General features: G+C 45.1%; 2 protein-coding genes across 3 annotated transcripts in view; both read left to right on the top strand.

Annotated features, from left to right (window-relative positions):
• Positions 1 to 1,907, top strand: part of SLCO4A1 (solute carrier organic anion transporter family member 4A1) — a 23,727-nt gene extending 21,820 nt beyond the window's left edge. For both annotated transcript variants that reach the window (XM_042884746.1, XM_042884747.1), the window contains 3 exons: positions 116 to 180; positions 702 to 850; positions 1,682 to 1,907. In XM_042884746.1, coding sequence (XP_042740680.1) covers positions 116 to 180; positions 702 to 850; positions 1,682 to 1,831 — 364 coding nt within the window. In that variant the 3' untranslated portion in view covers positions 1,832 to 1,907. The remainder of the gene's footprint in view (positions 1 to 115; positions 181 to 701; positions 851 to 1,681) is intronic.
• A 24,128-nt stretch (positions 1,908 to 26,035) lies between these two features.
• On the top strand, positions 26,036 to 70,791 carry NTSR1 (neurotensin receptor 1). The gene is made up of 4 exons (XM_042884782.1): positions 26,036 to 26,692; positions 57,434 to 57,635; positions 66,805 to 66,895; positions 69,226 to 70,791. The coding sequence occupies exons 1-4, from the start codon at positions 26,036 to 26,038 to the stop codon at positions 69,473 to 69,475; spliced, it is 1,200 nt and encodes a 399-aa protein (XP_042740716.1). The 3' UTR covers positions 69,476 to 70,791.
• The last annotated feature ends 744 nt before the right edge of the window (positions 70,792 to 71,535 follow it).

Here is a 71,535-nt window from a genome sequence, read left to right as displayed (position 1 = left end):
CTCAGTTATCCCACCACCATTTTACCCCATTGGCACAAGCCCCAGTGAAGGCACGATGGGAAAGTTGGTGCCATGCAGCCTGGTGGAGCTACTGAACTGCCCTCTTCTTCCCCAGGTGCGTCTCCGACAGGCAAAAGTCATTTGCACTTGGGATCCAGTGGATCGTGGTCCGAACACTAGGTATGGTGCAAAGTGGCACAGCACATCTGTGTGGTCTGTTGTCTTTGAAGAGCGTGCCCCACACTGTTACATGTCCAAAAGAGGTTGGATTGGAAGTGGAAGGGGTAGGACATGAGGTATTGAGTGGAAGATGTTTTCCCTTGCTTGCCATCCTTCAGAAAAGAAACTTAATTTTATTTTCATAGTGTTTTCAAAATGAATGAGGGATTCCACAACGCAGCACAGATGGAGCAAAGGAGAATGTCCTGGCAGTGTGTCATTATTTTAAGAAAAAGGACCAGAGGCATTGAAGGCCCTCCTTGGTACTTGTGCAAGTAGTAGGTCAGGGTCAAAAGTCAACTGACTGGACTCTCACTTCTTGAAATTCAGTATGCTTTGGGCACAGCTCTGAATGTCTGCGGGATGAGTTTGCTGCATCATAGTAGACACAGTGCCTGGTGCATTTCTGCTAGCACCTTGCGTCTTGCAAGGCTGGTGCACAGGTTCTACCCAGTCTGAGGATTGGTTCTGTCTTCCCACAGGAGGTATCCCTGGTCCCATTGCCTTTGGGTCAATGATCGACAAATCCTGCCTGCTCTGGCAGGACCAGTGTGGTGAGCAAGGCTCCTGCTATGTGTACCAGAACTCAGCCATGAGCCGCTACACCCTGGTCACCGGGCTGGTCTACAAGGTGAGGTTGGTGTTTCACACTCTGATCAAGCAGTGTTCAGGAGGCAGCAGCTCATGCTGGGGGACAGTCTTACGGAACTGTGCTATGCCCATCTGCCCCCTTCCAAAGCCAAATTAGACCTTAAGACAAGAAGTATCCTCAGGGAAGGCAAAAGCTTCCCTTGCTTCTCAGCAGGTAATGGTGCTCCAGGCACTGTTCTTTTAAATTCCCATTCCATTCCATTCCATTACAGCTTCTGTTGAGCCATAAGAAAAATCCAAACACCGAACAGTTACTGAATGATTTTTGCTAAAAAATGGAGTAAAGTATATAACTGCAGTGTTAGTGAGTGAATGATGCTGTTGTGGGCACACTGTAAATAACCATTTCCTGATCACTGCTAGAAAATATGAGAGCATAGCTGTGTGATTCCTATTTATTAGCTGAAAGCCGTCGTTTCAACTGCTCCCAAGTAGGCACTTGATATAGAGATCAGTGTTTAGCAGTTATTGTGACAAAGTGGCTTTCAAAATCCTTTGCACACTGAAGCTCTGCTTTTCTGGTTTGTACCCACTGAGGGCCAGGCATCTGTTTATGGGGAGAACAGGAAGTAATGGGATATAAGGAAAGATTTCATCTCAGAAAGAGCAATCAAACACTGGCACTGGGAGGTGGAGGTGTCACCATCCCTGGAGGTGTTCCAGACACGGCAGATGTGGCACTGATGACATGGCTTAGTGGGCACGGTGGGGATGGGCTGATGGTTGCACTTGATGATCTCAGTGGTCTTTTCTAACCTTAATGATTCCATGATTCTGTGATTCTATGATTCTGTGATCTTGGTGGCTGCAGGTGCTTGGGACAACCTTCTTCACCATTGCCTGTGTGCTGTACAAACCACCACCGACAGAATCAGCCCCCGGCAGCTCAGACACATCAGAAAATGGCAATGGGAACCTCCAGGAAAACAAACCTTCGCTCCCAGCTGAGGAGGATATATGAGGTTGTGCACATGCCAGTGACTTTCTCAGTCTCAAAAATACGACAAAAAGACATTATGCAGCCCCAAAGTTTTTAATTATTAGTAACATTATCACTTTTTTTTACTTCAAGAGAAATAATTTGATTAATCACTGGTGTGCTTGCTATTTTCTTAACAGCAGAAGCACATTCCAAGTTGCGTGCTGATGCAATATGCAGTTATTTAATTTTATTTAAAGAAAGGGCTACCGTAGCTTTATTCTCTGTCTGTGACAAGCAAGGACCATGATCTCCATGAGTGGAAACAGACACCAGTAACTCCAATGGAGTGAGTGGGGTTGAAGCCACTAGAGGATCCGGTCCCTAATATCTCAGTTGTCAAGCCAACTGTAGCAAAACTTCCCATGAGACTTCCTTGCCTGAAAAGACACCTGCTGTCCTGCAATCTGCATTGCAAAGATGACCGGCCCTTAAACTCCTGGATGCAAAGCAGACAGCCCAGCCAGCACTGTCTTCCTGCAACACACAGCTTCACATCAGTTCGTGCTGGCGTCCTCCAACCTTTGTGTTTAGAAGCAGAGCATCTGGTTATGCAAGCTGGTATTCCTGTGCAATGGGAGATAGGTTTGGGATGAGGTTTGTCCAACAAATCCATCACTACACTACAGGCAGAGATCCCTGGGAGCTGCTGAGCACTGTACTTCGCTGCCTTGTTTCCTGCAGGGTTTGCATCATGGTGACACTTCATTTTTTTGTTGTGTTGTTGAGAGGTGATGCCTTTTTACAATGTACCGTGCAAAACTTTATTGTGTTTCTTGCTGTTTGTTGGATGCAGGAGGATGTGAGATACGGAGCTATGTGATGGTTCTCTTCAGTTGCCTTGTACGATGTTGGTTTTGGGTACATGCAAAAAGTCAGAATTGATTTATTTTTCTCTCAACTGCTAGCTTAAGGGAGAGCTCAGCATAATGACAGACTGCTTTGTGGAAAGGAGATGCTGACCTATACCCAGTGTGTGCTTCAGGCAGAGAGGGCAGCGTCTCCAAAATGGCTTTGAGTGTGCACCTGCAATACTGATCAGGGGTAAAGAGGGGGGAATCTCAGCATCCAGCAGGAGTTCCCCTGGCTTCCCCAAAGCCCCCATTGGGTCAGAGGCTCCGTCTGCCTGCATTTGCACAGCCTCAAGGTTCAGGTACAGCTGTGGAGGGTGGGGAGGGTTGTGGGCAGCCCTGGAGGTGCTGCACTGAATCTTCTGTTGAACAGGACATATGTTACTGAGCTGCATTGCTGGCACTGCTCTGTGCCAGGTGCTGCTTGGAATTGGTTTGTGGTTGTTTTGTATATTTTGTATATTTATGCCTTCGTAAGCAGACATGTAATGAGCAATTTTTTTTTCCTGTGGCTGCTTAAACATTGTCAGCTGGTGCAGTATGATGATGAAGGGCACAATGAGTACAGAATGCAGGAGAGCCCTGCTGTCCCAGTGGGTCAGGATTGGACACGTAGATGCAGGAATTGACCTCAGCATCACCCAGACACCAAAGGCTTCTTCACAACCTGGCCTGGTTTTTGAGGCACCTGCAGACCATGAGTTTCTCTTCCCTCTTTGCCTTTCCCAACTTACAGATATTTTGGGTACAAGCAGGGATCTCAAAAGGGGAAAACGCATGAATGTATTTTGGGAACATGTTTTATGTATGATGTATTTATGAAGGTAGAAATTTTTTTAATATATAAATATATATACAGATATCACAATGCAATCCTTGTGCTTATTAAATGAGCCTCATCCGCTGAACCTCTTGTTTCCAGGGCAAAATAAAACATTGGGGTGGGGTGAGAGAGGGGGGTTATCCTGATGCTGTGGCACTGATGAGGGATGGATTTCAGGAAGTAGTAACTGGACACTCCTAGTAGGCATTATGTAGGTATACAGGTAACTTCGAACAAAATATTTGAGAGTATGTTTCCTGGACCCATATGAAGTATTATATTGCTATAAAAGGCCTAGAAATGTGATGGGTATTTCAATGCTGCTTGTGTGTGTTTCCATCAGCCTAACAGGGTCCATCCAACTGTTGGGACAGCAGGTGACACTGAGACCCTGAGGGTGTGAGTCTTGTGGTGATGTACACCTCCTTCTAGGGAGGATAATAGCTTTTGAAGGCAAAATAAGCTAATTGGTTGCTGAGGAAGGACCAAGAGGGAAAATTCTCTGCTGCCACATCCGTACCCGCAGTGACCCTTTGCAGCCACACGACGTCTCCCAGACCCATGCTACGTAAATGAGGGCAAAGTCCTGTGTCGTTTGCTGAAGGGATGATTCATACTGTACAAGAATACAAACAGCAGTTGGTATTCAGGAAATGTCACAGGGAGGTAAAACAAATGGGAGCACGCAAGGGGCTCTGAGCAGGAAGAGCCGCACGCTATTTGTTGTAGGCAACAACCTGGGCAGTCAATGAGCCTTTCTTCTCCAGCAAAGAGTTTGCAAACTTCCTGGAGGTTTTAAAACAGCAGCAAATAAAGCTGTACCTGCAGTTCAGAGATGGATTTGAAGTGCTTCCTGCCCTGGTTTGTCCCATCCTGGAGTGTGCAGAGGCGTCAGGCAAATCCTATCCTTCGTGGTGCCTTGCAGGGCTCTGTCAGTGGGAGCAGCAAATAATTAAAATGCACTTTTTAATGGGGTGGTGGTGGAGAACCCACCGGATTGACAGGGTTTTTTTGTGTCTGTTTGTTTGTTTGTTTTCAGCATAAGAAAGCAAGCTCTGGGTGCCGCTAGATGGCAATGGAGACAGCAGCACTGTAGAGTTGGCTTCAGCATCGCCGGTGCTGCCCGCATCCCTGTGCTGTAACAGCAAACATTGGCTGCTTCAGGGAACAGATCAGAGCACTGGATTCCAGGTTGGCACTACCAAAATTTTAAATATATTTTAAAAGATCCAAATAATGTCCAAATTGAACTTTTTGGCATCTAGAAGAGGAAATCAGAGGTATATCCAGGGAAAGCAAATATCGTTCGTAATCAGAAAGTGATGCAGCACATGGGGGTCCAAACAGAGCAGCTGTATTATCTTTATGGAAGCTGATTAATTTGTATTCGAAGCCTTTCCTTCCCAGGCAGGGATGGAGAGTGCTGAAGCATCAATCAAAAGGCAGTTTCTTCCTTGATATTTTCCCCATGTGATTTTCTTGTGATCGTTATTGGTCTGAGCCTTTCAGCTCACTTTATGATGAAGACAGGTAGAAATTGCCTGTAAAAATCCTAAGCCTCAATGTGGGGTCCTGCATTACATCCCAAATCCGTGGGGATTCAAAGGAGCAAAATGTGCCGACATTTCCTTCAGCCAAAATAATTTCATTTGGAGCAGAATAAAAGCCAAAAAAAATAAGTTAAAAAAAAAAAAGCAGTCTCTTACTCAACTGTACACCTGGCTCAGGAGTACAAAATCTGTCCTGAGCAGAGTGAAGTTTTGAAAACCTGTGAAAGCACAGATAAAGCCTTCCACCTCAGAAGTAGAATGAAATACCGTGAGCTGCCTCAGACCTTGAGGCATTATGGATAAAATCTAACAGCCATATAAGCAACAGCTATGAAAAACACATTCAGCAGGAAAACTAACCTACCTGCATCATTGCATGCCTCCATTCCTAAGGATGGAAGCAAATCTGTGACGTTTTGCTGCTGGTGGGTACTGAGTGGATCCTCAGCTGATGTAGATCACTGCAATTGTTCCTCATTGTCCAGAGCAGACATGATGCAGCAATGGGAGTTTGGAGTGTTCCTGTGATCTGACAATGTAAGAGAAGTTGGAGTTGGCCAGCTCTGCGTGCAAGTAAGAACTCTGCAACATGGCTCAGTGTGCTCTGGGGATGTGGTGGATCTGCCCAGGAGCATGGGAAGGAAATTCAGGGTGATATTTGTGTTTGCTTGGGGAAAAAAAAAAAAGAAAAAAGAAAAAAAGTCAATAACGCAGATCTTAATGCATGCACTGAAAAGAGTGTATTTGTGCTGTCATCTTTGCTATAGAGTCCCTGACCTCCTGTGGTCTCACAGCTAATGGCAATTAACTTAGTTCACTGCGCAACGAGTCTGTGGCAACTGAAGTATGGGCTGTGGGTGCCCTGTGGTTGCACAAGGTGCCGAAAGCAGCAGGCAGGCAGGCCAGCCTCTGTGCATAGCCAGCTGATGGCTGTCATTGCCTGGAACAGCAGAGCATGACACCAAAGCACTCAGACACTTTGCAAAAGATCACTGGCGCAGTTAAGCTTGCCCCTTTTTACATCGGTTGGGGTCAATTAGGGGTTCCTGGATACCTCCAGCTCCCCCTGCAGCCATTCAGTAAAGAAAGCCAACCTGGGGCTTGATGATGGATGATTAATCTTTTTTTAACCGCGTATTAAAACATTTATTTATTTATTTAATGATAATGCACAATTCCCTACCAGCAGCTGTTGAGGTCATTTGGTTTTGTGCAATCCTTTTAACACTGTGCTTGGATCTGCTCTGTGACTTCTCCCTCACAAAAACAGTGCAGCAGATTTCCTTCGTTTCTTCTCTCCTCTGGGGAGCCAGGCACTGAGCATGTGCTACCTGCCTTTGTGTGAATCTGATAACAGGGAGGAAAGCTGATGAGGTCTCAGGGCAGTTTATCAGTGTTTTTCAGGAATCCCATGCTTTGTAGGTCACTGTTATTCTGGACTTGTGAGTGTTTCTGGCTTCTTATCTGCTTCTTGTCTCACTCTGAATCAAATGATTCTCCTCTGTTAGAGATAAGCCTCCTCTCTTTTTCATAGCCCTTTTGTTATCACTGTCTTGGAGTTCCAGTAGCTCCGCCTGGGGATCCTACTAATGCTCAATGAGCAAGACGTCCTCCCTCAGATTTACCCAACTAATGGAACGAGCCCCTGGGTGCTGGGGGTGTCCTCACTGCAGGAAGAACCTCCTCCAGCCCTAGGGGTGCCCGGGGAAACATCTCCCCATGGAGCATCCCGGGGCCAGATGGGTGGTGCTCCTTGGGAGGGCTGCAAGGGGAAAAAAGCATCTGTGCTCATGTTTTGTTAATCTAATTAGGCAAGAAAACATCATTAATGCTCTGCGTGTCTAATTGATTAACATTCCCACTAAGCACGGGGTTGTTCTCATTAGCAGGGCCTCGTATCTGTGAATGCTTCTTTGCCTGAAGATACAAATATGCTGTGTTATCTAGAAGGCACATCTCATCTCCATCTTTATGAAATGCTCGGCATTTTTACGTGGTTTTTAGTGGCAAAGAGATATGAGAAGAGCCATGAGCATGGAACAAGTAAAGATTCTTGGAAAGTGAGGGTTTGCTGCTTTTTGTATATCATTAGTATTAAAATGAAGCAAGATTTTCCCCCCTACCCCATAGCAATTGTAAAGATTTTCCCTTCCCTGTGGCAAAATAATATGAATCTTTGAAGCGTGTTCGATGGAAATAAATAGGAGGTGTTACTTTTGGAGCAACCTGATTGAATTTTGTTTCTGTTTCACTGAAGTGGGGAAAAAATCTTCCAAAAACTATTTTCAAGTAATTAACTTTAGCAATTCTTTCGGCATCCATTGCCTCTAGGGGGAAGTGGTGAGAAAGGCACTGGGCCTCAGTGCTCCACTTGACCACCCCTACCGAACAAACCATGAGCTTCACTCAAATGCAGTATGTCTCCTTATATCCATTTTGAGGGACGTGGTTTAGTGGACACGGTAGTGATGGTTGGTTTCAGCCTTGATGATTCCATGCCTCTGCGACAGCACACCGACGCCAGACCTAAAAGCCCAATTCTTTTCAAGTGCATCTTTTTCTTTTTTTTCATGTATTTTCAGCCTAAAACAGAGCTTCTGTGGATTTGGGTTTTCCTGCCTGCACTGCATCTGTGTCAGCTTTGGTTTCTAAAGCAACACTACTGTAGCTTCTCCAACCCAGGTTCACAGCAGCTCCTCTACTTTTTCAGAGACTGGGTTACCAGGCTTTATGGAATTCATATAAAAACCCCATAGCTCGATTAAAAATGGATTTGAGCAGCTTCCAGCCCCAAGCACCAAGGGCAAGGAGCATTGCCACACACACCAGGCCAATGAGAGCTCGCTTCCACCTCCCCAAAGCCCCATCAGGAAAACAAACAGGAGGCCTGCATCACTCCTGGGTTTGCTCAGAAATAACCATAGAATCATAGAATCATAGAATAAATAAAATAAATAAATAAAATAACTGCCATGACAACAATGTGCAGTGTCCGCCATGAAACCAGCCCTGGGGCTGTGGTCCCATAGGTGTTCTGTCACGTCTTCCAGCCCTTTGGGGGATGTTTCAGATACCATGTGGCAGATGGGGTCCAAAGCAATGCATGGTGCAGTTCAGGCACATGAATCCTTCCCCCAGCGTCAGCCTCTTCTGGGAATTTCACACTGCAGAAATGCACTTTTCCTACCTCTGGCATTGGAGTTTTGCTTTTTGTTGCACGTTGCAAGAAACATGAGCGGGAATGTGGATGCACACACATGGAAGAAGAATGAAAGTAGCAAATGGAAGATCAAGTCATGAATTAAAGCTAATGGAAATGTAATTACTGTGGAAACCAACTGAGAGCATGCAAATGCTAAAATGGATTAAGCAGGAAGCGCTCACGGAGCGTTACCACATTTGCTTCTGTAACATCCTGTTTATGTAGACAAATCTGGGCACAATAAGTGGTGTGAAACGAGCAAAACTTTGCACACATTCCCCACACTGAGTGATCTGGGACAGGGTCTCTTAATGTGCCAGTTGTAATTAAAACTCCTAAACAGCTGTTGAAGAAGTGAAAATACATCTTCTCCTACCTGCAGCCAATCGAAGGTTATAATTGAAAGCAAGGATTAATAAGACACTAGAGAGCAATCACTCACGTTAACCTTTTCTCTGCGCTCTGGTCTGACAGCAATATCATTATGAGCTCTCCTCGCCTTCCTCTGCACTCCAGAACTCCCCATCTCTGAAGGGTGGCTTTTCTCTAGAGAGATAAAGGCCTGAAATTTGGGCGGTGCATTTGCTGGCATCTCTGTGGGTAAATGCATCTCACGACGCTGCCCTTAGCCCTGTTTTAACACAGCCATTGGCAATTGGAAGCCTAAAACCACCCAGTAGCTCTCCCCCTGGGTAAATGCGTGCTTAAAAGCCAGGTGATGACAGTGAATGGGCTCAGAGTGGTATCACCCAAACTCTGGAAAAGATTGAAGTGAGATCAAAGCTAAATTTTGTCTTAATATAACATAAGAGCCAAGCATATTAAGTAAAACTCTCAGTACTCACACCCATTTCTTATGCCATCTATATTGCAGCACCTGCAGAAATATCCCTGGGACTGGCAAGTAGTACTTGTCTTCTTAGAAAGGCAGTGTGAAAGAGATGCACCTAATGCAGGGCATTCCTCAAGGTCTGTAACACGTGTTTGGAAAATGGGCTTCATTTTAGTGGCTTGGGTTTTCTAAGCACTATCCCAACAAAAGAAGCTGCCAGATAACATGGTGAATCCAGCTGCTGGGATAGAAAAGATGCTGTCACATTTTTGCTCCTTCACACCCTTAAATTCCTACTGATATCATCATTGGTCATCATTGGCTCTTCTCCTATATCGGTCCTCTTGGGTGGGTAAAGCTTTCTCCCACTGTGTCCTCCCTATTCACAGAATCACAGAATTGTGGGATGGGTTGGGTTGGAAGACACCTTAAATATCATCCAGTTCCAACCCCTGCCAATTATTCATTGGTTCTTCTAAGCCATGATCAGACTATGGTGTAGAAAGAATTAAGAAAGGAAGAAAAATACATATACTCAGGGGATCTCTTAACTGCAGAGAACTGAACTGATTCCCTACATCCCATTCCCTTTGTCCTGCAGGTCCCTCCTGCCCCCCTGCTGCCATCACACCCTGCTTTGCCAAGGTTTCCCTGAAGGACTGTGTGCAGTGTTAGGAGCTGTGTTCTCACCTGATGATTTGAGTAACATTATCACTGTAATTAGAAGAGGAAAAAAAACACAAGAAAGAAAAGAAATCCCAGAGTGTGCAGGGATCGTGATGAGGCTTGTTTGTGATTCCTCATTGCTTTCTTTTACCTGATCAGTGGTAAATAGAAACACGCGTACACAAATTCTCATGGTCTGGTATTTTTCATATTGTACTCTCCACAGAAAGAATACTAAAAGCATCATCATTTGATGCTATAAGTGGCAGAAAACTATTTGACATTTTTCATCGTGAATATCAAGATTGTTTTCTTGCCATTGCAAATCCCCCAGGATATATTATGCTTGGTTATCTCTGTTCAACACATTTCACAGGGGAATGTATTGTAAGAGAGGCAAGATTGACAAAAATAAAAATTCACTTGAATGCAGAAAGCAAATCCATTTCTTGTTTGGCAGGCGCTGGCAAGTGATACTTAAACAGCTCCTCGTGCTTATCACACACACAGCACTTTGATTGAGGAAAGGGCTGCCTTGCAGGCTGGAGGAGGAGCTGCACATCACCCGACTGATCTCATGGGCTCTGAAGTTATGCTGGGTGAGAGAAGGAAAACCTGAGCCAAGAGGTCCTGCACCCTGCTCACCTTGCATCGCACCGAGTGAACCATGGGAACACAGTGTGTGTCGTTAGGAGGCCTCCTCGTAAGTTATTAATTATTATTTAGACTCAATGCCAGACAGCAACATTTAATCAGATGCTGTTGTGAGATGGCAGTGAGGGAACATTCTAGCAAGCAGCAGCAAATCACCGGAGGCACTGTGAAGCTGTCCCCGTGGTTTTAACTCCTCATTTTGCCACATTTGTTGACACTCTGGTTTTGTTTCTGCTATATTTCCCCCTCTCCTTGCAGATCACTGTGCCTCAGGCTGGGGATCTGCACTTGGGATCTCGTGAGTGGTGGCACGTGGGGAGGAGAAATGGAGGCATTTTGCTGAAGGACACACGGGCTGTGCTGTGTTCACACACAGAGCCAGCTCTTGGGAGCATGTAAAATGTAAGGACTGTTCCTACTCCGTACTCTTTTGGGTTGTGCCAGTTAACGCTGGCAGCAGAATTTGGCTGCCTGCTAACCTGTTTTCAAGGCTTCTTTTTCTTGTCAGTAACTCTGCTGTGTTTGAGATCATCTGTCACAGCTCCTCAGTCGTTTTCCGTTGCCTTGCTCCTGCTGTCATGGGTGAATGAGAGAGTCCTTTAAACTGAAACGCTGATTAATTACCCTCGTTGCTGAGAGATGCTGAATTTCATGCATTCTGAAGGTGACCTTTTGATTAAAGTCTGAGGCACCCAAAGAGGATTACCCCATCCAAGATGTCAGCTCTGATGGGGGAGCACAGCAGATGTATGGGCATGAGATAAGCAGAAGATCACCACTAAGCTGGAAGCAGGGAGAATGGAGGGTGTGCAGGGAGGGAGGCATGGGACCTGCCCTACAGCAGGAGAAATCACAAGCTAAATGCAGTTTCTGGATCCCCTATGGAGCTCATGGGGGTTGCTATTTCTTTGGAAAAGTTTGTACTTTCTCTTGTGACCAGCTAAGGTGATGCTCAGATTAACACGTTCGAATTCTGTTGCTATTAATGCAAATGGAAGCAATCACTTGTGCTGCAGGGACTCATCTGAATCACCAGCAAGAAGAAAAGGGAAAATGTTCTAGTAATTGCTTTTACTGGCTTGTGGCTATTGGCAGTACTCTGAGAGGCAATATGCAGTGTCTGAGAGCTCTGTGATCCTCTACCTGAGCCCTCTCTTTTGTTTGGTTAAAATTGGACATATTCCCTTCTTGTTACCCTGATCACCTGGTCAGGCAGTAGGGCCAGACTTTTTAATACCTGTTGGTGACTATCGTAACAGAAGTCCCAAGCCCTTCTGAAGTCTGTTGTTTTCATTCATCTTTTAAAAATGATTGGACATGTTAATTCCTCCCAGGACTCTGGTGAAGCTCCTTGCACAAAAGGCTGGTTCTCAGAATCCATGCCAAACTGCATCACATCTCTGTGTTATATAAGGAGAAGGAGAGGGGAAAATCCCCCCAACTCTGAAGGGAAAGGCATTAGCTTATAGCCTCCCTACTCTCACTAACTCCATAATCTGATGGAATTAGGAGATATGGCCCAAAAACCAGGAAAGCAGATTGTTTCCCCCAAAAGCTATAGGTCCCCCAAGCTCATGCTGCCAGCTCCAGCTTCGCTGAGGATTGTGTGTGAGAACTGATGCTCCCACAGCTGAGCAGATGCGAAGGAGTGGTGCCATATGTTTTAATGGGTTACAGTTCCCGAGGGTTTACTGCAGTCATTCTCCTGTGGACAACAGCCCTCATTAGGAAAGACAACACAGAGGCTGAGGCAAAGCGTGTGTCCTGCCAAGGGATGAGTTTGCATTTATAACCAGAGGTGTGTAAGGTCCCTGTGACTGCCTGGGAGAGGTGCCAGGGTTTCCTCAGCACTTTGCCCCCTCTTTCTTTCTCTGATTTGCACTTGGAGGGGCTCCATCCCACAGCTTCATCTGCTTGGCTTCCTTCACTGAGCGCTGTGCTGTGCTCACTCCTTCATACGCAGCCTTCTGCTCTGCTTGCTGCTAATTGGGCACTACGGCTGCACTCCCAGCCACCTGGTGCCTTTGTGAAAAAAATCAGTAAACCTCAAACTACTCTCATTTCATTGCCAGGGATACAAATTGACAAGATCTTCACGTGTAAGATCTTGAATATGCAGGAAATTTAAAGGCTCTGTACCAAACACTGACCCTGGAAGAGAGGGAGAGGCATCATGTGCCTGATCCTAAATTAAATCTGATTCCCAAGGAAATAAATTCCTGCTTAATAATCCCATGTCTTGTGCTGTTACTTTCGTGCACTCTGTGTCCTCTCCCATGATCTGCATCATGCCCTTAAGCTCCCACTTGAGTTTGCACCAAATGGATGAAGTCATACCTACCAGTGCGAGATGGGTTCAGAACCAAACAGGAAAGATATTTTGTGAATATTTCATCACTTTCTAACAGAGGTCAAATGGTAGAATCATGAAAAGTCACAACACATGTACTCCACCAAGCAGGAGGTGATAGAAAGCATGAGTGCAAACCTATGCTGGTGGATGAGCTTATGTTGCAGCTCTGGTACCAAGATGTGCTTAAAAGCCTGCAGGAGCTGCCAACCCCTCTGTATCATAAGAACTGCCATTAACACAAGCAGCATTCCAGCATTGTCACGGTCTTCCTCTTCTCCATTTCATGGGCATCTTCATAGTGTAAGATGATAGCTCACTGAAATCTGAAAACTAATGAATAGACTATAATAAACCTAAATGATATTAGTTATTAACCACATTACATATGCTCATGATCCCTGCCTAGCCTTGTGCAAGCAATGTGGAGAAAGCTGATGTGTACAGTTTAATTAGACTTGGTCTTCTGGTTGTCAAAGAAATAGAAATTTGCCAAGCCATAAATCATCCAATTCTTTCTTTTTTATCTTGCTTTGTATTTTCATTTGCTATCAACTGAGTTTAAAATTCCAATTCCAATGTAATGTGCTTCCTAAGTAGCATTAGAGCTGAATCTAAACCAAACATTATCTGATTAAATCTTGACCCAAATGAGTTTGCCTACTTTCTGTGCTTCTAAATACATATTTACCATATGTTGCCTCATATGCTGCTTTTCTTTTTCACTGATGCTTTTGTCCAAATGTTATAGTAATCATATGTTGCTTTTAGTCACGAGTAAAACAAAGTTTCACGTTTGTAACCACTTTTTCAGAGCTGAAAATTAAATAGCAATAAGCCTCTGAGCATACTGACCAAGAATGATTGCTGTCACAGCTCCCTATCTCCAGAAACAGAGGATGAAGCCATGGTGGATGTGCATGTTCCCCTAAGCCATGTTGAATCCATCTGAGCACGCAGAACAGTGTGACCCCCTTTTATGGAGCAATGTCAGAGATGGGTTAAATTCATCTAAATCTTATTTTGGATGAAAAACTATCTGTGGCTCCAAATCCTGCTTTCCTGCTCCATCTCCAGCTGATGCTCTCCTCCTGCACAGGGTGAGTGTTCAGATGAGCCAAGTCCCTGTGCTGGATGCTGGTGCTGCTACTGTGGCACAGAGACTGTTAGCAGTAGGGACTGCTGGAGACGCAGCAATGCTGAAAACCAAATGAAAACGTACCTCTGCTTTTGTGGAGTTACTGTGCAAGCATTCCCCAGGCTGCCAGCTCCTGCTCCCGGACCTTCATCTCCTTTCAGGACACCCTGGTGGGCAGCTCTCAACACCACAAGCCTTTTAGCAGCTGCTGTGCCTCCAGCCCTGCCTGGATCACACTTGGTTTCCTCAAATAAAACAACACAGAAATGTGTCAGGTTGAAGCCGAGGCTTTGGCTGAATGGAGACTGGCTGGTCCTGGGCTCCTCATCTCCCATCATGAACAAGGAAGATACAGCTCACCTGCTGGGAAAGGTGGAGCACTGCCAGCACTGCTTCATCGCAGCTTCTACTCCCTGTCTTCTCCACGTAGCTTCTCATCATCGCACAGCAAACGCAGCCCCTGCTTCAGAAGCTGGCTGTCATCTTTTCTCTATGCACAGGAGCTGATTCCCAGTCCTGAGGGGCAGTTGAGATGGCAGCAGAGCCAGGAACACCAGGACAGATCCCAGAGTAGAGCTGGACAGGACCCACATGCCAGGCTGTGTTTCCAGCACTGCCTTACCCCATCACTTCCAGTCTGTGGGCTAACACATCCCAGAGGCTCCCTCAGCCACCTGTAGAAGCAAAAAGATGACCCCATATGTTCCGAGCTTTGTATCTGGCTCTACCTGTCTGTCAGGTCCCAGAAAGGGGAGAGATGAGGTGTTCTGCAGGTATTTGGCATGCCATCCCCTCTGCCCGCTCAATCATTCTCTCTGTTCTCCCGTTCAAGGCTGGTTACAAAATCCTCATGTTAGCTTCAAATAAGTGTCAGTCGGCAGCAAAGCAAGAGATTTTGTGAGCCTGGGGGTATTTCTACAGATACACAAATAGAAGAAGAGAGGCACCATCTGCCGTGTAGATTCCTTTTCCCTTCCTACCAATTGTTTCTGTCCTTGTAGCATGGACAGTCCAATGAATCTGCCATGCTACTGTTTATTGACTTTACAAAAAAGACCTAATAATATCAGCTGCATCTAAGCAGGGGGGCATTGCACTATCTACATTTCCCTAAGGTGTTTGCAGTACGTTTCAGTGCCCTGATGATATGGAAGTGCTATTTTTCTTCCCAACCTTGTGGTTACACATCTGAGATGCATGAAGGGAGAGTTTATTTCAGTGAATCGATGGTTCAGTCATTCAATAATGAGAATAATGGGAAGGCAATGAGAAGAAACCAACAGGCACAAACTACATTGAATTGGTGATGTTATAGGGCATGTCAAGTTAAAGAGAAGCATTTTGGATTCCCATCTCTGTTTTACTTTACACCAGATCTGTGCATCCATAACTGAAGGTCGTACTTCCTCATTTCAAGGCTGTAACTCTTATCTGAAGACTTTCAGGCTGTTTTCTTTATTCAAAAGCAGAGCAATTCTTTACAAATCCATGGATTTGCTCCAGCCACCATTTCCTTCCTTGGACCTGAAGTTCCTCTATTTTGTTCCAACTTCCAGAGCAAATGTGAGAAGATTGTATGGATTCCATTTCCAGTCTTCTGTTTAAGATTGCTTTGCTTTTTTAGATTGGATGCAAAACTTACTAAGCTGTGCCTATATGCATAATAGCCAATATGTTCACCAATTTCAATCAAATTTGACAGTACATGCTAGAATTCTGAGTGGGAGGGAGGCAGTGGATAAGTCAGACCCCAGCTAACACCAGCAAAGTGCCAAGTTGTGATCTAGGATGGATTCTGCTCCATAAACACAGAATTGACCAAAGACTTCAGCAAAATGTTACACCTGTCAATGGTTCTGACATCACAGCCTTTTCCAGCAACTCCTTTTACATCTTTATTTTAATTTGTTACTCTACCACAGGCACAAAATTTGCTATGGAAACTAAACAGGGCTTAGGAACTAAATGTTCCTAAGACACATATACCACCACTTTGATGCATTTGTGTACCATAGGGGCATCACTAAATCTTCCTTAATGTGTTTAAGTATGAACATAAATTCAAGCTGAATATTTACCCAATAGGGTCATAGATTTTATTTTCAGAATTCTCCCATCTGTGAGAGTAACATCAATAAAGGTAAATTATTGATGATAAATATTCACACTAAGCCCCTCTCTACCAGCACTCTCTATGTTCAAACTAGTTGCTCTTCCTTGAGCTCCTTTTTTTTTCCCCCCTCCACTTTCTAGCAAATTATTGTTTTAGGTGAAGTAATTCCTAGTTCAGACCAATTTCTGGAATTATTCAAGCATTTCATTTGTAATTACAGCAATGTACTTCAGAAAAATTTAATTCCTAAACGATGAAACTGCTTTGGAGATTCTGGGAACACACAGAGATCAGCACAGGCAGAGCTGGCTCCCCAAAACAAAACCTGTGTGTTACCATGTGTGGGGCTCCATGGTCATGCCTGGTGGACCCACCATTTCTGTTGGCTGATCTGACCGTGGTTCCACTGAACAGGCCTGCGAAAAGGCATCTCAAGGGAGAGAGTTCCTGCCTGAAGAGCAGACATTGCTGTACTTAATTTAGATGTTTAGCATCTAACATCCTGCTCAGAATAGATTATTAATGTAAGGAGTTATAGCTTCTTTCCGTAGAAAAAAAGTCCTCAGTGGGCAGAACTGGGAAGAGAAAGTTTAGGCTATGACTTCTCTCATGGACCAAAATTCATTTATGCTGCCCATATTGTATGATGTATTGTATTTACAGATACTGTGCACATCATATTTTCAGCCTGTTGAAATAAGGCTAACTTCGTGTACGAGAGGACTTAATTACACCTTCAAAATAACAAGGCAGTGCAGTCCAGGCTGGATGTGCTGCCTGGATCAGCTGCACTTAGGGAGGCTGTGACCAGAGAATGGGCACAGAGACAGGTAATTATGCACTTTATTGCACTGCTGGGGCTGAGCCCAATTCTAACAGCAGCTCTGAGAAGCAATAGCAAGTTACCTGCAGCTTTATTGCAAACTGAGCTGCTACATCTGCTTTATTCCAATGCAAGAGCATTTCTTTGCACTTGATCACATAACATTTCCTTCACTCATCTGTGCCAATGTAGTGATAGTATTCCAGAATGTTGCTTGCTGTTTCAGCTCGTGTAAGTAATCATGAAGTCACTTCACTCCATTCAAGCCATATTTGACCAAATGTTGCAATGTTTCCAGCAGACCCAGCTGAAACCAGAAGACTGTGTAAGGGATGTCATTGATTTTGGCCCTGCTGTTTCTCCATTCTGAACTCAATTTGATTTAGGTGGTGACGTGGGAAGGCTGAAATATGTTGGTGATGGGATATGAATCCGGCCTGTTGGTTAGCTCCCAGAGTTAGCTGAGAGGTGGCAAAAATCAGAAATTCCTGGTTTCTGGAATAAGTCTGGGTGGTCAGAGAGGAAGGATGGGGTTCGCCCAGCCACCAGTCCGGGATACATAAAAGAAAAGTAACCCAATAAAGCACAGTTTCTATCTATCTTCCACAGAAATGTCAATAAGGAAACCTAACTTGCTTTGTACCGGGTTTTATGTAACACCTTTCAAGAACAACAACAAAACTTGTGATTTCCCGTAGAGAAAATCAAAGATGCTCAAAGGGGAGTTCTGATATTATTGGCTCATCTGGGCTTTGTCTGTGCCATCCAGTGAGAATGATGGTGATTATTGTTGTCATTTGTAGGTCCTCTTCAGTACAATCTAATGATGATCAATACTGTCTTGTTTGGACAATTCTAGCTGTGTTGGTGAGGCCAGATTGATTCTTCTACCAGGATGGGGGCTCAAGGGGTTGCAGTAGGTCTGGATCTGCTCCTGCTTTCTTTCTGTGAAGTCTCTCCCAGACAGGGCAGCCATGGATGCAATGAGGAACCACCCAACCCTGCAGGGATGTCCTCACTCTATGGGAATGTCCTCCCGATCCATCTGGAGCTGCTTAAAGCAAGGGGGATTCAAGGGGGATTCAAGGGGGAAACTTTTCTTGCATGATCCATTGCATTCAGATCTTCTCTGTGGGACTGAGAAAGTGGTGCTCCAGGAATCCAGGAGCACATTTCTTTGTCTCCAACTTGCCCTTGTAGCCCGCAGGCACATCCAACATGGCTCTCTGATGTGAGTACAGGTGAAGCCACGTCTGTGAGTATGTGGAGGGTTGGAAGAGACACATCCACCAACAGCTGCTGTTTGCCAAGGAGCAGAGCAGAGCAGCTCCCTGTCAGGTAGGAGAGGAAGAACAGGGTTGGCTCTGCTAAATAAGCAGTCCTTGGAGGAGCTGTAATAGTAGGCTATCACACAGTGAGGCTGGTGGGAGGGTGGGCAGGGCTCAACAGTGAAGAGTGATTCACTGCTAAGTGTTTTACAGGAGAATTTGCAGCACTAACCACAACCTCTCAGTTGCTAATGCCTTTGAAGAGTTAAATGAAGACTGAAAAAAATTCTGGATTTTTGAGTCTTCTGCCAGCATAGTGTTTGCAAGGAAGTCAGCAATTAGCAAATGCAGAATCTATAGAGAAGTTTTCCTTCAATTTCTCTAATAGACTGTTAGCACCAGAAAAATTCAGCTCTTCAGTAAGTGAGCAAAAGATCATTAGCAGCATCACTTTCTCCCATATCCTCTGTTATTAAATTCAGAAGCCACAGAGCAGGAGAAGGATTTATCCCTGAAGCAAAAAGTGACTGCTTGGATTCCTCGTCCTTAGCTCTTTCCTTTAAGCAATCCTTGCAGTTGGGAAAGACAAGATAAAGCTGCAAGCTGCCATTACAGAGGCTAAAGCAGAGTTATGTGCTAAATATTCTCTATTCATTCTCATCATGGGCAGCAGGAGAAGTTCTGTGACAGAACTGCTGCAATTGGGTTAGTGAGGGTGGGATTCACACATTTGCTGCCTTTATCTACCATAAAAATATCTGGTTCAAACCAGTTTGGGTTAAATATGCAGACATAATCCCTTTTAAACCTTCAAGTGAGAATGCTTTGGAAATCTTTCTTTCTACACTACTTGGAGATCAGAGACATGTCATGCAGTTAACTCAATATCTACAAATGCCCTTTTATCCCAGTACCTCCAATATATTGCAATAGGATGCGTATCTTATTTCTCATGTCTGCCCTTTATCAAGCATGTTCTCCAATAGACCCATTTCTTATTCTATCCGCTGTATCAGGCTCATCATAAAAAGTGTTTGCATTTGTATCAAAGAAAGCAGATAACCTGAGGGCACTGATGTATTTCTGAGCTCCTTGGAGGTGATCCTGGAAAGTGAAGATCTCCGTCATGCTATGGATAGAAGCAAATGGGCCTGTGTTCTTCTGGATTCTAAAACTCGTGCAAGCAAAACTGGGGACAGATCCTGCCTCACTGAGTTCAGAGTGGCTTTTGGTTTTTAAGTCTTGATTTGTGCAGATTCTATTTCTCTTTGTTTCTGGCTGGCAGAGGAGCACTTATCCATGCTCTGAGGTTAAACCATTCCTCTTGTCCATGTAGCCCCAGGAAAAGCAGAGGCTGTGACTGCTTCTCCACATCACTGCCTTATACAACATCTGTGCTGAGCTGACTGGTGGCTGCAGAATTTGTTGAAGGATTAGCTGAAGAATCAGAGCAAATTCTGAAGAATCAAACCATTTCAAGAAATCTTTCTGTTAATTGAACTCTGTTCCACCGTCTGCCAGTTCATCTCACAGCTACTTTAGTGGCAGTTATCTTCATTGTTACTTCTATGTTTACCATGTAGTAAAATATGACTTTCTTTCATGAAATGGTCATTACTGAATGAGAAGGGCTCCATCTAATTTTTCTAACCTATTTCTCATCCCCTGTCATTAGTTTGGCTCTGCTGATGTTCAGCAATTTCTTGTATGAATGCACCCTTCCACCCAAATCATTTTCTGACTTTTTCCTCCAGCACTCAGCCCTGGATTCAAAGCTTGGTGCGCAGCTTTTGCTATTTTGAGCGCTGCCAGAGAGTCGTGTACTGCACTGAAAGAGAAGTGATTTTGGTTTCAGCATCTTTAGATGCTGTGAAATCTGAGCTAGAAACAAGCTGTTATTTTAAATGTTCTTTGCACCAGAGAAGGGGTCCTTATTTCAACATGAGAGGCAGATTTTCTTCTTTAAAAGTTATTCAAGAACCTGAGAAAAACCTTGCGCTGCATTTTCATTGCAGTGTTTCTCAGGTCTGCCAGGTGAGAAACCTTCCTTCCCCTTTCAGCCCCAACAGCAATAAGACATTTATAGGAAAGATACCAGAGAATCATCTGTTTGTCTTCGTGTTAGGATTTGACAAGATATTGGTAGCGTAGGCAGAGCAAACAACAGAAGAGGGAACCCTCAAGATACAAAAAGGAGAACGTGCTGCAAGAGCAGACATTGTTTTTTGTACGGTGCAAAAAACAGTTTGAAAATGTTTGCCCTTGGAGTCGGAACAGTTTGTGATTTATGAGAAGGTTTAAAAAAATGTAGCCATAGTCCAGAGAGCTCCTGCGCTCTGTAAGCATCTCGCCAAATCAACCAAAGGTTTGTTTCATGTAATTTGTTGCCTTTTTTCCAGACTTCTCCTGTACCTGCAGTTCCCTGGACAGCTGCAATCAGATTTTCAAAAACTCTCAGGCAGTGAATGCAGCCCCAGTTGAGCCCCAGTATCACATTGAAAGGCACTGAATGAGCTCCCTGTCTAACTCAGGCTGAGCTGATTAGCCTTCCTGGCTATTTGTTTGCTGTTTTTCTCTTTTCGGCTTCCTGCCTGCCTTCTCTGGCTGTTCTCCTTCAATTTAGTTTAGAGCAGTCACAGGGCTGCTCTGTGTTATGGTTTGGGGTGAAATCCCCCCAGGAAGTCTGCAGAGATTTGTTCCCAACAGTCTGCTGGCCTGCAGGTATAGGAATAAACCCTTCCCTTCAGGCTCACACTCACCAGCAAGCAGCAGGTCCTGCACCTGCAGCAGTGTTACAGGTGGAGCAGCAGGTCAGAAATGGGACATGTAGGTACTGCACGATGGCATTGCCTGTAATGGCAGGGATGGAGCTCATGAAGCAATGCCCTCTCCAGCCTCTCATTCCTGGTAACAGCCAGGAGGGACTGTTTCATCATTTGTGGAGGGTGCAGACCTCCTCTGCACGTCACATCCTCTCTGCATCCTCTTCTTGTACAGTTAGAGGGGTGCCAGCGCTGGCTCCATCACTCTGCCAAAAAAAATGGGAGGATGTGGGCTCTTAGAGGAAAAAATAGCAGGAACAAGGCAGATTGCACAGTACAAACAAAACAGATTAACAGCAGGTCACAGTGTGCTTTGGAAGGCAAAAACTGCCAAATTTTCACGTCTGCTGAAGTGGCACAGAGTGACTCAAAGCCATTGTAGGGTGTCCCAGGAAAATGGGAATGGCTCTGGGGACAGCCCCTCACAACACACCACTGAGGGAGGGCTGGGAAGGCAGATGGCATCCCTGCAAGGCAATGGGCTGCTTGTCTGCACTGCTCTAACCTAATCCTAGACCTAACCCTAACTCTAACCATAACCCTAGCCCAACCCAGAGCCGGGCTGAAGCCCTGAGGCTTCAGCAATTGCAAACTGTTTCCTTGGATTCCTCTGTCTCATTTCATTGTATTTCTGCCTGGGTAAAATAGGATTTTCAAAGGGAAACTGCATGGCAATACACGAGCGCAATTCATCATGTGTTGGACGTTTATATTGTAAATGGAAAAAAAAAAGTGTTTGTTGCCACAAGGAATCTGATTTGGGCTTGTTGCAGTCACAACTCAGGGGATCCAAAATCTGCTTTCATCTCTGAACTGAAGCAGCTGGCATCTTCTGTGTGTGTCCAGTTAACACATCTGGCTCCGTCTGAGATAAATATTGCAATGCCTATCAGCCAAAAAATATGCTAACTTTAAAGGAATTTTGCTAAAGTGATGGGATGAATCTGAACACCCAGCACACAGAAGACAAGACTTGTATGAAGAATCTGGACACCTCATTTCCCAGCTGTCCATTCCCAGAGATTGATCCTTCTTCAGGGAAATTCTCTTACCAGCATCATCGTACATACCCCAGTCTGCTCTGTTTTCCACTTTCCTATTTTCTTTTAAATCTGTCCAGGGACACAATGCTGGGGTATGTGATCATTGCTCTGTGCTGGGTATGGTCCCTCTGCTTTGCCAATGCACACACCAATGCACTCACACTAAGGAGCCTCAGCAGTTTCCTCTGCTATGAAAATCAGAGGCAATAAATAACTCATGTATCAACAGTTTTGATTTAAAATACTGAAATCACTTCAGCCAAATACAGTAAGTAACGTGCACCAACTAGCAATACTTCATTTTGCAATACATTGAGTAATGCAGTGCTTGTAAATAATGATGCAGTCAATATTATAGTCAAAAGAGCTGATAGATGCCCACTTTTCTATCACTCCTTTCTTCCTCTCTTTCTTGAACAAAACTTCCTTGTACCTCCCAGGATTGAACCTTACTAACCCACCTTAGACACCTCTGACTTTTAGGGATGTTTGAAGAAGGGAGCACCTGTCCCAGTGATTTCAATGGGATCTGACTCCATAGGTTTGAACCAGGAATCTGCTCTAACAGATATATAGGGTGGGGAGCTGTGACCTCAGAAAAAGGAAAAGGCTGACACAGTCTTTTAGCATTTGCTTCTTGCAAAGCTTTCTCTTTGCTGCTTTTCTTGTCCTTCAGATAAATCCTACCTGGAGAAATCAGACCGCAATAGGGTTAACATGAATAATTCCTAGTGGTCCCAGCTGCAACGGGAAAAGCAAAGAAGAAAAACACTTGGGTCAACATGAAAGGGAGTGAGGCAATCTGGGGGCCTTGTATCCTGCTCACTGTGGGACCCTCAGCTCACAGTCCAGGAAGTTTTAATAGGCAAGGTCTTTAGGTGATATTTTCCTGCAAGATTTTAAGTAAATGCCTTGCAGTAACATTTGAGATCAGGAGCCTGTTGGTTTCCATGATTCTTTTCTGTTCTAAGCCACAGACACACACATACAAAATATATTAAAACGAGCCCAGCTTAGCTAAAAGGTCGGCTAGTTCAGAAACAAACAGCAGGGATTTAGGCTGGAAGCTTTAGCGCAGCGCACAAGGAGAGAAGGGTGCACCTCTGGCTCTGCTTTTGCTTGAAGGAGAATATGGATTACATCCCTGCAGAGAGCAGAGGTGAAGGCAAGAAGAGATGGTTTGGCATTCATTTCAATACCTCACACAAGGAAAGGGACTGCACGTATCCTTCAGGTCATGCACAAGTGATGGGGACACTAATGGTGTGCTGGGAGATGTTCTCTGTGGGCTGGTGTCTGCTTGGCACTACAGCTCTGCCCATTCCAAGGGAAGGGTTTTCAGGGCTCAGCTCTGCACCAGAGGTAGGTATCCAGCTCTGTAAAAGTGATGTGAGGGCAGAAGGTAGAACAAGACCTTCTTATAAAGATGAGAGAGGCTGACCCTTTTCCAGCTGGTGATACACTAAGGCTTGCTTTTATTTTCTTCTTTACAAGGTGACCCATGTTTGTGCATGGGGAATGGCAAGGCTGCATGTCAGCAGGCAGACTTTGAGAAGGCAGCACACTCAGGCTCAGCTAGGATAAACTGGTGGTAAATTTACCAGCACCGGTGTACATTAGAGAGCCACGTTGTGATTTCACATCTAGTCATGCATTCATGCTCTCCGATGTCTCTACAAGAGGTGCAAGCTAGCTAGAGGAGCAGTGAGTTGACATCCTAACTATTTAGACTCATCTGCTAGGAAGAGCTGAAAAAGAGGTACCCTTCCAGGGGACTTTTAGGAAAGCAGAGATTTGGCAGTTGACACAAACTGCACCAGCCTGATGAAGTGCTGATTGTAAATCAACAGCTACATTGATTCCTGGTAGATGATATTTCAGAGTGTAATTAGAATTCTCTTTTAGCTATATCTCTGGGTATTCTCTGCCAGCACTTGGCACGGAGGGAAAGTAGAGGTGGTACCTGGAACACTTGGAAACGGCTGCTGGGACAGAGTGAGGAGATGTAATATCTTCCTTGTCAGCAGCCGTGCCTGCCTCGCCTGTGTGCAGAAACACGGGGCAACAGAATCCAAAACAGAGCATTTCTACAGACAGCTATTGATATAAACGTGCACATACACACTGTAAAATTAGACCAGCAGATGGGTATCTAGTTTATGGGGATAGCAATTGCTTTCCACAAGGCCAAAATGAAGTTACAGGGCCAGGAAGGGACAATAACTCTTTGTTATGGACAAGGATCCCAAAGGAACTCTTTCACTGCCTCAGGGAGAAGCACTTCAGTGCAGGAGCAGGGCTTTGGGCTTGGATCACAGGACTATAAGCTACTGCTAAGGAATAGGAACTCATGGGATCCAAAATCTGCTCAAAACTTCTCTGAATTGAAGCACACCCTCACTGCAGCTGCACTTCAGACAGCTGCACAAGGACATGGAACAAGGGGTGAGAGAAGCTGGGGGCCCCAGCCCTGACAAAATCCTCCATGCTGACAGAGACCTCATAACAAAAACTTGTAGGTAAAAGGAACGTTAGTGCTAAGAGATTATTAGTCATTCTTTAAAGCAGTGTGGGATGAATGCTAGAAAACATTTCTCTCCGTGTTTATATGGCTACATAAGACTGAATAAATCTGATTTTGGTCAGCTTTCTGTGGTGATGCTGTCAGCTGGATATAAGAGAAATTTGGGGGAATGTTGGTTGTTGGTGACCAGCTGTGTAAAGTCCACTGTATGCATGCAGAGATTATTTGATCGACCGCAGGATTAGATATCTTCTGGCATCAAATAGATAAGTGGTCTGCAAGGCATCAGTGCGCTCAGAGTCCACCGGTGTTTGGAAACACAACATCTGTCAGCATATAAATTCAGACAAGCTATGGTTGCCTTGGCCAAATCAGTGGATGGGAAATCCCTGGATGGGATTTCCTAGATCTCTGTGCAATAGTAAAGAGATTTATCATCAAGACAATTGAGTAAACAGCTCACTGAGGTTTTACAAGGCAGCATCCAGCTCTGCACCCCAAGCCTGAGAAAGTAACCCTCAGTAGCCCCTGTCCTGGAGAGCCCTTTGCTGTGGGGGATTCCTTTATCACTCTCAGCATCACGGTGGCATCCTCGCACTCTCTGCAACAGAGCAGCTCAGAGAGGACGCTCATCTCAGAACTGGAGGATGTGGAGCTAAGGGAAAAGAGACATATGGGGATCAAAGCAAAGCAGCTCACTGCTGATGCTGCTGAGCTGTAGGGCTGAGAAGCCTCAGGGCAGAGGTAGATATCTTTATGTGTTTTAAATTCATTTTAAATGCATTCCTCCTAGAAGCAGCAGAGTTTGTGAGTATTTGGATGCTCACAGGGCATGGGAATGTCCAAGAGTGCATTGCTGGTGTTCTCTCACGACTGGGGGGTGGGGAAAGGGGGGGGGGGAGAATCGAGCTGAAGGGGTAATAGGACTAGGACACTTTCCCAATCCCATGCCAGCCCTCACCTTACAGCTATGCCTGACTTCGCATGGGATGGAGAAGGCGGGTTCCAACGGGAGGAGAGGGACCCAGTCCCCGGGGTTCTGCAGCCTCCTTTCCCCAGCCCAGCCGCTCCTCCTCACGGGCTCCAGTTCGGGTACCGGGCTGGGGCTGCCGAAGCCGTTTGGCGGCGGGGCTCGGGCAGGGGGAAGCTGAGAGGAGGGGCCTCCCCGGGGCCGGGGGAAGGCAGCTCGGGGGGCGGCGGTGCGGCGTGTGCCGGCACGGCTGTGCGAGGCGGGCTGCGGTGTGCGTGTGCGTGTGTGTGCAGGGAAAGCCTACCGTGCACATCTGGGCTCCGGGAAGCTGCAGGGAGGAGATTCCAAAGCTGCGGGCTGCACACAGCTCGGCGAGGCTGCTCCGGTGTGTGTGTGTTTGTGTGTCACACACTCACTCACGCACAGCAGCCCGGCAGCTGCAAGCGCCTCCTCCCCGCCGCATTAAAACGAGCCAAGTTTCCTCGCTGGGGGCAGCGGCACGTCGGGGCGGGCGGCGGCTCCGAGCTGCAGCCCCGGTGGGGCGGCCCGGCCACGGGATGCATCCCAACGCCACGGCCCCGGCCGTGCCCGGCGGCTCTCAACACCTCCACTCCAATGCCTCCAACCGCTCCGACCTGCTCTCCAAAGGACCCGACGAGGAGGATCTGGACGTCAACACCGATATCTACTCCAAAGTCATGGTGACCGTTATCTACCTGGCTCTCTTTTTGGTCGGCACCGTGGGGAACTCCATCACGGCGTACACGTTGGTGCGCAAGAAGTCGCTGCAGAACCTGCAGAGCACCGTGCATTACCACCTGGCCAGCCTCGCCTTCTCCGACCTCCTCATCTTCCTCCTCTGCATGCCCATCGAGCTCTACAACTTTATCTGGGTCCATCACCCCTGGGCTTTCGGGGGAGCTGTCTGCAAGGGCTACTACTTCCTCCGGGATGCCTGCACCTACGCCACGGCGCTCAACATCGCCAGCCTCAGCGTGGAGCGCTACATGGCCATCTGCCACCCCTTCAAAGCCAAGAGCATCATGTCCCGCAGCCGCACCAAGAAGTTCATCAGCTGCATCTGGATTGCCTCCTTCCTCCTCGCCATCCCCATGATCTTTACCATGGGGGAGATTTATGCTAAGGATCAGGATCCGGATTCCATCATCTGCACCACCATCGTGAACACCTCCACGCTGAAGACGGTCATCCAGGTGAGGACCCTGAGCAGCCGGGGCCGGGCGGCCGCCTCATTCCCTGTGCTGGAAAAGCCCAAACTTTGTCCAGAGCAGGGCGGAGTGGGTGGGGGAGACGAGGCTGGGGAGCCAGCTTTGGGAAACGGGGAAGCAGAGCATCCCCGACTGGACGGGACAGGACGGCGTGGGGTGCGGGCGGGCGGCGGGATTTGGGGGGCGGGGGGATGTCGGCTGTGTTTGTTGTGCCCCCATACGGCTCGTGCCCCTCCAGCGCCAGGCTGAGCACCGGGTGAACTCCGCAGCAGGGTAAGTCCAGCCCCGGGCTGGCGCAGCCCCCTCCGAGCAGCTGTTCCTGCTGCCCGCACGCAGCCCGCCGTGTCCCGGAGCGGGGCCCTCCGTCCCGCACTCCTGCGAGTTGCATGCAGAGATCCTCCGCCTTTCTTTGCACTCCCTCCCCTTCGGCTGGTAAGGGACCAGCAGCATCAGGGCAAATAAACCCATCTTTCTGCTCTCCTCCCCCTTCCAGCTTCTTGGGATGACCTGCAGCTCATTTCATCTGTGAAGTAACAGACTGATCTCACAAAGTTTTGGGCAGCGTAGGCAGCCGACAGGAACAGCAACTGCAAAGCTGGAGGCTGCTATTTGGGCTGTTTGAGGAAAACCATAGCTGGTTTAACTAGTGGCCCCCTCCCTGATTTCAGAAAGGCTTTGCTGGTCTCCATGCACTGCTTAATCTAACACTTCCGTGAGTGGAAAGGATTTCAGCATCACCACTCACAGCACTCTGAGGGGTTGAGGCATTTGTTCACTGGAGCATTAGGCTTGAAAAATGCAAGAGAAGTGGAAGGAGAGAGCAAGACACCAATCTCCATAGCTCCTTTGCCGCCAGGCTTACATGTGATAGCTTTTCAATCTTCTATTTGGAACATGAATTTCAGGTGGGTCTAATCTGTAGCCTATTAGGGTTTAAAACTGCAAGTGTACTAAAGCTTTCAAAATGTTCCTGCAGGTAAAGATCTTAAATGGAAACAGAACTAAAAGTGGGCGAGGATACAGACAGTAGTAAGCCCAGAGCCTGCAGATGTTAAGGGATGTCTCTCTGAGTTTCCCACTGCACTACTGCTCCAGTGACCAAAGTCCAGCCCCCACAGAAGCACTGAATTCCCCCCAAATTTTGTCTCCACACCTAACTTTCACTTTCAGATCATGGAGGCTGTTTCCTCTGTAGCTTTGTAGCTTTTCATAGGGGCAGCCCAGTGTGCTTAACCCAAATTCCCTATTCTCTAAGGAGGCGTGAGCCGTCTGATTTAAGAACAATGTGGCTGGAATGCATTATTTTCACTTATCTTCCTTTAAAGATTAAACCCATGCTTTGTGTTAACACGATAGGGCTGAGGAGAGCGGATTATTTCCAGCCATGTCTATGGAGATTGAACAATTCTCAACATATTTTACAGTCTTGCTGTTATTCAGGATCTACCTTATCCTGTTACCCGAGGAAAAGACAGGCAGACATTAATGCATTGTGTATGAAGTTTGCCTGGGGCCTCTTCCTTACATTTTTTATCATCATTTCACTTGTGAATGTACTAAAAAATAAAAGGAAGGAGGCAGCTGTGGGGGAGGCGGGGGAGCAGCATACTTTCCTTCTTGGGGACCTGGCTACAAATGAAGATTTGCTAAGACAGGAGCTAATTTCATGGCTTGGGGCTCATTCCTCAGCACCCAACCTGAAGCAGGGCCCTGGGTCAGGGAGGGTTGCAGAGTGAGTAAGCAAAGCAGCTGCAAGTCAGGTTTGAAGTGCATTAAGGGAAACCATTGCACAGCATGTGACTGAGCATTCTCACGTTGTAAGCTGTGCAGGGGTTTTAAAAAAAAACAACGAATAATGGAAGACCTGTGAAGGAAAGGGCAATGGTAATGTGTGAGAGTGATGTGCTGAGGTCCCACAGTTCAGAAATCCGGAGCCCTTGAGTTCTGCAGAGGGCTGAGGCTGCTTCAGAGCAGGTCTCTACATCCCTTTTGTTCATTTTCTGCTTTTAAATTAATCAGAGCAATGATACATTTGCTCGAGCTGGCAAATCTCTCGTACCAAATCACTCAACATATTTCACTCTTCCTGTTTGGCCAACTGCCGAAAGCAAATTGGGATTTTTGAAAAATTCTTTTTTATTTTTTGAAACCATCGGTTCTCCAAGAGGTTTTATTTGGTGACTAATTGCAAGCCAGGCCCTGAACAGAGCAAATGTAACCTTTTATAGACTCAGAGCCCAGCGCTCACTCTGCAGAGCCCAGGAGGATGCCCCTCCCTGAGCTGGAGCCACTGCCTCCCCAGGGTGAGCAGGGTGTCCTCATTGAAGGCTCTTCCTGACAATGTTCCTCCCTCTTTGCTTGGAGTCTTGAAGTTCTGATGGACTTTCCCAAATGGAACTGCACTGTGTGAACAACCAGGTTTCCTTACAAAAAGAGAACAAGAGCTAACCATTCAAACAACACGCCGCACACTCGATTTCTGCTCATATTACTTAACATGTACCTCTCAATGTGCACAGCTCTAAAAAGTAATTACTGGCATCCCTCTAGTAATTACAGATTGCTCAGTGCAGCACACGCTGCTAAGCAGGCAGAGCAGCACACGAGTGTTCTGTGGGGTGTCACCCATCAGCACCACAGGGTGCTGAGCATCCCTCCTCATGCCACCACAGCGTGAGCTCCGTACGACCTCTGGCATTTAATTCCTTACAGCAGCATTGCTTCCCAGCTTTGTTTATCAGCAGCCTCACAGCTGCTGAAGTCAGGCTGGTTTATTATGTTTTCCCAGTGCCAAGCTTGCCTGTTCCTTCTGTCTGTTAGGGGCGTCTGGTTTGGATGTTGGCATCATTTTGGGATCTGATCGGAGGAGTAAGTCCATTATAGTACATCATTTAGGTCTAGTTAACACTTTAACTGGCACACATTCTCTAAAACAAGCTGCAGCCAATTTTATGGTGTTTTTTTTTTTTTCCCCCATACAAATTAAGCACCTCTCAAAGCCATTTCCATACAAGTAAATTAATGTTTTCATGCCACTTCAGCTGGAGGAGGTTATAACAGCTGCTCGTTGTGGCACCGCCAGATAAAAGAGCTGCGAAGCAGAGCAACGTGTGGGCTCTGTTCTCCTGCAGGTCAGCACTCGTGCTTTTGGCTGCTCATGGTTTTGCTCTCAAAACAGGAAACCGCTCAGTGACTGCCCCACATCCACCAGCATGCATCCTGTTCCAAAAAGACCTAAATTTTACTGTCTGGATGGCAGTGCAAATACTGTTTTCCTTTACTGCCACGGTGTGGCACAGCCCAGACTTGGTGGCCTTGCTGCAGAATATTCCCCAGGCTCTCACTGAGCCACCTGCAGCCTTTTGGTCTCAGTAAGGTTGTTCACATTACCCCTTTCCAAACCCTTGCTGTTTATATAGGGCCTGTGTAGGGCGTCTGATGCAACTGGTGGTTTGCTGATGCAGACAGCTGGTGAGAACCCATTTACTGAAACACATGGCAGCAGGCCACAAGCTTCCATAAATCATTGCAGCTTCATGGGCTCCAGCCTGACTACTTGCTAGGGGATCTTCTTGGGAAGCACACTGGCAGCTGTTTATCTCTCACTGGTTTGGGTGGACTTTTTCCATGCTGTGCATCATCCCACTCTTGTGTGGCTGCAGCTCTCCCACCCTGCAGGTCCATTAGTTGTTGTTTTATGAAGTCTGCTCATGGTAGAGTACATGAGACATGGTAGAACACATGAAACAACCATTTGCCCAAGCAGGTACTCTGCTTTATTTCCTCTTGCATTGAAGTAATGTGCTGAAGGGCTTCAGATCTGATGGGATGTAAAGGAGGGAGCAGACACTGGGGCTGGGATGGAGGAGCTCTTTCATGCATTCAAGATCCCTCACACAAGGCAGCTGGCCTGAACACTTCCCTGGCCCTAAGCACGCTTCCAAGTTCATCTATTCAACCCCCATTTATCCAAGGGGCCCAGCATCCCACACAGAGTGTTGCAAACACTCCCTTACACCTTCTGCAGTGAGGACATGTGGCAGGATGCCTGGCAGGTCCATGGGGCCCTGCAAATAAACCTGGCAAGGGTCTCTCCATAGCACATGAAAAACAGCAGTGAGTAAAACCAAAGGGCTGAATTCTCTCCATATTTGCTTGCATGTCGTATCCAGGATTAGTCGATGGCTTCAGTTCAGGAATTCTGCGTTTATACTAAAGTTGGCTGGAGGAACTGAGGCTGGTCTCTTTTCCTTAAGTCACAGCCAAATTCCTGCTATGGCTTTTAGTAGCAGGGCTGTTTTCAGTCACTTACACGACAATAATCTTACCCCTGAAGCCTGGCTGATAAACTATTTTGGATAGAGGCGCAGTGTCTCTGCCCACCAGGACAGCCCACTCAGCAGCAGCACAGGTCAGCTCCTTTGTGGAAGGGCTGTGTCCGATGCAAGGTTTTAAAAGTCTTCATCTTTCCACAGACTGCACAGGTCCTTGGGACTTTAATCCAGCAAACTCAGCCCACCCAGTCCCAGGCCATTTACACACAGTCCATCGTACAGCTGGATCTGACTCGAGCAAGCTCCTGTGTTTGTTGCCTTACATAACCGCTTGGTCTGCTGTGTTCTGCCAGTTCTTACATAATTTCTTCTCTTTTTTTTCCCCCCAATTGATTTTAATTCACTTGATATTTTTTTCCCTCCCCAACCCCCTTCTCGAGGTGTCAGCTGAAGGGAATCAAAAGTGAGGAAATGTAGCCGATCAATTCAGCTCTTACATTTTCCTCTTAACAGCACTTTGTAAAAGCAGAAGAGATAAAGGTATTCTACTGGCTCCTCTTCCTAGAGAAAAAAAAAATAATAATAATGCAGCTGCCTTTAATCTCCTTCCAGATCATTTAAAGCAGCTATTTAATTGTCTTCTCCCTGCTTCCCCCTTCTTCCCCTTAAAGGCTTTTTCTATCATCTCCACGCAGCATCTGCAGGAGATGTGCAGATGGCATTTGTGCTTCCTGTGTCCTGCCCAGCACACCTGATGGCTGCATCTAAGGTCAGGGGCTCTGGGCACCACTGGTGTCACCATCCCATTTCTCAGCTGTGAAAGGGGTGGATGCCATTGTCAGGAGAGGACAGCAGCTGAGCAAGTGTCTGGAGAGGTTGGGAGCATGGTGGGACCCTGCGCTGATGAGGTCTGAGCGCTGTGGCGATTGAGCACTAAAACAGGCATTGTTAGATGCCAACACAACAAGCCCTGGTCCTAACATCCCTTCCTTCATTGCAGAAAGCAGGTGAAGCTCTGTTATTACACTCCCAATCTGCCTGGTCTTTCTCCAGCATGAAGCACTCACGCCATGTGAAGCTGGAGGTGCTTCCAACGCCTGCACTCCCTTATCTCCATTCCCCACATCCCTCTCATCGTTCAGACTGGTGTGGCAGAGAAAAGCAGATTACAAGCTCTGAGCTTCCCCAGTCATTTTTCTACCTTCATATACACAAGAGCATCCTGTGGTCTCCTGCCTGGTGTGACCTTGGTTGCTGGTCCCTGTCTCCCTCCGCAAGGACACATCTGAGCAGAGAGTTTAACAAAGACCTGGCCTTCCCCAAGTAATGCATTTGGCAAATTCAGTAACATCAGCCCACATGCTTTGCCTCCTGTGGGTGCCATTTCTTCAATCTAATTTCAAAGCATCATAGGTGTGGGATTAAAAAAAAAAAAACAACTGACAATAAATCACTTGAGCTGATGAGTTATTCAAGAAATAAGTGCCAGGGTTGGTTTCGAATAAATAGGTGGTGGTGATGGAGTACCAGCCCTGTCTGGGAGGCAGAAATTTCTGAGCCACTGATTCATTCCCAGTGTTTCTCTGCATTCAAAGTGTCAGCTGTTGAGTTTCCTATGGGTGGGAGGGCAACAGCAGTGAGAAATGTTTGTATCCTGTGCTCAGTCCCTGTGAGTGCGCTGTGTGTATGCACTGGCCTCCTCCGTTCTGGGCCACCACAAACCTGTCCCTCCTGCTCCTAAGGGGCAGAGGATGCTATGAGGCAGGGCTGGACATGGCTGAGTTGTGTGCAGGCTCTGTTTGCTTCATCCCTCCTATGGCTTTGCCACTTCAACATTCATCAGTGCAATAAGTGTGCTGCTGGGCACGGCTCCATGGCAGCTCATCTCTACCAAAGAAATAAAATAACAGCGAGCAAAGTTCTTTTTAACTGAACTCTTGCTTGAGAAAGAAAGATAAGTTTCTCTGAGACTTTTAATTTCTCAGGGGCTGGAGATGACTGTCAGCTGAAGGCAGGCAGTGAGATTTTCTAGTTAAAATTTTTTAAAAATAACTTTTCACAAAGTCTTCCATATCTGAATGGGAGGGAAGAAAAGCATCTCTTCTATGCAAAGTGCTCACAAATGGAACCTAGAAGCATCTCTATATTATGAAGCTACAAATAGCGAAAAGCCCTTTGGATCTCAATAATTCAGGGCTGTCAGAGCAGCTGCTGGGCTGGGGCAGTGCCCTGTGGGCAGCAGTACCACCTGCCCGCCCTCACCCCATGCTCCTCACCCACAGTTTGCAGCCAGCCTGCATGTTTGTGTCTTACTGCACCCTGTGCTGTAAATCTCCCTTTATAAAGTTGTCTCTTTGCCAAGCAGATTTCTAAATATATAGAAGAGGAACAGGCAGCCTAGACAGAGCTGGGGATGTAATCTGATTTCAGCGACGTGTTCCCTTCTCTTTGCAAATACCCTCTGGTACTTCCTGCCAACTACTACTCCCTCTAGATAATAAAGAATAAATTTAAGGCCGCTGCTGTTATAGCCAACTTGTGCTTCTGAAGCAAACCTATTATCTTGCTCCTGGAGATTGGTCCCTCCTTCAGGGAGCTCTTCTATTGCAGAAGCTGCTTTGAAAAGAAGGAGATGAGGACTCTGAACTCTCTGTGGGCCTTCATTGCAGCCACTTGGAGCAACTCGATGACCACATTGCTTTCCTCCTAACCCCTCTCCTGCCCTGAGCAATGCTCACCTGCTGGGCTCACTTCTGCTGCTCGCCCTTCAACCATCTCACTGCCTTCCTCCTTCAGCCTTGATAATCAGGCTCTGCTCTCCCAACTCATCTTCTCCAAGCAGATCTCTGCAGCACAGAACTGCTGCACAGCAGCCGGGAGCGCTTTGACGCAGGGCGGCGTTGAGCTCAGCAGAGCCCTGGTTTTGATCAAGGCTTCAAGCAGCTAATTAATGGGGTTGTTGTGATGCCACATCCCAGCCATTGCAACACAATCAAAAGCAATGCAGGTCTGCAGAGCTGAATGATGCGGTCTCAGTTGGTGCTAGGGCTGTAGCACCATGCTCTCCCAGAGAATGAATTTTGTAAGCCCACAGGTATCTGAGTGTGCTCAATGCCAATTTAATATTAATTTGCTTTTCACTCCTCTTCTGTGTTGTTTTTTTTTTTTCCAAGGCTGTCTCATTAAAATGCAATGCACGCAGCCACCGCGAAAGTTTAGCTAGTTGTTTGCATCATTCAATTGATTCCTTCTTGCATTTTATCCTCAAGAGGACAATTTATTCATTTAATTTACTTGTTTCATTCGAAAGAGAAACTCACAGAAATGTCCCTCCCCGCAGCCCACATTTTGTTCCTTTCATCACTGTCAGTTACGGTCTTACGACATGTCACACTTCCTCATCCTCCAGTTCTGAGTGTGTGATAAAGCACTGCAGGAGGAATGGTTTGCACCAATGCAGAGATATCTGACTGCAGTCACCAACCCACAGTGCTGCCTGAAGAAGTGGAAGATCCCTTGAAAGGGGACAGAGTTTTCCAGGTGTGTTGTTGGGACCCAACAGTGCCGCCGTGCAAAAGGAGGTTCACGCATTGCCTCGTGGCCACATGAGGAAAGTCTACCATCAGAACATGGGGAAAGCAGAGGGCCTGAAGGTGGTGTTTCTGTAGCAGGTTGGTCAGCAGTAAGCTTACATGCTCTGAAAGCTGCTCAGGGGTTTAGGGATGGATTAGCAGCAGCAGCCATGAGGGCACCAGGACATGGCACAGCACGGTGCTGATGTCTGCCCTGACCCCAGAGCTCTGCAGGGAGCATCTCTGTGTCCCATGTCTGAATCCCACACACTGCTGCTCAAATTCTACTCTGGGCCTCAGCCCTCGCACTTGGCTCTGCTGGGCTGACACTGCATTGCCTATGAAGGGGTTAAGAGTCCCCAGAATGAGTTTTGCAGAGCACTGAGAGCAGAACTTGCTGCTGCCATTTCCTCCAGGACTGAATCTGTGCTCTTTGTTGTAAACAGAGCTCACACAGGAGTCTGCATTCAGCAGTGGGACAGTATTTGACTTAACTGTGGACTTTAATTTATTTATAACTGCATATCCAGCAGTTGGTATCATATTTAATGCAAACAACATTCAAGTGAAATCCCCACTGAGAGGCACATTATGAAGATTAACAGCCTGGCTTTTCTGTTGCTCCGATTAATACAGTGCTGATTTGTGCCTGGTGCTTCATAGACGAGAGTTGAATGAGGGAACCTGAGCTTAAAGCTGCCATTCTGCAAAATCAGTGTCTGACACCCTGCACTCATCTCAACAGCTGGAGGAAAGGGCCCAGAGCATAAAGACCTCTGGGAAACACTGACATCCAGGAAAGGAGGAGAAAAATAGGGCTGGGACCTGCAAGGCACAGCACCAGAAAAGCAGGTGGGTAATGCACAGAGTTGCAGTGGGGGAATGTTAGGTTTTGTAGCCCTCACCCACAGGACAGCCTGGCAGCCTCACCTCCCCAGTTGCCCCCAGAAAGGTAAAGGTGAACCCCACAGCATGCCATCTGCATGGGTTGTATTTCTTTTAATTGCACAGACTGTTTCCATTTTAAACAAGCTGTCAGGAAAATTAATTTCGCCAAGCTTAAGATGACATTGAACATGTTCTCATGCCCTGCAATTATCTGGAGCTGTTTTATTCCTTTATGTATTCATGTGATGAATTTGTCAGGTGTAACGCTGTAGGCTTTTTAGGAACTTTATTAATAGGTTTTTGTCTGCTCTTCTGTCTGAGTCCTTATGTCTCCTTTTCCCTCTTTGCAATCAGATTATCCTGCTCCCAAATTCTTGTCCCATTCTCCTGTGCACAAAGGAGAAATGTGGCCAAACCTCTGAGAGCTGCCAGGACAGGGATCTGTTCTGCTTTGCTCTTTGCTGTGGATGACACTCGTGCTCCAGCTCTGCAGAGAAGCTGCTGTGGGCTCCACGGTGGTGAATAATGCAAAGGGGCTCTTGAGGGTGTTGGCTCTGGTCTCAGCATCTCTTCCAGCGAAGAAGGTCTACCCTTGTCACTGCCTGTGTGCTCTGTGCTGCTCTGGAATGGGTTGGAAAGATGTCTTCCTCAGGGGATGTCTGTCTCACAAGGAGACCATGCAGGAAGTCTTCTATTTCCATCAGTTCTTCTCTTCCCTTCTTCCTTCCTCCCCTTTTACCAGTGGAGACTTCTCAGGAAGGGTCACTCACATTCAGGGATGTTGCAGCAGGAAAAAAGCTGCCTTCTGCCTTCATTACTCCGAAACAATTCTGGTTGAGAAAGGGAAAATTACTAGGCACACTCTAGAGGTTTTCTCTCATCCTATATTGCTGTGTTAAATTCCATTCCACAAGCATTAGCCAGGCAAAAAAATTCCTTTGGGGCTCTCAGCCCTTGTGTTGCAGAGGTCTGCTGCTGCTGTTACACAGTGTTATGGGGTGGGACAGCAGCAGCCTTCACTGTGGGGCAGGTGGCAGCATCTGGATGGGACAGCCCTGTTTTGCCATGCATGGGGAAAACCCCGAGCAGTTGGAGGGGGGGCAGTTTGCTTTAAGGACACACAAATCAATCTGGAGAGATGATTTCGCCTCGTAACCTGTGGGTACTGTGGATAAAGCATTGAAGCCCAGCTGCAGATTTGCCAGACACTAATTCCTTTTCAGCTGTGGATTGTCTTTGCTCTCTGGGAGGCTGATCTGCAGCCCTACACCTTGCAGTGAAGGCATATCTTGGTGCAGCAAGGTGTGCCTCTCTATTTCCCTCCTAGAAGTCTCTCCCTGAGTGTCACGCAGGAGCTCTTTGAGGCTCTGCTGTGAGCACCATGGGGTGTATGTCTCCCTTTTCAGTGCAGGAGACTTGGTCTAGATGACAGTTAAAGGTTCCTTCCAACTTAACCAATTCTATGATTCCGAGCCCAACCTTTAGCCAACTATTGCAGAATGATCTAGGGAAACTCACCCTGATGTGGTGCAGGGTGAGGATGCAAGGCTTTGCAAGCACATTTGGCTACATCACACAGAGCCACGACTCTACCTGCCAGTCCTTGCTCTGCAGATGCAGCATCTCAGCTGCATCTGAAAGCACTCAGGTGGAGAATGGGTTCTGCTTGGCTGCCTCCACTTATCAACAACACGGGGCTGGTATGGTGGCCAGGCAAAGCTGGGTGTCTGCATGAGCCCACTGCTTCCACCATTGACCCCAGATGGACCCAGTGTTGCACCACTTCACCTGCTGACACAAATCAAGGAGCTGCACCTCAGGGAGATGGGGAGGAAATCCTTTTGCAGGGAGAAAGCCTCCTGGAAACTACTGGCAGCAAACATCAAACCTTGGAAAGTGACTCTGCAGCCCAGGGCAGGAGTTGCTTCAATGGAGTTTTCATGCCTCACTCAGTGAAGTTTTGTTGGAAAGAAGTGGTCCGTAGCAAACAGGCTTTCGTGTCCAGTCACAAAAAAAGGGATTGTAAAGACTGCTGAAGAAAGCAGAGAAATTAGCCAGGGGAAGAAGAAAATATGCATGGTGTTGTCATTAGCAATTCTAACTGTAGATTGTCACAAACCTGGCTCCAGCATAGACTTAGAGATGGGAAAGAGGGAGACTCACCCGTAAAACAGAACATTGCTCCAGGATGTAACCACCAAACATTGCCAGTTTCTCCTGCTTACAGCATTCAGCAGAACTGGTGTTGTTCAGGCCGACCCCCCTTCCTCCAGCCCCCCCCCCCCCCAACCTCTTCCAGCTGCTGGCCAAAGTCTTGTGTTTAAATTGCCTGGAGTTGAAGGAGACAAGTTTGCCTGGAGCACCAGCATCAATCCTGTGGCAAAGACGGACTGATAAAATAAACAGAGATTTCCCTGGCTTTAGAGCTGTTTAGATAACTTTGAAATGCTTATTATTCAAATAAACGAATCGCACAGACTTTTCCCTTATTTTTCTCTCAAGGAGTCGGTGAATTTCCTTTTTCAGAGCAAAACGTTTTTGCTTTTTTTTGGTCACGACTGAAGGAGCAGCACTGTAACCAAGCCCTTCACAGTGACACATTTTGTGTTGGCAGAGTGCTGTATCCCCAGAGCATTGAACAGCCCACACTGTGCCTCCCCAGAACCTGTGCGTGCAGCTGGAGCAGCCCTGGGGAAAGCAACTGCAAGGAGCTGGGCCCTGCAGCACACAACTCTGTGCCTTGCAGTGATTTCAGGTGCAAGTTAGCATCAGGGCTAACAGACAGCATTATCTTTCTTTTTTTTTCTCCATTTTAATGCAAGGCAGGTGATGCAGCAGGAAGGCAGGAGCGTGGATCCCTGCCCAGAGGGATCTGCTTGCTGCACTGCTAGGAAAGTTGTTTCCCAAAGGAGTTGTTCCTGGGTTTATATCACTGTAAGTGAGAAGAGACACAGAGCAGTGCATAAAGTGCCCTGGAAACTGCTGCTCAGCTCTCCCTTTAGAGCCTCATCCACCCAAGTAATTACACGTGGCTCAGGAACCTCAGGCTGCCAAAACAATGTCACTGTCCTCTAACTTTTCTGTGTTCATTTACTTAAAGCATTAGTGGTCAGGCACTGGCACAGCTGCCTGGGGAGGTGGTGAGGTCAGCCTCCCTTGGGGTGTTCAGGAATCATAGACATGTGGCACTGAAGGATGTGAGCAGTGGGCATGTGGGCATGTGGGCATGTGGGCAGTGGGCTGGGTTTGGACTTGGGGATCTTAGAGCTCTTTTCCAGCCTTAATGAATCTGTGATTCTATGTCAATTTGCATTTTAAATAAAGGGATAGGGACAGAGCAACTGATTGGTAACTGGTTCACTGCATGGGTGAAGGTAAGCATGACTCACCATGTCACGCTCGTGCTTTCTTTTTCCTTATGCATCTCTGGCATTAAACTGAAGATAAAGGGGAGAAAAAGCCTGGGTGTGGATGACACCTAATTGGTTTCCTCCATTGGGTCTCCCAGAGGGATGGTGATGTGCCCTGGGCATTTTGAGGAATGAGGAAAATTTCATCCCCAAATAGCACGCTGCTTTGGAACTCAGTGGCAAGTTGAGCACATGAAATGGGAGTGGTGGTGCAATGGGGAGCGTGGCTGGGTTTGAGGGGGAAAGGAGCTGCAAGCTGATGGTCCCAAACCTGCCCTGCTCCAGGTGTTTCCCCAGCCCTGAAGCATGTGCTTTGCAGGGGATTGTTGCAGGGTATTTTTAGCATGATTCAGTTTAGTGCAGGTTGCAGAGAAATAGAGCATCAGTATGTGGAAGAGCTGTCATTCCACTTCCAGTCTAGCAGGAGTAACACATTGACTTATTTATGAGAGCAGTCAGCTCCCTTCTCCCTGTGCCTAAAAATCTGCTTTACCACTCCCAGCACAGAACAATAATTTTACTGTCAACATTTTTGCCTTCATAATAAAACCTTAAATCAGGCTAAGCAGGATTTGAGGGAAGTGGACATGTTCCCAGTTTATTACATTTTTCACTCTTTCCAAAATATTCCACTCTTTCACTGTCTAAACCATCGGGCAGCAAATCACTGTGCTGGCCAAAAGGGGGATTGGAAATTATTTTTCAAAGCATGAAGGCTGCTGGATAAACCAGTGGCTGTGACAGTTCCCAGTGGCTACACAAGCCTTTGGGTGTTCACACAACCTGATGTGGATGTTGCTCTATCTTTCATCTCAGAAGGAGGGCTGGCAGGAGGACAGCATCCCCCCTTCCTTTCCATCCCCCTTAGCTGCACTTCCTTGCAAGAGGAGAGGAGCCTGAGTGCACAGCAAACATCAAGCTGTTCATTAAATCTCAAAAGACAGCATCCCCATGCTTTGTGCCCAGTAGGAGAGGCTTAATCTGTTAGCTGGAAAATGCCCACGTTGAGAATGACTAATCTTGTACCTGGAGAATGAAGGTATTTAATGCTCCCTGCAGCAGAAGAGCAGGTGGATGCCTCTCAGTGGCATACCACATAGAAAGAAGACATGAAGAGCTGCAAGGAAGCCAATGTAGACAGTCACGAAAGCTTTCAACACCACCTGCAATGTCCAATGCTGTTCTGAATTCTGATGTGAATTTTTCTGCCTGAAGTGAAGATTTAAGGATTTGTGATTATGGGGATGTCAGGTTGATCTCATGGATTAGATTTTGGTGGTGCATCAAACAATGTCTGCCACAAGTATGAGCAGTCCTGAATGAGTTACTCAGGGTAGTGCAGATGAGGCTGATGACCAGCAAGAAGGGCTTGGTCAGAACAACGGAGATCCTAAGCTGAAATGTCCTCGTGCTTCATTGCTGTCATTATTTTTGTGGAAAATGCCAGTTCTTATTAAACAATTGTCAGTCATAATTGTCTCCAAATCTGTCATTACCAAGGAGTCAGCTGTCAATTGCAAAGATGTGCTTCTGGAACTGTCTTTGCCTAATTCCAATGAGATGATCCAGCAGAGCATTGCTGCAGAAGACAGAAATCATTCTGGGGTGAAGTGAGGGTAGAACAGCTCCGTCCCAATGCTCCCCAGATGCTGCTCTGGTGTCTTGGGGCTGCAGCAGCACAGCCCAATCCTCAGTACTGCTCTTGCTCATTCCTTAGTGCTTATCATAGGAAAGCTGGGTTCAAAGGCTGCAGAGATGCATCTGCTGCCATTAGACAGAGCCACGACTTCTCCTCCATCCTCTCTTTTCCATTGGAGATGTTCCTTCTCCACTCGGCAGAACAACAGGGTTTGTGGTTTCATAGTGAAATAGTTCACTTCCAAAGCAAAAAATGTGCTTGGGCCAAAATGAGAAAAAAAGAGGTGAGGAATTTATCAGGGATGAGATAAACAAAGCAGTTTGGGGTTGACCTACAGCACTCTGTGAACCTTTATTCACAGCACTGAGTTTGAGTTGAGATGAAACACTTTGTTTCCCTTTCTGCTTACAACCACCTTCTTTCATAGCTCAGGACAACTCTGAAATAAGACAGAAGGTTGACAAGGTTTTTTAATTTAAGATGTTGAGAAGAAATATGTTAGCATTTCCAAAAACAAATTTGTGTTTAAAAGCAGTGGCCCAGTTCACTATTTCCCCCATTTTCTTGATCCATTCATTGCCTTACAACAGTGTGCAATATACCTTTAAATGCACAAAGCTTTTAAATTACACAAACAGATCTTTCTGGTTATGTTTTTTGCACAGCTTTTACAGTCTCACTGTACTGAGTCAAAGCATTTCTGGTCTGGCTTCATCTGACACTGTGCCAGGTTCCACTTCTTTGAAGCATTTCAATTAGTGCATAATAGATAAGTAAACAAAGGCGTAAATTGTCCCCTAGAAGTTAGGTGCTGTCTTCCTGGCATTCTCTCCTGATGCATTTTGTTTCAAGTATCTCTCCTCTGCATGCCCATGTTTTCCCTTGCCTGTGCCAGGTGTACACCAGGGAGAGTATTTAATAAGCTTTATAATAGGCTCTAAAGATAATAAACCAAATAGCAATCAAATAGTGGTACCTCTCCTATTTTACATTCTTTTGTTGTTGTTCCAGGGTTGTGCAGGGACTCTGCACCACTGAACACCAGAAATCCCCTTTTCCATCAGTGTGATCCCTGCCTCAGCAGCAGCTGTGCAGCAGAGCAGAACTTGGCACACTTCACAACCAGCTCCAGACAGGTCCCCTCCTGTGAAATGCTTTGACACACCATTTGGGTGGCATAACGGTGTCATTAGGGCTACGCTTTTCCAAATTAAGCAGTGCAGGAAATAGAAGTTCAGATGAATGAAGGCTGTAAGTACAGGAAAGAGATGGCAGCGTGCTTGGGACTGGGGATGGAAACAAATTCAACAAATAAAAAAAAATCTAATTCAAAAAAATACTATTAAATAGAGCTGATTAGAGAGAAATTAAGGTAGCCAACAGCCAACACAGTGAGATGCAGGTAATCAAGGAAGGCGGCAACAGAAGGCAGAAACATGCCTTGGTGGGGAGCTGAGCAGGTGACCAGCTGTAGTGCCTTCTCTGTGCAAGCAAAGAGGAAGCAGCGTGCCTGAAAAACCTCCAAAGAAAAACATTTGCAGCTGGGATAAAGTAATGCTCAGCAAATTCCCTGGGCTGCCTGACGTCTGGCTCTGCTTTGGCAATTGTCCTCCTTGCTGGCGATCACTCACATGTTGATTGTAAACAACTCCCAGCAGGGAGTTGAGTCTTGCAAACGTTTACTTTCTGTCTTAAAATCAAGTAATGCTTCCCTGAGCTGGAAATTTGATATAAGCCAAACAGAAAGGATGACTCATAGGAGGGTTTCCCATTGCCACAAGTCTTACCTGCAGAGCTTTATCATTGCCAGCTCTATCTGAGCGCATCAAATGATAAGGATGTGACATTCACATCTTTGGTTACACCTTTTTTTGAAGCCATGTAGACAGGAGAGTACCAGAAGGGCAGTGTACTTTCACCCTTGTTCCTTTGCTTATGATACCCTTGGCTGAACCTTGCTTGGCTGTTGCACTACAGCTCATTACTCCATGAGATCAGACTTTGGTGTGCAACAAGCATCTGCCTTCATCCTTGCATGCTCTGCTCCAACATCCCTGCTCCTCCATCAGCAACTTCAGTGCCAGTGGAAAAATCAAAGGACACAGATGTGTAATTCCCATAGCTTGGTTTCAGAGTGCATAACATAAGACAAGTAGAAGAGTCACTCTTTCAAGCTTCCAAGAATTCATTTAAACAACAGATGTTGTTAGCAGGCCAATTTCTCGCTGCCTTGGTGAAGCAGCATGCTTCTTTTCCCAAAGTCTATATACTGCTTTATTCATTTATAACATCCATGTATTCAGTCTGCTAGTCTGGCATTTCAGCTCCCCTGTGCATATTTTTATTACCTTTAGTCAAAGCAATATTACATGGGAGCTAGAGTGAAGAATGGGAAGTCAGATTTCTCAGGTCAATTTAAGGCTTTATTTTAAAATACACTTTGCTACAAAACAGAGAGATCCATTGTGAAAACACTTATGAAGAAGTAGTTTCAATTAGATCTCACTGTTTTCTGCCTCAGTTTATTAACTTGAAAAACAGGAATAATAAAATCTTCCTTGTACCCAGAAGGGAATGGACAGTTTTGCTTAGTGAACAGGATAATGGTTTTGTCCATAAAAGTGCTGAATAAATTCAAGTTCCTTCCACCATTTCAGCACTATATGTGCTACTCTATTCTGTCCATGAAGATTCATCTCAGTACCCGAACACTGAGAGTTAATGAGAATTCTCTGCACTTAAAGGATAAATGAAAGTATCGCAATTACCAAACCGTCTTCCATTAGATGGAATTATTTATGAGAACTTGTCACTTAAAAGACTCTCAGTTTTTACTGAATCAGAAATCAAGAGGCTTAAGGCTGCTGTCATTTTTATTTTTTTTTTTCCCTACCAGTTTGACACAGGAGCATCTCTTTCTATATTGCAATGAATTGTTTGAGAGAACAGAGTATGAGATTTCTTCTTTATCCACTGCTGCTCAAGTGAAGCCTCTCAAATCAGCTCAGAGCTGTGGAGATTGATCCTCACGTGTTCTGGTGCTCATCCTTACTGTGACCAACAAGAGGGTCCTTCATGGCAGGTGAACCTGGAAAGACTTAAATTTATTGCCCTGACATTGAATTTGGTGCCAGGTGCCGAGCACAAGGAGTTCAGTCCCACCAAATAATTACATTCCTCAGTATTTCTGAAACCCCAGATCTTCTATGCTCCTCCTCACACCCTCAAAACTTGAAGATGCAATTTCTTTTCAAAAGGAAGTGCTTCCATAATCCATTTTGAGGCAGGATTTTGAATGCAGAGCACAGCTAACTGAACAACAAGCAAGCAAACACAAACCTGGGCTAGGAGACTGTTCTTTTATTTCACCCAGAGCAGGCACCTCAGCTCCACACCAGGCCAGCAGTGTGAATGTGACTTGCTCGTTAACAGATCAGCATGCATCAGTCAGCATGGCCCCATTGTGCAAAGAGCTGATTCAGGAAAGGAAGGGATGCTACACCATGGGCCACTGGCAGCAGGAGGGTCTCACAGAGACCCTGGGGCAGGGGTGAGCTGGGGGTGGTCCATATGCAGCTGGCACAGGCCCTGTCACCTCCTACAGTGGTGGACGTGGCACTGGATTACGGCAGCACTGTCCAATAACTACTGAGTGTAAGAAGCTTTTTGCAAATAAACATAAGGAAAAGAGTCAAAGGGTGATTTCACCATCAAATCTTTGTCATGTGGTCTGTTACACAGCAATGTCAGACAGAAATGTGGTGTGTCAGCCTGCTTGCTGGCAGCAGAGCCAGGTGCTCCATTTCCCTGTGCTTGTTCTGAAACCAGTATCTAAGGAGTGAATTAAAAATTAGAAAAAAAATTAAGGACTAAACACTCAGTTGTTAGCTATGAATATTTATGACAATATTGGACTTGCAAATTTAAGGTAATTTAAATGTCAAAACCAGTGTAAAGTCTTACCTTTGGTGGATAAGTTAGAGAAAATTTATCTTGATTACAAATCATAACATAAGGAAATTAGCATCTTAGGGCAGCAGTGATAAACACTTCTGTGCTATCCCTTCATAAGCCATGTGCTTCACAAAGATGAGAGTTAATTTTAATAATAAAAAAAAATCACCCCTTAATTAAACAGTTAGGTAATTAACAGGGAAATCCTGGTTGCATTCATGACACTGTGATTATTCCATCTAGCTAAATCAACTCCTCTACTGCACAGGCTCTGCCTCCATAGCTGTTTGAGGAAGAAAGGTTTCTATTTGAGACTGAGTCTTCTCGTGACTGAGAAACTTACCTTAGGGATAAATGCAGTAGTGTTTGCAAGTAATTACTTATATTTAAAAAGGAAATTCTTTTAGTTAATGCATAGAAAGGACCAGCACAAGCTGTGTCCATGGTAGTGTCCCTGCAAGCAGGGGAAGTGGCTGCTGTCATCTTCTGCAGCCACGCTCCCTGAGCAGGATCAGGAGCTGCTGGGCATCTGCAGGGATTGCATTCCTGATTCCTGCACTGAAGAAGTCAGAGTGTCAGGAGCTGGTTTCTGCTCCAGTTCTAGGTCAGCATATTTTGCATCCCTCCATGGGCCTTCTTGGTTTTGAGAAAGGCAAATGTGAAAAACACTCCTACTGTTAGCAGGCTGCAAAATGCTATACAGGAGGCTGAGCTGCCACAGGAAAATGGAGATTTTTCTAACCCTACAATCAGAATCTGAATTTAAGGAAGAGACTTATAGCCAATCCCCAACACTGGCTACAGCCAGCTGCTTTGGGATAAGGTTCAAAGAAATTAAGAACAGCAAAGAAACCAACCCACTGGCAGAATATCTGCCTCCCACCACTCATCTGGTAGCTGGATTAAGCCTCAAAGCAGAGGTTACATAAAGTCTGTACGCAGGAATGGCTCCTCAGCAGCTGCACCAGAAACGAATCTGACATTTGCCCTATTAGTCTCATTTGCAGTCTTATCCTGTAGCATTTAGTTCCACGTGTTCATTTTGCACTTTAAATAGTATTTAAAGAAAAAAAAAAAATCAGTTCTGAGAAATGGATGTGCAACTGGGACTTGGCTTTGCTATGGTTTGCAGCAGAGTGCCATGACCTTCTTGGTACGTGGTGTTCTAGGATCATTTCCTGAAGAGCTGTGAGGATTTGAAGTTCTGGTGGCCTTGCAGATCCCCACTGAGGCTTGGCAACTGCAGTTCTGAAGCCAGCTAGGGCACACTGGGGTCTGACCTCCTCAGTACAGATGATTTTAATTTGCCAACAGAGACACTGGTACCAGCAAAGGAAAGCTCCTGTACCTGCTCTCCTCGCCAGACACGTTAGATTTGCAATTACTCTCCCTGCTCCCACCTTCCCTTGCTCCCCTCAAACCATCACATACTTTCATTCTCTACCCTGTCCATGCTTACCTCTGCAGTTTCTGAGGTAGCAGATCCCCTGAGATCCATGGAGCTGTAAGGTCTCCTACAGCTCCTCCATTTGCTTCATCTCCCCTACAAAATGGCAAAATATGCCCTATCCTTTCTCAGCATGAGGCATGTAATTCTATAGTGGGAAAAGCAGAACATGCAGTATTACTGTAGAAATATCAAGTCGGCCCCTTCTAAAGCAGCCTGTAAGCCTGTACATGAATAGTCACCCCATCTTTCTTAGGGAATTTCATGATTTCCAGCATTTCAAGACCTAAAGCAACAATTGCTACAGTAGCCCCATGCCCTCACTGCATCACAAGCATCTCTCCCAGCTAGATTTAATGCTCCTGGAGGAATTGGCTTGGGGTGGAGACATCCAAGATGACTAAATCCACCTGGGAACCTCTTGCAGCTGCTCTTTTCCATGAAATCCTTTCATTTGCAATGCTGAGCCAATGCTCCCCAATGATTTCTTGTTTCTGGCTATGGCTCCAGTTCCTGGCCAGGTCAGTCCTTGTGTCTGTCTTCATGGAGAGTAACCTCAGACCTCCGGTCATACAACCTGCTCACTCAATTGTAAATGCACAATTGTTCCCAGTTCTCAAAGTTCCCTTGGAAAATACAGCTCTGAGCATCTCTGCTTATCTTTCAGTTTTCATCCCTTTCTGTCTTTATCTGAGCTATCTGTATGTAATCTTTACCCACGCAAAGAAAAGAAAGGTGATACACACATTGTTAGAGAGTGAATGGGATTTTTCTCTCTCTCTGGACAGATTTCTTTTACTTCCTCCTCCAGCACTTCACATCCTCAGCTCTCCATCTCTCTCTTGCTGCAAATATCTTTAGCAATGGATGGACCCTGCAAATCTGCTGAGGAACAAGCAGTGCTGTAGGAAAAAAACAACAGCCATGTTCAGATCACACAAGCTGGACTGAGAATGCACCTGCAAATCATGCAGGTCATCAGAGAATGGGAAGCTGTCCAGGATGGAGGCTGCTGATCCCCATGCAGACAAGATCTCCTCTGCTGGGGTAGGAGGAAAGCAGCCAGGGCCAGCAGCCCCACTGAGTGAAGGAAACAAAGTCCTGGTTCCCTGCTTCCCCAGGAGCAGCTCCTGGATTTGAATGCTGTGACTGCATTGTGCACAAATTCCATGCTGGTCTGTTTGCTCAACAGAGGCCACTGTACATACTCTGGAAGAAAGACGCCTTATCTCAGCTGCTCCCAAACTAGCAGGAACAGACCTACAAAAAACTGACTGTAATATAACAACAAAATGACACATCTGGTCATTCAGACTGCCTGAGGAAGGCAGACTTGCCAATGGCAGAGTCGCTCCCAATTCACACTGTATTCCTGTTCTTCTTCTGTTGGCATTCAGCTTGTGATGTGGGGGAGGAAATGTAATTAATGGAGGACACTGTGTGGAAAAGGAAGACAAATCTGGTTATGTATTCTATTTAGGCTTTACCGAGAGCAAGAATGGGGAAAAGAAAGTATTTGGCCAGCAAGAAAGTGGTGTTCTGTGAAATTTAAATGCACTTTCCTCCTTCAAAAATAGAAACTGCAGAGAAATGACCGAAATTTTCTCAGGTCTAACAAGATCAAAAAAGCCCCGAGAGCTTCTTGAATAGTCCCATGATCACAAATCAGGGAATTAAGCCTACAGAAAAAAAAAAGTGCTGCTTGATTTGCCTTGGTCGTGCAGTTCAAGCATAGCAGAGGGAGATAATTTAGTCTTCTTCACGATACTACCTGGTCCACACTTTTTCCTCATCCAATCACCCTGATTAAGAGCTGCATAGCTGTGTCTCTCAGAGCAGCAGGGAGGTGCAGGAGAGCTGCACACACTCTGTGCTTCTTGACCTTGTTTAGTTTTGAGAGGTCAACCACATTTCCAAGGCAGCAGCACATCTTGAAGGAGAGACGGAGATCTCTCCATACCACTTCAAAGCCTAGTGAGAACAGGGATGAGTAGTGCCTCCTGGGAAGGACTGCCATGGAAATAGGGACTTCAAGAGGGTGTTAACAGCATTAATTCCCTCAAGAGAGAGCCCAGTGCTTTGCTGGATGTAATGATTCAAATCACAGCCTTTCCCAATCACTTTTTCCAACCCCACTCCAGAAAAGATTTAATTTCTTCAGTGCTGTGACCCAACCTTCTGGAAAGACCTCATGGCAAAGTCCTGCCGTTACAATAGTGCTAAAAACCCACACTGCCAAATGCCATCTCTATGACAAGGTCTGATTTTGTGTGGATCAGGCGTTGGTTTGTGCCCCATCTGCAGTTAATTTGTGTAAACTGGAAAAAATAAAGATAAATTATCTGTGCTGCCACATTTTAATATTGTAATTTGGGGAGGAACTGCCACATTTTCTTAGTAAACTGAGGAATGTTCCAAACTTCTAAAGTTCAGACCCCCAGAGAGATTGTTAGATTTTAATTGCTACCTTAATCAACATTTATTAGTGCTAACCAAAGCTCCTCGTGGATTTAAAATTCAACCCATTTGTCAACTACTAATTATTTTAAGTAGACAAGCTGTTATTTTACCAGCTATCTTAAATGCGACTTTTCAGCACACATGAAATATTACAAACAGCTTCAGAAATTTCGTTCATGAGACATAAATCAACAGACAAAGCATTCCTTGCCATGACCTCACTTGTCTCTCAGACATCTATAATATCTCTTACTCCCTTCTACCTTCATCTCACCTGGCAGAGATTGTAAAAGCAGTCTCAAGTCCCATGTGTTTCAGGAGGAGAATGATTTGTTCTTTCCATTTGATTCTAAATTAACTCTCCTTTGAATCCCTCTGTGGCCTGCGTGCCTCATGCATCAGGCTGAAGGATGTTGGCGTGGTTTATTGCAAAGCCTCTGCCTCAAATCTTTAGGATCATGTGGGGGCTGGAGATGATTTATTAATTGCCCCCCACTCTGAGCGTGTGCCTGCCTGTCACCTAGCTTCTTTCACCTTTGCCTGCATCCATTCACTGTGGGCTGCATCCCCGCTTCCCTACCTTGCCCCCAGCAGCAGAGTTGCCCCCCCTCCTTCACAGAGCGAGACCCCCCTGTTTAGTGATCACACCACGTGCTGGTGGCCACTGTGGGAGCAGAACAGTCCCATGTGTTTCCCTAGCATAATCCATCTGCCATACATTGCCATGGGAGTGTGGGAAGAGAGAAAGAAACCACCATTAGATTTAACTCTTCACTGATTTTACAGCTAGAAATCTTTGCCTCTTACATGTGCTACCATGCTCTGCCTTTTGCTTACTTCCAAAACTCTGGCAAGAACTTCCCAAGCTGGCCTGGTCCCTTTAATTGATTTAATATACACAGAGCTTAAAGCCATCCATTTTGATTATCGGAGCTGAAATGACTCAATATTACCAAATGACAGAACAAGAAAAGTTGGGGGATAATTGACTGTCGCCATGGTTTGATTATTTTTTGACATGCTCTCTGTGAGACAGTATCCAAGTATAATAGTCTCATTCATTACAATGACTATCCCAAGTGTGAACTGAAGAAGTGCAGAATAACAAGCAGACATTAGGGAAGCAAAGCTTGCAAAAACAGCTGCTGTGACTTATTTACATGGCGATACACCAGCAAGACATAGGCATAGTCTGCACCCTCATTAAGTCTGCAGCAGCTGTTCCTGCTCCTGTCCCAGCTGCAAGACCTACACTGCAGGAGCAGGAGCTTTGCATATACTGAGTGCTTACACTCATGGCATGAGAAAGAGGATGATTTTCTTGGTTTTGACAAGGACTTCATCAGACATCCCCAACAGGGAGCACCATGCTGGGGAGGCACTTCCCATGGATGAACATCCACCACGTGAGCACCACTGGTGGGCACTGTACTGTAGAAAAGTTATCCAAGAAGATGGACAGAAAATAACAGCAAAATCTGGATTACTGTGACTCAGATGTCAGAAGCATGAGGCACTACACGAGCATTTATTGAAATATTTAGAGGGCTGACAAGCAGCAAGGCTGGAGGAAAAGAGAGATATTGTGATAGGTGCTATAGGGCAATGTCCCTTTGGCGAAAGCAGGTAGGAACCCAAATACCAGCAGATAGCGAGATCCAAAATCCAAATGCACTGGTAAATTATTTAAAGCATATTTCCAACCTGTCATTTGAAGCTGAAGTATTACTTCCCCTTCAGTAGGATATAGCTGGTGAGGAGGGTGAGAGGGAAGCAGTAGCAGCGACCTGCACATTCAAAGGGAAAATCGTGAACATTATTCACTGAGCTTTTGTTCAACCAAAAATATTGCCCTAAATTGTGTAATGGGTAACTAGATCTGAGAAGCAAAGCCGAGGCCAGTAAGCATTCTGACAGCAGACAAATTGACTTTATTATTGTTGCAAGAAAACCGAGTAAATTTAATTAATTTACCTAGTAGCTCAGTGCACGCAATGGCAGGAAAATAAGAAGGCCTGAAAGAGGAAGAGAACAAGATCTGAATCTTTCAGGTTAATGATGGGGTGACAGAGGACTGACAGTGCTGCTCTTTCACTTCTTTCCTCCTCAGCATGATGAGGGAGGAGCAGCCATGCTGGGCCAAAACCTCGACATCTTACCTTCCACACATCCCTCAAGTCAGAGACAGTAATCTCTAGATTGAACGAGGCCGCAAACTTATCTTCATCGTCTTCATCAAGTGTCACCATAGGGAGGTCGTTTTGGTTGGTTGAGGGTTTGGGGGTTTTTTGGTATTTTTTTTTTTCCTTAAGAAATGTCCTTCAGTTTTACAGGGAGGTCAATGGTACAATAAGGCATTCTGCATCACACTCTGCAACCTTTAAAACCTTCCATATGTCCAGCTCTCCGGTGTGTTATTTTCAGGATTTCCCAAATTTCACAGCTTTTCTCTACCGCTGGGAGCCAGAACCACAAGAGCCATTCAGATCTGAGAGTGGTGTCCTAAAGATTAGGAGAGGAGGAAATTTTCTCTTATGAATGTTTACAGTGAAGATTTTCTGACATTTAGCAAGGTAATGGAGAGCTCTGAGGTCCCCAGGGGCTTTCATACTTGGATATTACCCTTGTGTACAATTAGGAATAATAAGCCTTGTATCAAACACTTGTGTGTGAATCATACTTCTCAGCTATTACTTATGATAAGTCTGAAAATACTTTAGGTCACAGGATTATTAACAATGCATAGAAATGAGGTTAAATGATCTTATCAGGTACCGAGTCAAGCTCAGGAATGCCACCATTACTCAGTGTTGTGACATCTTTGCCACCCCATCATAAGCAAGAGACACTTTTGAGTTGTTCTGCATCAGATGTTGTTCTTTATGAACAAGTGATTTCTCCATGGAGGGAGATTTATGAATGGAAAAGCTGGAGGAATGTTTTTGCCATGGAGATATGATGGATTTTTTGTCAGTATGCAATTTATTTCCATCTGTTCTGTATCTGATTAACTCCTGCAGAGTGTGTGATTAAGTTCACTTCTCAAGATCATTAGCTGCTCTGCATTCCTGTTACAGTTCATCAGTGCAGGACCTCACACAGGCTTGAAAATCTTACATGTTGATTATTTTTCATGTTCTGTTCCACGCTGACTGGTCATTCTCTTGTTGTTTCCATGGATCCAAGGAGAGAATGCATGTCACTTTACCTCTGCTCTGGAGCAAGCACAAGATGCTAACAATAACAGATTTTAGGTGGATTGAAGTGCAGCGTACACTGAAAACAGTGCATGCTATCACTGTTAGCCCTGTGGTAACACTCATTTTATTCTGATCAAAATATCTGCCCATACAAAACCCAATATTTCTTAACAGGAGCAAGCAGCCACAGCTCACACACAGGTCTTTTATATCACCCCTGGAGTAGTTTTACTTTTGTGGATAGAATAAGGCCAGTGAATGGATGTATCAGTAACTGAGGCTCATATGTCCTTGCCACACGATTAATTCAGTTTCATTGACATGAATGGGTGCAGAGCAGTAATGTCATGGGGACAAGACCCAGTCTGATGGCTTGGGAGCATCAGTCAGATTCATCTGACAGACTGTATTCAGGCTTGTGTGCTCTTTTTCTTCACCTAAGCAGCACTACCTGCAGCCTCCTATTTCCAGACCTTATCCAAAACAAGAAGAAAGCTGACTAGAAGAAAGAGACCCCTGCAGAGATCTAAAAAAGAGAAGTTTGGCCAATTTGAGCTCCTGCAGCTGATGCCAGCCGAGCTCAGCAAAACCCACTGAGTTATTTAATGAAAAGTGGATTGAGCAGGATGCGTCTGTATTTGAGGTTTTCCTCTGTTGTCTTTTCCCCTGAAGGATACATTTGAAGGCTTCCACATCTGTGGTCCAAAAAAGTGAACAGTAGAGCAGTTTGAGACAAGATTAGAGCAAATCACACAATCACACTATCACCTTGGGTAGGAGATGCTGAGTCCATACCCCTATGGCTGAATAGAAGTACAGAGCATAAGGTGTGACAATAACCAGAAGTTTCTGTGGCCATGTCTCGTCTTTGGCCATCTGCTATGGTGATGATAGGATATAATGTCCCACCACCCAGATCCACATCAGATTTTTATATGCTCAGTCTGGTCATGAGACAAGGGGGGTTCATTTTGCATGGCTGATGAAGCACCTGCAGGTGATGATGGTATCAGGGCTGTTTCACATTGCAGAAATACAAGGTGACAGGCAAGCTTGTGTGAGTTAAAAGAGAAATGTGCAAAGATCAAGCTCCTGCTTAAGTGCCCTGTTAGAGCTCCAGACCTACACAGCATTCAGCACCTAGCCCTACTCCTGTTTAACTACTGTTTGAGGTTCTGTGCCATGATACACTTACCTGGGATAAGAACCAGCAGTCCTGTGCTGCACTGCATGTACCTCAGTGTTAGCTACCTGCTTCAGCAGCTCTGGTTCCTTCCTTTGTTGTCTCAATTTCATACACTTTTAGGCTTCATCTTTAGTCTGCAGATTTAATTTAGATATTTATTGAATTAATGATCCAAGAGGAGAAAGACAGGAAATACTTTGTACTAAAATCTAATGCTAAATAGTATGCTCTGAACCAAGCCATGCTGAAATTACTGAAATGCCTCCAAACTTTTCAGTAGAGCTGAACTCCCTTTCTAGGCTGTTTTCCAGCTTTCACATTCCTTCTTGTCCCAGGTAGAGGCTATGAGAACAGTTGTTGCTCTCTGTCACCACTTACAGACACAGTCTCCCTTGCCCCATTGTATCCAAGGAATGGCACGGAGCTGCTCACTGCTAAACACTTGGCAAGGATGTTTGGAAAACTGTGCAGAGATAGGATTTAACTAGACAGGAACTTACTTACAACAGGAGAAAAAAATGGGATTATTCAATCAGATATGTCCTGTGAACATCAAACACAAGTGGCAAAGCCAAATGTTTCTTTTGGCATGCCAGCATCATGAACACCTCCCAGTCCAGCTTCGTATTCCACAGATTGCTGCACTCACAAATGGAGCAGTGCAATTATTAGTGCTGAAGTTATTCACTGAGTGGTTAAAAAATGCTAATTCCAGTCACCAAGTGAGAAAACTAGTGACTTTTCAACTCTATGTAGTCACATAGGATTGTTTGGCAGCCGAATGATGAAGGGTGTGCTTTTCTGATTGACATATGCTAACAGTACAGCCTCCACAGCCAGGAGGAGGAGAATTTACATTTCCATTAGAAATGAGGTGAACCAGAATGTATTAATTTGTTAAATCCCGGCGACGTTTAATTGATGTGCTCAAAAGCATGACACCCTGCATCTTCAGCTTCTCCATCGTCAGTGCCAGGAAACCAGAAAGGCAAATCTGAGATGCTTGCCAGCTCCTTCGGGACCATTTTCCTTGTGTGTCCTCAGGGTTCGAGAAGTCTCTGGGACAGCTGAAGATCTCTGCACTGAGAAATCCAGGCAGTGGGGGAGCATCTCAGCTCTCTGCCATGAAAAAGGAGTCATATACAACTGCTAATGCTGACCTAAATATCAGCTGCCCCTTTGTCTGCTCTGGAGTCAGGTCCATGCTGGTGGGAGCCCTGGTTCTGTTCCTTTGGACCCCTGGTTGCTGCCTGCATTTCAAGTTTTGTTTACTTTGTGTGACTTTAACAGTTAACAACACAAAGTCCAATTTTTGTTGAGCTGACCGGACAACTGACTGGACTGATAACTCCGTTTTTATCCTCCGAAAATTTATTTCCATAAATTTCCATTTGTCTTCTCATGAGCCCTTGGAGCCTCATCCTCAGAACTGTTCTGTCTTTGGAGTCCTTCAAAATGCTGCATGGTTGTAATGCTTCGTGCTCTGGGGGTCCTGGAGAAACACATCTGACTGATCCCAAGCAGAGCTGCTCAGTGCTGCTGGGAAGAAAGTCCATGGCTCTGTGCTGTGTGAGATGAAGGCTTTGTATGATTACTTCGTCCTGAGCAGTAATTCCATTGCAGAAATGCTTCCAGCCTGGTGCTTGAGTGGCTTTTAGGGCTGCTCTGGCTGCAGGAGAGTCAGCAACATGGAAGTGGCTCTGTGTTTCATTCATTCCTGCCAGTGGCAAACACTGTAGTATTGCATTATCTTTAAAAAATATGTATATATGTAAGTTTTAATGGAGAGGATAAACAGCATGAACTCTTGGTGGCAGCTGAGATGAGGCCATAGCATTCTGCTTTTACATTCAAACAACCTGAATACAACGGTTTGGATGTGGTATTGCACAAGCTGTCATTTCTGTGGTAAGCCAGCATACAGCCTAAGACTATTAGATCAAAAATGAAGCTGGATACTGTCTAAATCCTCCTTCCCAGGGCTGTAAAGGTACGCAAGAAGCCAAAGGAATTAACAGTCATAGGTGTTCACTGGCAGCTACAGTTCCACTGATAATGAAGAGTGTCAGCACTAATGACAATCTCATTAAACACCCATACAAGTCATTCTGATCCTGAACACTGTTCAGTATATAGTCCAGGGATTCCAGACCAGCTCCTGCCAATGCAGAAAGGAAACTTCTGCTGGCTTCAAAGTGCTGTTGGAGGCACACCAGCAGCACTGCCATGCCCCGTGCACAGCCCAGTGAGAGCCAGGGACAGCACCGAGCACAAGGGCTGTGCTGGGAGAGATCTGCTTCTCTGGCTCTTTTTGTCTTCGAGTGTTTGTATTTGAAAATGATTTTTTTCCACAAATTAAAACTCTCCATCCCTTTGAATTTTGTTAAGTACAGAAGGGCTTCGGTGCAAATCAAGACCAGATAGAAATCTTTTAATGGAGCCTTTCATAGAATGTATGCAATTTTTACACTTCTGCCATAGCAATTCATAATGCTATTCCTGACAGTTTCTCAAGCTCTTTAAAATCTTCACGGTACTGGGAATGAATCAAAACCTTAAAGAAAGCTCAGAACAGACTTTTTGGTTTCTGTGTGATTCTATTAGGCAAGACTAATTTTTAGCTTGGGCAAAGCTATTGAGTGAAATTCAATAAACCCTGAATCTTTGGTGGCAGAGTGAAGTGCTTCATTTTGCTCATTTGCAAATGCTGCTCAGTGGTGGTAGAGGATATTCAGCAGCTAAAGCAGCACAAACAGCCATGTGGGACTGTAGGGCTGCAGGACCTGTAAGCCTGAGGAAGGCTTTTCACCCTGTGTGTGCCAGCTCAGCACAACTGCATTGTGAAGGTTGAATAAAGCAGATTCTTTACAAGCACAGATTGCTCCCACTGTGAAAAACTTATTTTGTGCTGGCTGTGAACGTGCTGCCTACCACTTAAGGATCTATCTTAACATCTTGATAGAAGATAACTCTTCTTTGTATGCAGGATGCTGTGCGATGTGCTATCTTTTAGGAGACAAGGGGAGCTTGGAAAAGTATATATTTAACAACAGAGACCATTAGTAGCTTGCAATGGGGAAGTATATCTAGGAATTTCCTCCGGAAATTGTCCATGGTGTAGCTCCATTATTATTACAAGAATAAACTGAAAGTCAATGCTCTCACAACATGGACTGCTGGAGATGAAACCCAGCTGGTACTTTTGCTAAGTGCATCGAGCTCTGGAGTTGTACAGAGACTTGATCTAAAAAAGAGAACTGGCAAGAACAGCGCTGCCTGTCTTCACCAAAAGAGGAGTTACATCTTGCTTAAATTTATGAACATGGAGACTTAACTGTTTCTGATTGTCAGTGCACCTGTTCCCCTTACACTTATGTTCTTAGTTCTTTGTTTTATGCATCCCGTGTTACATTACGGGGGTCTGGGGATTTTTTCCTCATTTTTCCATTTACATTTGTATTTCTGAATTTTTCTGGAGCAAAGAGAACATATATCTGAACCAGATACTGGGGGTAGAACAGAAACCTGGACAGTGCGGTGATCTTGCTGTGTTGGAGAAGGGATTTCTCTAGATTTCTCCCCCAAGCAGATGAAGCACTCATTGGTCAATGAGGTTTCCTGCAGAAGAACGTGGATTTGGCTCAGAGTGTGGGGTCACTTCTGTATTTTAAGGCACTGATCTGCAAGAGGTGTGTCTGTCTGGGCGAAAAAAGTTAGTATGCCTTACAACCCTAGCACAGGTCCCCATTGCTTTTTGGTTTTTATCCTTCCGTTGATGTGGCTGTTCTATTGCTTTTAATAAAATTGCTTCCTCAGTGGTTTGTAGCACGCGGTTCGATTCTTGTTAAAGTTCTGAAATTTTAAAACTTCCAGGCTTTTAGGGACTTCTGCTCTTTCACCCACTGATGTCAGTGATGTGATCAGCCTCCTCCCCAGCAGCGAGGATGAGTCTCAGGAACACACAGCTCATTTTCTTCCCAGGCTGCGTTGCTAAACTGAGCTCCAGCGAGTTTCGAGGCAGAGACGGAGGCCCTCACGAAGGCTTTCTGCTTTTAGTTGACACGAACAGTGACTTACACTTGATTCAATCACTGCTTGATTTGATCCTCCATTTAATTTTATCAAAACTGTAGTAATCAAATAATTTGTACTAAAACCATTATAACTTCCACTTGTTTATTCCAATCAATTTTAATCCTTTAAGGCACAAGGCTTATTGGACAATTTGATTACTGGCTAACAAAAAGCTGTCATTAAATCTACAAGGGAAGGCCAGAGCTGAAATATCCCGAGTAGAGCTCATAATAAAGAAAAAATATAATAACATACTGTTATTTAGGAGTCGTGCTCCGCACAGTGAAAGCTACAAAGCATCCTGCCACTGGCAAGATAAAAAGATAATGATACCTTTTGGTCATGACACTTCTGGAAATGAGCTGCCCTGAAAAGGGAAAGACATCATAATTGGGTGTGAGTGAATTTGCCTTTTTTGAGTGTTGACATCACTAAATGAACACATGACAGTGGTGTCTGAGCTTTCTCTCTGTGCAATAAGCTTCAAAAGCAAAGGCAAAGTGCAAGAGAAGGGAAAATATTTCCACTGCAGGCTGCTACTCTTGTTGCGAGAAATGAATCACAATCTCCTGCCTTGCTGACCATTCCCCTGCTTTGACCATGCCTTGTTTCTCCTCCACAGGTCAACACGTTCATCTCCTTCGTGTTTCCCATGGTCGTCATTTCTGTGCTCAACACCATCATTGCCAACCAGCTCATGATCATGTTCAAGCAAGCTGCCCAGGAAAATCAGGTTTGCACCATCGGTGGGCAGCAGACGATGCTCAGCATGTCCATGGAGCCTGGCCGTGTGCAAGCCCTGAGACATGGTGTCAGGGTCCTGCGTAAGTAACAGCGTTTTGACACTGAAGCAGCTAGAAGTGTCTATGTAGATATGATTTGAAGGGCGAGGTTGAAACTGGTGAATGCTTTCATTCAAAACATCTGAAATGAAAAGTAACATTTTAAAAAATCCAGATTACCCCTGAGAAATGCTTTGAAATTTGCCATTGTTGTCCAGTTCTCAACTCAAAGCCCGACATTTTGGAAAGTGAGTTAATTTCTTCTCCTGGTCTCTTTCCTTCCTCTTTTTCTTTCTGAGATAACAAGAGTTTCTTAGGGAATTTTATCTTTAATTTTCTTTTTCTCCCAGAGACACTTTGCATCAACCTTCCCTTAAAGGATAAAAAAATTCATTATAGAGGAAGGAAGCTAGAGAGGGATTTAAGCATTATTTAATTCATAGTTCTCAATGGAGGATAAGTTGAGACATGAAAATTCCAAATTTAAGGAAAGAAACTATGTTCTCTTAGACAGAAAGAACATGCTGATACAAAGCTCTTCTACTCCTTTTCCTATCCCTGGCCACCTCCAACCTGAACACCTCTCCTCCAGCTGGTGCTGGCTTTGGGCTCTGTGTGTGGTGTGGGAACTGATGTTGTTTTAGAACCAAAGGTATTTTGTGGGGTTGGGTTTGAACAGATCATCCTGACTGGGCACCTTGCGCAGGTCACTTGTGGGCACGCTGCTCATGGCCGTGTAGGCAGGCAGATCCCCTCCAGCTGCTGGAAGCAAGGCATTGATTTCCTCCCCCTTCTCTGCAGGCAAAAGTAGGGGCTGCTCTGGTGATCTCTGCCAGAGGGGTGTGGAAAATTGATTTCCCCCTGATGGCACGCACATAGAAATGAGTTTCTTGCAGACGGTCACAGCTTTGATTCAGATTTCAATTTTCCTTTTCTTTTTGACAGAAAAAAAATCGAGTAGCTGAGATTAAAAAAAAAAAAAAAAAAAAAAACAAATCTTAATCAAATCAGGCTGTTCTTCCTCTTCAAAACTTTGACTTCCAATTCCAATTACAGAACAATGTTAAAATGTCGCTATTTCAGTTGATGAAAAGGCAAAATATTTTCCATACAATCCAAGCCTGAAGCAAATCAGTGGGGCAGTGATGGGTGACTGCTGTATCATCTGCAGAGAGCATTCCTTGTTCCTGTGCTGCACACAGCCAGGGTCAGGCCAATCTTCCCTGGTGCTCTGCTTATTACAGCAGCAGATGACGCATAATCTTTCCCCCAGACCTCCCAAACCAACATATGGAGCTCTATACAAACACACTGCTCTGAAGATTATATCAAACAGGGCTGAATATGAAGCCCTACTGACCGCTGGCTCTGCTGGGAGAGGCCTCTGCATCCCCCAAAGTCAAGTCAAGCTCTGGGGGAAGGTTTTATCTCATTTATATGCTTTTTTGGGGGCCGAAGTCCCACTGTCACTCCAGCAGGGTTCTCAAGGGACACATCTACACCCCTTGAGTTGCATTTTGTCTGCTCCCTGCCAGATTTTGCATGTGCTGTTTTGCAAACTTTGCCCGAGCTATTCATGATATCGCAGCAAAGACAAAATGCGTTCCATCCCAAGCCAAATTAGAGTATTAGAGTACAACAGAATTTTTTTTATTTTTTTTTTAAAAAGCTACTCAGAGGATTTTTATTAAATTTTGCAGGCCTCAAAGCAGCTGCAAACATATTTTGGATGAACTCCTAAGCCCAGTTATTGAAAATGCCTCTATCCATATTTCACATGCAATAAAGGGTTCACCTTTGTACTCATAATTACTGCAGTGTCTCAGACAGCATTTATAGCTGTGAGCACAAATGGCAGCTTATAAACTGATGGGTGAGAATTAACATCAGAGAAATGAGGTACAATTGTGATCTCCCTGGATGAAGACAGAAAGCGATTCAATATTTTATTCTTCTTCTGAACAACCACAATTAGAGTGGTAACAAATAATCCTTTTCTTTTGCCTTTGCTTGCCAATATGTAAAGCTAAAGAATAGACCTGCTCTCACACACAGGCTCTCTGAGGAAGAGCTTTTGAATGAGTTCAAAAGCAAAACTGGCTCAGCATTTTAATGATTCCATCAGCAGCAACGTAGGTCTTAAATATCTGGCTTCATTCCCTTCCTTTTTTGTTGTTTGTTTTTTTTTTTTTTCACAGAGCTTTGGTTCAGACAAAAGTTACGTAAAAGATCCAGTAGCCAGGAATCAAGTGGTGCTGTGAAATTCCAGAAGCCTTAATTAAGCAATTTGAAGAAAAAAACAAAGAATCTGGTAGCTTAAGCTGACAGATGATAAAGAAAAGCAGTTCAAAAATAGCACCCTAAAAAAGTCTATTAAAATATGCCAGTTCTGGTTTTGCACTGTGAGGGCCCTCATGCACATGAGATGTGAGAGCTGGTTAGCTGAAAGCCTTCCAGCTGCTGCTTTTTATGGCAAGGCTCTCGGTGGCTGCAGTGCTTTGGCCAAGACCCCCTTTTCCATAGGGAAGGAAATCCTGGCCCTAGAGAACCCACCAAAAGTCCCACTCCCTACAGTGGAAGAGCATCCCTCACCAATGAGTCCAGGTTAACTCCCGGTACTGATGGCAGCCCGTCTTTCTACGACAGTGCATATGATTTCTGCTGGGCTCCATGGCAGCCAAAATCACCCACCCAGACTGATGAGTTTATGGAAGACAGTGGGAAAAGAAAACAATGGCCCTTGTCCACACTAATAAAGCTGCTGGCACGAAATTAGACTTTATGAGGATTAAAGTATTTTCCATTTCCAAAAGTAAACTTTGGCCTGATGTATAAAAGCTTGGTTATGTTTTAATGGTGAAATGTTTCAGAATACATACAACCAGTGCTTAAAAAACAAGTTTTTTCAGTTCATGGTGAGCAGAGTTTGATAAGATCAAAGTAGCAAACACTTTCCTTCCTTCTTCCACATCTACTGAGTTTGTACTTAATTACATTAAAATAGGAGCGAAAATTGTCAGGCCAGCAGCTTCATTCAAATGTCCACAGTATTACTTTCCTCCTCTTTTCTAGCTTGTATGTGTTTTCTTGGCTCTGTTTGACTCTGGTCATGTACAAAACAATTAGGGAGATCAGGATCGAGGAACTTGTCAGCCCTGCTTCCTGTGAGCCAGTTCATTAATTCATTAAGTGTGTGATTTCTGACTGTAATTCCCTCTCTGCTGTCAGCTTTCTGTAGGTGTGAGGATCCACATCCCGAGAGCTTCAGGAACTGGTGGCTTTCCAGCTCCTTTGTGAGGACTCCTTTATTCCTTGGTTGCGCTGTAGCAGTGCTGCTCAGCCAAGTCCCTCAGGCATTACGTGGCGCTGCACAGAAGGGTGAATCTGCTGGTTATACATCCTGACGCACCAACCATTAGATAAGGAAGAAAGCTACCTAAACAAATCTGAGCTATACACTAGTTCTCAAACACACATGCAGATATGCACCCTTCATAATAAGCAGCTTTCAGCAGATGAAACCTCACACATGCTTCCCAGACTATTGCACACTGCATCCAATCTAAGTCTTTCTAGGGGCATATTTGAGCTTGGCTCAATCTGGAAGTGCTTTTTGGCCAACCTTTCTTCTTGAAAGGGGACAGTTCTGTGACACAGACTAATTGTCTCCATCAAAACAGCAGCCTGCAGCCTATCCAGCAACTGCAGAAAGAGATGCCTATTCTTGGAGCAACTGCCTCCACAACTGCATGTCCAGCAAACGGGAAGGAGTTACTGAAGGGCACAGCCAAGTAATGACAACAACACCAAGGCAAGCTGATGGACATTGAGTGCAGGCATTATGCATCCCTGGTGGACTAATCTAAGCTCATTAAAGCGTGAACTCTCCCAGGTAGCATTTGCTCTGTTACAGAAGCTGCTTAACTGAAGCAATTATAAAGCTTTTAGAGAGGTTTAAAGAATTAAAAGAATATCCTTCAGCCTCCCACAGTTGGCTGGTTAATGCCTCAGTATGATAGTTTTTAGGAAATGAAGTCACACCATATTTTTTAACTGAAAGTTTGAAAATGTTAAAATTATGATTCTGGAGCCTCTACATTTCTTCAAGCAACTCCAGGCAAATGCCAAGTATTAATGAAGCATCCGTGCATCCTACGTGTTTCATTACTTTGTGTGTGAATAATTCCCCTCCAGAAAAATGTGCTGAAGAGTTTGTCCATTTCTCTTTTCAGATGTTCCAAGTTTGAGCTACCAATTTGAGGAGAATAATGCTATGAGATTATAGTGTAACTATCCCACAAATAGGAGTAACAAATAGCAAATGCTTTGCAGCCACAAAGGTCCACAGAAGAGCAGCAGTCTGAAAGTCTGTACTATGAGGAAATCAGATTTATCCATGAATCACTTTGCTTGCAAGAAAGGAACTAAATTCATGACAGTTTGTAACCCTAGCAAAAATCTGAGCTGCTGCAAGTGGAGTTCAGAGAGTCTCCCATGACTTGAAGCACGGATAGAAGTGTCAACTAAAATTCAGGAGGATAAATGAGCCACATAATAGCTGTATATGTTTCTTGGAGGTGTTTGTACGTGTAGGTTTACTTTGCAGCCTGCCAAGTGACATAAAGGGAGTTGTACAGAGCACTCTGTAAACAGCCTCTGAGGAGCAGAAATGCAGCACAGCTGTGCCTGTTGGGAGAGGAAGATCTGTGTGCCAGTCCTGCGGCTGCTGGGCATGGCTGCAGGGATTCAGGCTCCTAGGGCTATGGGAATTCAGGCTCCAGCTGCTGCATCTCTGAATACAACTCTAGGGCTGGCCAAGCTGGGCAAGTAGATTTTCCAGGTATTGGGTCCTGCCTTGTATGAGTGTTTAAAAAGCTAACTGATGCATTTTTTAGGCATGAAATCTAGCCAGGCCTCTGTGACTTCAGAAGCATGCAGCAAATACAGTGCCAGGATCCCTCAGCAAGCAGAAACAGCTCAGGGAGGAATAAAGGATATGTAAGACTCAAAACAAGAGGAGAATGAAGAAGGGGGCTGCAAAGGATGTCACCTTGGGTTATAGCTGGTTGTAGAAAATGTATTGAATGGGGTGAGGAGAGGACTGAGCCCTCATCTATCCTTCCAAGGGGAAAATTTCTTCTTTCTTCTTCCTTCTCCTACTAACACCCTGACATCCTTGGGAGTAATGACACGAATGAAGCTTAGATTGAATCTAGCAACATCTACGACTAATTATCTTAGAAGGGGACTTGGGAAGAGTCCCTGGTTTGCAGTGTGTTGGCAGGGATGTGCTGCTTGCTGAGCCCCATTCTTTGGTTGGCTTTTAACCTTCATATTTTGCCTTGCTCCTTTTGGATGAAACCAGGTCTCATTGGTGCCAGTGAATGTTTTAATCACATTGCCCTGTGTGAACGGAGCCAGGAATTCACATTCATTTTCAAATCTGTCAGCTGAATCCTCTGAAAATCAAGCCTGGAGAATATAGTCAGAGTACAATACTTTGGGGTTTTTTTTGTGCTGAAAAGGTTTTTCTATTCACTCTGCTGTCTGCAAATGATACAGGAAAATAAAAGAAGATCTCCGGTTTCAGAGAATGTAAATTAAGGAGTCAAAACTAATGATTACACTGTTCTGTAACATATACAAGAGAACAGGAGGATTGCACCCAGCAAAGTCTATGTGCCTTCAGCAGCTTCTGAAGGAGCTGTGGGCTCCCTGGGCTCCTTCAGTTCCCAGTTTCTCCTTGTTTCACTCTCCTGGGCACTACTGGTGCATACTGGTGGTCTCCGCTCTCTGCTGGTAGTTATCGACTTTTATGGAAATGCTTTGTTCTACAGCCTTGTGACCCAAATACCAGCACAAGCAGTTTAACTTTTACTAGGCTCCTACTCACATTGTAAGTGCCACAACCCCTAGTTTGGGGCCTGCTGGTGTAAATATTGCTGATAACCTGTCAGGTACTGCATCACTTTGCATAAACAGCGCCTCAAGGTTTAGCCAGGCACTGCCAGCTGCATCTGCACTTGTCCCAACTTTCTCCAACTCTCATATCAAACCACACGGTAACACTTGTTCTCCGTTGTGATAGATTCTCTTGTAATGACATCAGCTAAATAAGCATATAAAACCCCCAGGGCTTTGAATGCGCAGGGACTGCTTCTCTAGAAGTCAACATCAATGCAAATTAATGAGCTCCATTCCCCTGCTTTATACTTTATTCAATACCGGCTGGAGCGTGCATTCCTTGAGCAGCATTGGAGATGAACAGCTGTTGATACGCTGAAACTCAGAAAAGGATGAGAGGTTTTGTTCTGCTCGGTCTGCCCAGACTCAGACAGCTCCTGTCTTTGCTCCAAACTTATGACATGCTGTCTGTTTTTCAGCTCCCTTTGAAACACAAAGAATAAGAAAGAAATTGGCCAAAATTGACTGAACAAAGCTATTGAGGAAGGCTGGATTTGAGCTTCTCTGAGCAGCATCTCTCTTCTGTCTGTCCAGCAGGCACTGCCAGGGCCCACGTACAGGTGATGTGCTACATGCACATTGCCAGATTTTTGAGACATTGGCCCTGGAAAATGGCCACCTCCCAGCCCCAAACACAGGATATACTCATGGTGAATAAAATACTCAGTGCAATCTAATAAAATTTAGCTTCCCGGCTTGCTTCCACATCCAGTTTAGTCTGAAAATCAAGACTGTCACAGTCTAAATCTTCTCTTGCACAATGAAGAAGACGTCATTCAAGATTTTTGTTTCCCTCTGCGGACTTCCTGCCCTTCTTCCTTGGGATGCAGTTCCAACAGGCAGGGCATCGAGCCACAAGACAAAATAGAAAATCACAGGATGCAGTAATTCAGGTTTGCACTTTTAAATTATAAGTTTGATTTAGAAGGTAAACGAAGACCCACTGTGCCTTGTTTTGAACCCTTTCCCAGGTGGTGCTCGGCTCCACCAGGCTGTCCTGCCCCATCTTATAACACCAAAGAAATCCAATCCATGTGAAGCGTCAGATGATGGAGAATAGGCTTTAGGAGCCTGCAAGTGTAATAAATAATCATTTTGGCAGCAACATTGCCCTTGATACAGCAGGGTTAAGAGTGACAAATGCAGGTCAGGGCCTCCTCACCTGCGCTCCACAGAGTCTCACAGCATGCTGCCCAGCCAGGATTTCAAAATCAGCCCCTAAAGTGCTTCCACTGCACTTAGCCATGTGTTTAATACAGTTCTAATTGCAGAATGATTGCTTGGGATATTACAGAATTACCACAGATTATTTAATTGACTATCTGTTTGCTGAGGTCGAGTGGTTATTTCTCTCAGCGTGTGTTTTTGTTGATATGGACCCCTGCCTCTGTGCTGTCTGGCATCACACTCTCAGAGCCATGGAAGCAGAGCTCCTTTACAAGAAGGAAAACACTTTCAATTAACGTGTTGGGAGATTTAATGGGCAGATGTGCAGGATCATTAAAGGTGGCATGAGAAAGGATCCAGGCCCTGCAGTGCCTGAAGAGCTGCAGGCGGAGGCAACACCTGGGACCTGTCAGTGCACGAAGGTTTCTACAAACTATCTGGATGAGATGCAGGTCAAATTCATCCACTTGGTGGTGTCTTTTAGACTGCTGAAAAGCTGCAGACCCTATAGTGACAAATTATATCTGCGATCACAATGACCACATAGCAGCCAAAAAACACTCAGAATGAAATAACGAATTCAGTTAGATGAGAGAATAAAACCAGCCCTTCTTGCCTGCTTTCCAAAACATATTCTTTCAGGTGTTTAAAATTTTACTGAATAAGTGACTTTTGCAGGGCTCCTGCTTTGGTGCATCGCACAGGCTGATTAAATAACTAAGTAAATAACTTAGCCATCTCCATTGATAGTGATGTGTATAATAAATGGGAACCCATGCAGTTGAAATAAAGTGTGAGTACAGATCTGGACACCAGGAATTATTGAATTTCTTGCCCCATTGAAGGGATCCCTTCACCAGAGCCTTCACTTTGCCTCTGTGCTGCATAACAGTGATGGGGAGGTGCAGCTGCCATGGACTGTGTTTTTATGAGATGCTCATCATCTGCACCTCTCCTCCCACTCTGTGGGATGAGAGCTAATGAATTTGGGACATGGCTGCCTAAATATTTTCAATCAGAAAGCAGAAGGAAAAGCAGCCTCCAAATTCACATTGCACTGGTGGTATGGAGCTCGGCAAGAGCGCATTGCTACTTCCTAGTCCTTACAGGTCACATAAAGGACAAGAGTGATGAGGCCCTTACTGTCTGTAGAGCAAATTTGGAATAAAAAAAAAATAACATAATTATTTTATGTAGTCTTGATTTTCTTCTTGGCTTTTATTATGTTATGTTTTAACTGAGATTTCTTTATTTCCTGCTGGGATTCTGCCAGAACGTTGTCATTTCATACAGAGGTTGAAATACATATTGCAAAAGGAAACAAATCTTTCTCTTGATTGCCTGATATATCTGCTTTTTAATTTCGATTGATGATTGCTCAGCACCAGCAGAGCTTTTATGCTTCAGAGTTGTAATGTTCTGTTTTTCTTTGTTTGACATTCCTTGGCTGGAATACTGAAAGGAAGAAGATATGCATCATCTTTTTAACTTACAATTTTTATTACAATAACGTCCAGACCCAAGCATCTTGTAATCACTGTCTCAGGTATTGCAGAAGTGTAGAATAAAAGGACAAGCTCTGCCACCAGAAAGCAGCTCCTGAGGCCGTTTAATGATCCCCAGCACTGAGGGGACTGTGGCCAGTGGCTCCACGTAGCAAATTAATGAGATTACTGTGTCTACCTGGATGAAAAACACACACTAGCTGCCTCTGTGGGTACTGTAGACAAAACTCCCAGTGCCTTAACAGCATAAAATGCAAGGATAGGTGCAAATACAGTCTGTTTTCATTTGGCCTCCTGATCCAGGCATAAGCAGTCCCTTATCACTGTTATATCTTCTTTTGTTCATAATTTCTCTGTCCCCAGCTTATAGCTATTTTTTCTATTATTTCTGTTATACTTGTTTTTATAGGTATTTTCAGGCTGTTTGTCCCCTAGGGTTATTAATATCTTCCACAGCAGCAAGATGTGAACAAGGCGGGGCTTTAAGAGAGAAGTTTACAGTGATAAAGGTCCCTTTTCACCCTCAAGGAAAAACTCCTCACAAAAAGTAATGGGCTTTTTTTCACGGCTTGCAGGTGCGGTGGTGATTGCCTTCGTGGTCTGTTGGCTCCCTTATCACATACGGCGCCTCATGTTCTGCTACGTCCCCTCCAACCACTGGACAGAGTGAGTCGTGGTCTGGGGAGCAAATCTCCCTATGCTGGGTTGTGGGGCCAGGCTGGAGCTCAGCTTGGGGCACCAGTAAACTGGGGATAGGGGTGGGGACTGGACAGAAAAGGAGGGCAAAACCTCCACCTCCTAATTGTTGTTTTTCCTTACGGATTTCTTGCCATGATTATCAGCCAAATTAAGAGTCGTTGCTTTGACATCTAACTCCCCCAGATGTAGCTGAAGGAAGCATTAGTTTGAACCAGAATGCATCAGCAGCCCTTCTTTCTGTGGCTATGACCACAGAACAATCCCCAGTGACAACGGCAGTGGATATTCACCTCTGACAGCCCTTGATGAAACAACATTTGGCAGAAGGGTTTATGCATCCAAAGGGAATAACTGTCTCTATGGTAGAGATATTGATCTTCAGCCCTAAGATGGAGCAGCTCCTGTCAACACCCAATTTAGTTGCACAGTGCCACATTTCCTTAGTGACAGGAGAGATTTCACAGATGGGAAAATAACTGGGATGCTCAGAATCTGGGATAGGACATTCACTGTGTTTTGCAGGGAGTGCAACAAAATTAAACACCAGTTTTCACTGATCAGAAAATGTCCAGGCTCACAGACAGTGTAGGGATACATACATACATGCAGTTGCACACCTACACTGAGCACACCTCTGGTGTTCATAGATGGGCAAGGGCACACAAACAGCTACTTGCAGCTTTTCTGCTGCATCAGGCCCAGTTCCTTAAGCAATGCAGATACAGAGCTGATTATTCATTTTAAGTATGCATAGCGCTAACACTGCCTAGAGATCTAAACCCAGTAACCCAAGAGAGAGAGATAACATAAAAGGTTCTCACTGTAAGATGTCTCTCTCATCCCACAGCATTATGCCCCTGTTCTCTCTGGATCTGGCTCTGCTTACTGCAATGAACAGGAAAAGAAAAAAGATCTATGATACCAAAAGGCAGAGCAACAATGAGACATTAAAATTTCATAAACTCCAAGCATATATAATAGTAATTTATCATACAGCAGTTTGCTGCATGGAAATATACATACATCCATAGTAAAAGCCGAAAACTTTGATCATCAAAACAGAGCTCTAGGCGCACAATGGGGCAAACTGTTGTTTCTTATTTGCTTTCCCATATGTAAAGCACTTAAAGCAGCAGTCAATTATGTAGTGGCTGGTTGCGCTTTGAGTCAAAGAGGTAGAGAATTCTGCTGGCAGTTAGCATGAATTTATGCATTCCAGTTGAATTCACTTTTTTTCTTCTTCTTTCAAAAGCTGTGAGTTTAGGAAAATGTTGAATTTACAGGCATATTATGAATGGTGAACAATCTGTATGGCAGCTAATCAAGAGCTTGCAGCAGCTCAACAAAATCATCTATAAATGCAAGTGTCTGCTCCTGAAGAAATCTTTGCTAAGTTAATTTTTCACAACTACATTGAGAAACTCAGCTTGTAAGGGCTGGATGGGCCACACCATACTTGGCACTGCTGAGGGGGCCATGGGGAGCTGGTGATGTACTCCAACATTCGTCTATTTATCTTTCGTTAGACACCGCTCAGACTAACAAAAAGGTCTGCGGTTTCCACTGAGATAAACGAACCTGGGGAACATCTTGCTGAAAATGAGATCTGTGTTGTTTATAAACCCTTTACCAGCACAGAGATGATGATCTCAGTTTTCCCAAGGAAAGATATTTCAGAAAGAAAAAAAAAAATAAAGCTGAACATTCTAGATGAAAACATCATTTAGTGATGGCGAGGATACGTTCCAAAAGCATACTATTACCAGCTTGCCTCCAGAGTTGTGAATGCCATCCCACAGTACAGGTAAGTCCCAACCCAGGGACCCATTGAATGAGTTGATGCAGCTCTCACTGCCCAGGGGAGGAGAGATCTGCATCTGTTACAAGATGTTGGCTCTTCTGCAGGCTCTGTATACCAGAACTGCAGCCAGAAAAGTCAGACTAATATATATGCATTACACAGAAGCAAATTTCCATCTGGTTTCTCAATTTCAAGCATGTCTATTTTCAAAGAAAAAATGAACAGGAGGCAAATGTCTCACGCAGTCCCAGGGCATAAATGAGTTTCTAACTGGCAGAGACTGGGGCAAGACCTCTGTAAAGGTATTTGACCTACACTTGCCCAGTCTCAGCTGAAACCAAAGGGCACCTGCACTGACTCCCACTGGCAAGATCATGTCCCTAACAGAGAAAAGTGAGCAACAAGAAAAGCTTGTGTTTTCTTCACACTTGTGACTTTGAATTATTCCAGTTCTCTTCACTCTTCTTAGAATTCTATCTTTCATCTGTTCTTCCAGTTTCCTTTTCAACTTCTACCACTACTTCTACATGCTGACCAATGTCCTCTTCTACGTCAGTTCAGCAATCAACCCCATCCTATACAACCTGGTATCTGCAAATTTCCGACAGATCTTCCTTTCTACGCTCACACTCGTGTGCCTGCCATGGAGGAAGAAGAAAAAACGACTTGCGTTTACCAGGAAATCCAACAGCATTTCCAGCAACCACACTTTTTCCAGCCAGGTCACAAGGGAAACTACATACTGAAGCCAAAAGAGGAAGAGCAATGCATTTTGTGGAGTCTAAACTTGAGAGAGGCCTCTGTGACTTTCATGCACGGTCTCCGAATTCATGTAACACAAAGCGTGTTTAGCAAAGTCATTTTTGTTGGAGAAATAGGCTTCATTCTGCCAGTAACTTCGAGGTTAATTTAAAGCATTGGCCTTGCCTCCTGTGAGTGATGTCTACACGATTTGTAAGTTCAGTCTGGTGTAAATCCAGGTACAGTGTTAACTGGGAAGCCAATATATGTTAAATTTAGGCTACTTCATACTTTCATCCTTCTCTCAATGCAGAGATGCCATGTTCACATCCAAAGGTTTGAGATCATGCCTCTTGGTGGCACTGAGCGGAGTCTAAGGAGGAAAAAGCAGTTTCAAAATGAAAGGGTTGCTTTTGGCAAATAGACATGCTCATCTATGGATGGATACTCAATGAGCAAGGAGTGAGAACTCAGGGAGTCAGATGGGTGTTTTAAAATTACATCTAAATTCTTACAAATATGACCTGGGTGCTCAAAAGAGCCGTTCTGGCTCCTTGAACTTAAACACCAACAGATGATGCCTTACTTAGAATAGGGTGAGGATAGCCTGGGGGGAATTGGAGTCAGCTTTCACTTTAGGGCATGCATAGTGCCTGGCGCAGGGAGCCCCACTCTCTGGTATTGGTATTGCAACACCTATAAGTAACAGAGTCTCTGGCAAAGTCAAGAATGTAGGAACTGTGCCCAGCTGGAGTGTTGAAAATGAACAGAAATGGAAAACCTTACTTATGCCACACAGCCAAACTCTTGTTTCTTTTGCCAGGGATAACAGCTAGCTGGCCTGCATTAAAGAGGTGAAAAAACAGTAGGCTGCCGAGGGATCCAGCCTGCTGATGTAAGAGCAACCAGCCCAGTTCTGTAGGACTAAGATTTTTCCCATTATTTTCATAAGCTGACATCTCATAGGCTACTGGCAGTAGGCGGCAGGGCCTCTTCTTCTGCCTTTCATTTCTTTTTGCTACCAAAACTGTTGGTACACTGATCTCATCACACAAGGTCTAAGCTGGGGAGACTTAGCTCTAAAAGAACTTTCTTTTAACAAATCAGAAGAACAGAGCTGAGACCTGTTTATAGCAAATCAGACAGTTTGGCCCAGTCAGGGTTGTGCTGAATCCTGACTATGAGCGGGTTCTGAACAAAAATCAGAGGACATACATCAAAATAAGAGGACATACAGCATACCTTCCTCATATTTTTCCCCTTGATTATTGCTTTGAATATGAAATTTCTCAGCTGGCCAGGATAAGTAGCATGATGTTTTTTTCCTATATTGTTCTACCACAAACAACCATCTATGAGATGTAACAAATTGCCCAAGAGCCTTTGGCATCAGAAATCAAGGGCCTCTGGGACAAGCTAAAGGGCTTTCCCTGCTGTCACAGCACCAGATGGTGACCTGCATGAACCTGGGAACCAACCCATCATCTTGTTCAACCTGTGCTGTGATTTTGCTGTTAGTGACCTTATGTCCCCCTTCACACAGAGGTAGAAAGTAAATCAAAGCTGTGCCTGCTCACATTCTTGCCAGAGACATTCCTCAACACCCATTTGTGCTCACACAAAGGTGAGCCAAACACATCCTATGAGGGAAACCATGCATTTTGTTAAAGGTCTGGCCTTTACAAAGTGATGCAGTCACAAACCATTAGCAGGAATTCAAACATACTCTAAAATAGAGGTAAGCCATTTTGGGGCAAGAGGCAGGCTGGAGAGCATTGGTAATAAGGTTAGGTTTTAGTCTTATCTGGAGTTGTTGTGAGAAGGGTTATTTTCTGTTGGTGACGGACTTTGCTGTTTGTTTCTGCTGCTTAGAATGGCTGTGGGAAAGGAAAGGTGGGTTATTCCTGTTCAAAAGCACAGAAATGAAGAGATTCTTCATAAAGAGAGTTCTAGGGGGAGCTCTGCTGAAAGGAGGCTCTTTGCAAATCCCTGCACTCTTGCAGAATGGGCTTGCTTCTTTATGACAAACTACAAGTGATGCTTGGCTCCATTCAGCTTTCCAGCT

The sequence above is a fragment of the Lagopus leucura genome, unplaced genomic scaffold (assembly GCF_019238085.1).
Source record: "Lagopus leucura isolate 7727_CA_CO unplaced genomic scaffold, USGS_WTPT01 Super-Scaffold_100045, whole genome shotgun sequence".
NCBI lineage: Eukaryota > Metazoa > Chordata > Aves > Galliformes > Phasianidae > Lagopus > Lagopus leucura.
The sequence above is the reverse complement of the archived record's forward strand: the minus strand, read 5'-3'. Positions and strand labels throughout refer to the sequence as shown.

Coding starts and splice junctions, on each gene's coding strand:
- NTSR1 (XM_042884782.1), top strand. CDS start 26,036: ATGCATCCCAACGCCACGGCCCCGGCCGTGCCCGGCGGCTCTCAACAC. Junction 26,693..57,433: donor CGCTGAAGACGGTCATCCAG/GTGAGGACCCTG, acceptor TCTCCTCCACAG/GTCAACACGTTCATCTCCTT. Junction 57,636..66,804: donor ACATGGTGTCAGGGTCCTGC/GTAAGTAACAGC, acceptor CACGGCTTGCAG/GTGCGGTGGTGATTGCCTTC.